We start from the raw sequence: 72,089 nt of genomic DNA on the forward strand, positions 1-72,089 counted from the left end.
TGCGCAGTTCAGAAAGTCTGTGGGAGGCTCCACATCTTGTTTCACACACGTGGTTCTCAAAGTTGGTATTTAGCTGGATTCTTTCAAACCATACTTTAAAAGCCTATCATAGACAAGATAAAATATGTGTAAGTACACAAAATACGTTGCTAGGATAGTGTTACAATACAGAAAATTATCATCAGCGGTCTTAATTGATTCTTGTTAAGAACACGCTGTCGCCAAAATGGCGGACGCGACAGGGACAAGTCTGGGCAATGAACTTTCAAAGTCTATCATTTTTTAGCTTTTTAGGTTTTGCATTACATTCTCTTGAAAAGATTATTACATTGCACAAAATAAAATACATTTATTTTACACTCACCAAGTCCCATTCATCAAAAAAATCTAACCGTTTCCACACTGGGACAGGTTGAAAAACAAAAATACTCTCTTTTTAGTTTAGAAATATCACTTTAATCAACTTTAGACTCCTTTTTGGCTCTCCTCTCCTTTCTGCAGCAGCTCTGCCTGTGCTGTCTGCATATCAACAATCCGGTTGGTTCCTGCTAGTCACGTGGTTCAATAAATATATAATAATAATAATAATAATAATAATAATAATAATAATAATAATAATAATAATAATAATAATAAAATATTTGACTTTTGAAATTAATTGTAACCATATCACATATTTATTGACGTTTTATCAAAAACATTTATTTCTGTTTTTTATCAACAAGCTTTTACTTTGAAAATCACAATGTTAACCTGGGTTACACAGAGTTGTATTAGAAGTCATGTGACCTCTTGTCTCCATGGCAACGGTTTCTGGCAAAGCTTTGTTTCTCTTTGAGGTTCTCTTTGAGCTTTGTGAGAGCTTTGTGATGTCATAGGGTTGCTCTCCTCAGAAATTAGTACCTGTAACGATTGTACAGGTTTCTACAAACTTTAGACCACACAATTTAAACTTTTGAATGAATGAAAAAATGGAAGAGAAGAGACCAATCACTGTAGACAAGATTCATATCCCCCCAGATGATCTTATTAGGATAATAAAGAGCCACTTTAACAGAGTGAGCCCTCTTCAGTGGACTATGTTGGCTAATGGGATGTGCGACAATGAGACCAAACAAATTCTCCTGACGATGTTCATCCAGCTAGTCCAAACGCTATCTACAAACGTTTTAAGACAGGTTATCCCGAAGGACGAGGTCAGGGTAAGGTGTATGAACGAAGAGGAGTCAACTCGTGCGTTTGGGACTATAACCGCCGTTCTCGAAGAATCGATTGGTTTGGTTTTCGCACGGGCTTTAAATATCCCCAACGTTCCATTGACGTCTGACTCAGAGCAATTAACAGTAATGATTCAGAAGGAGGTATCCCAAAAGGTGAATAGCGCCCTCTCTGATATGTCCGAGTTACAACAAGGAAGTATCAGAGTAAACTCATCATTAACTAGTTCAGACGCAGCTCGCAGCATGGTTGACAAAGCCAAAGCATGTCTGAAAGCATGCTTAAACGTGTTAACTTGCTCCTGCGTGTCTATTCGCAGTTGCACTACAAGTCCAATAGGGGATGCTGAAGAACCTTCTAAACGGCCGGCATCAGAGAACTCATTTTACTCCACAAAGAGTCCATGTCACTGCTGTTTTTCGATGTTCGCTAGGAAGAACTTCAGAAAACTGAAGGAATCTTTAGATAGAAGAATATTCACACCTAAATCTGAAACTCCGATTAGAACAGAGTGTACTACCCCTGAAACTACCTCAGTGGGCAGAGTGACTACTACCCCTGAAACTACCTCAGTGGGCAGAGTGACTACTACCCCTGAAACTACCTCAGTGGGCAGAGTGACCAATACCCCTGAAACTACCCCTGGAACTACCCCTGGAACTACCCCTGGAACTACCCAAACAAGCCAAATTTTAACCACCCCCCGCTCGCCAGAGATCGATTATGAAACCATCAGACGTGAAGTTGACACATTATTTCACAAGCTAAACTTGGCCAAACTGGACGGATTGGCTGAGAGTCAACATAGTCTCTTGAGGGTTCTCAAAAGCAACGATATGGCTGCATTTTCATCAAGACTAACAGATATTATGTACCGTCACTTTGCCTTGATGGACAGTGCAATAGAGTGCATGTCTCCGATCCCAGACAGAAAAAGACCTGCGAGCGCCCACAATCTGGACCGTTTGTACGTTATAGTTGAAGATGAGGTTGCTACGTACCTTAAAAAGTTGTTAAACTTTATGCAGGAGGATATGGGAGAAGACATTTTTGATATGGACTTGTTTGAGATGTGTGTGGAAAGGGAACCAGTGTTTATAGATGTGCCTGCACCTGTACAAGTGCGGACACAAGTCTCAAGCACTACCCAAACCTCTCCATCTTTCCACATGTCCGTACCTTCCCAAGAATCAGTGACATCTCAAAAATCAGTGCCATCTTTCAATAACCGAAAGTATGACCTGTTTGAGAGATCCATGGTTCAACCTGCGGCACTTGTACCATCGTTTGTCTCCAAAGATGTACCAGCTGTTGTCTTGAACACACCAAAGAAAAAATCGACCCCTAATAACCCAAAGTATGACCTGTTTGATCCTGCGGCACTTGTACCATCGTTCGTCTCCCAAGATGTACCAGCTGTTGTCTTGAACACACCAAAGAAAAAATCGACCCCTAATTACCGAAAGTATGACCTGTTTGAGAGATCCATGGTTCAACCTGCGGCACTTGTACCATCGTTTGTCTCCAAAGATGTACCAGCTGTTGTCTCGAAAACACCAAAGAAAAAATCGACCCCTCTAAACAGACATTTGTCGCAAGGCCAGACCATGACGCAGATCATGGTCACTGCTTTGATGATAAAAATTTTCAAAGGAAACGTTGACTTGTATATGAGACACGAGACTTACGACGCCATCCTCACACGTTTAACACAAAAAGCGTGGAGGGAGATTGACATACCGGACAGGAAAATCAAGAAGACTGAGAAGAGACAGCACAAAATAATCAAAGATGTGATGAACCACCTTGAATGGGAGTATGGCTCATCCACGGCTCTGCTACAAAGCGTTATGGACAGTGACGGTAGGTTCGAGTACAGGGTTGTGGCGTTGCTAAAAATTCACATACAGAAAAAGACACGGGACTCTCTACCAGTTCGCTTTTTCAGATCTCTGTGGAAGTCCTGTTTCCCTTATGAATAAGCCCCCCCCCCCCAATTAAATGAAAGTGACTCAATTAAATGAAAGTTAATTGAGTAACTTTCATTTTAAACCCCTCGCGTTTGGATTACTCATTTATCTTCTAAGAAATGCCTTTAGTTGTTCAGTGCAGTGTGAGTACAAATCCCACAATGCACTGAGCTTGAACTAGAGTTGTTTCGTTATGGAGATAAAATAAACTAAAATCTGAATGAGAGGGGTGGACCTGAAAATACAACCAAATTTAAACAAAATCTAATTAGGCCCGAGCCTGGGACTCCGTCCCGGCGAGGGACTCATTAAAACCGCGTCCGGAGCATGGAAAATGGCAAAAATCAAGTAGTAAACACGCCCCGACATGGCAGTGAGTGTTGTCAAAAATTAGAACTCGACGAGTTCTAATTGTCACAAAAGGCGAAAGACGACTCAGTAGCGCCACCTCAAACTTTGATTTTCATGGGGCCAATGGGAGCCCGACTCGGAAAAAAGTCAACGTAAAAATCCGAACCTCACATCAAAAAATAGAACATGTCGGGACATGACAAAAATGATATTATGGCCCCGCCCTAAAATGTACAGGAAGTCGGCCATATTGGATCAAACCCTGGAATGACATTCAGGACATTTTCTCACACAGTTTTAATCACAAACAATGTAATGTATTAAAGTTATATAAATACACACACTTTTTCAGCTGCTCAAAATCTTTATATTTCTGTTAGAAGGTAAAAAAAAAAAAAAAAAAAAGAAGAAAGAAAGTAAGAAAATGTAACACTGAATTGAGTTTCCTTATTTCTACATAATGCTCCTTTAGTCCAAAAGACAAAAATTCTACCTATAATCTATAATTGCTTTATTATTTGTGAAAAATAAAGATTCCAAACATGATCCTTTGGACATAAATGCATTTGTTCTTGTAATCTTTAATAAATTTAGTTGAATTCACTTGCTGTTGCATGTTTCAGATGGAGGGCAGGGGCCTATAAAACTATGGGAGAAAGAAATATACAAACTTATGATTCACAAACGTTGAACCTTTTTGATAAATAAGCTGTGTTCACCACATCCTAAAATCTGATGTCATAGTTTCAGATGGAGTTGCAGGGGCCTGTGCAACTCTGTGGAAGATTCACAGTTTTTGGAAGAAGAAATCAAAACTTAGGATCATTATTGTTTAAAGGGCCCCTTTAATGTAGCAAGGCAGCCATTGTAAATTATTATTTACTTTTATTTTAAGCCCCCAGAGGAAGTGCTGTCCAAGGCCCAATACAAATGAGCTGCATGTGTTCGCTTTAGTACATCTGCATTCATATTATAATTTGTGAAATATTCTAATGACTTCATCTGTAGATGTTCATATATGATCAATATAAAAAAACAAACAAACTAGAGCATTTTGTTCTTTTTCACCTTGTAGTTCCAGCTGTCAGCTCTTTCTGGTCAGATTGTGTTAAAATAAAGTTCAGGTCAAAGTCTAACACTGGGACAGGTTGAGAAACAAAAATACTCTCTTTTTAGTTTAGAAATATCACTTTAATCAACTTTAGACTCCTTTTTGGCTCTCCTCTCCTTTCTGCAGCAGCTCTGCCTGTGCTGTCTGCATATCTCCCTTGTCTAGCAGAGGAAAAAAAAACCAAAACAATCCGGTTCCTGCTAGTCACGTGGTTCAAGCGCTACATGAATTTCAAAATAAATATATAATAATAATAATAATAATAATAATAATAATAATAATAAAATATTTGACTTTTGAAATTAATTGTAACCATATCACATATTTATTGACGTTTTATCAAAAACATTTATTTCTGTTTTTTATCAACAAGCTTTTACTTTGAAAATCACAATGTTAACCTGGGTTACACAGAGTTGTATTAGAAGTCATGTGACCTCTTGTCTCCATGGCAACGGTTTCTGGCAAAGCTTTGTTTCTCTTTGAGGTTCTCTTTGAGCTTTGTGAGAGCTTTGTGATGTCATAGGGTTGCTCTCCTCAGAAATTAGCACCTGTAACGATTGTACAGGTTTCTACAAACTTTAGACCACACAATTTAAACTTTTGAATGAATGAAAAAATGGAAGAGAAGAGACCAATCACTGTAGACAAGATTCATATCCCCCCAGATGATCTTATTAGGATAATAAAGAGCCACTTTAACAGAGTGAGCCCTCTTCAGTGGACTATGTTGGCTAATGGGATGTGCGACAATGAGACCAAACAAATTCTCCTGACGATGTTCATCCAGCTAGTCCAAACGCTATCTACAAACGTTTTAAGACAGGTTATCCCGAAGGACGAGGTCAGGGTAAGGTGTATGAACGAAGAGGAGTCAACTCGTGCGTTTGGGACTATAACCGCCGTTCTCGAAGAATCGATTGGTTTGGTTTTCGCACGGGCTTTAAATATCCCCAACGTTCCATTGACGTCTGACTCAGAGCAATTAACAGTAATGATTCAGAAAGAGGTATCCCAAAAGGTGAATAGCGCCCTCTCTGATATGTCCGAGTTACAACAAGGAAGTATCAGAGTAAACTCATCATTAACTAGTTCAGACGCAGCTCGCAGCATGGTTGACAAAGCCAAAGCATGTCTGAAAGCATGCTTAAACGTGTTAACTTGCTCCTGCGTGTCTATTCGCAGTTGCACTACAAGTCCAATAGGGGATGCTGAAGAACCTTCTAAACGGCCGGCATCAGAGAACTCATTTTACTCCACAAAGAGTCCATGTCACTGCTGTTTTTCGATGTTCGCTAGGAAGAACTTCAGAAAACTGAAGGAATCTTTAGATAGAAGAATATTCACACCTAAATCTGAAACTCCGATTAGAACAGAGTGTACTACCCCTGAAACTACCTCAGTGGGCAGAGTGACTACTACCCCTGAAACTACCTCAGTGGGCAGAGTGACTACTACCCCTGAAACTACCTCAGTGGGCAGAGTGACCAATACCCCTGGAACTACCCCTGGAACTACCCAAACAAGCCAAATTTTAACCACCCCCCGCTCGCCAGAGATCGATTATGAAACCATCAGACGTGAAGTTGACACATTATTTCACAAGCTAAACTTGGCCAAACTGGACGGATTGGCTGAGAGTCAACATAGTCTCTTGAGGGTTCTCAAAAGCAACGATATGGCTGCATTTTCATCAAGACTAACAGATATTATGTACCGTCACTTTGCCTTGATAGACAGTGCAATAGAGTGCATGTCTCCGATCCCAGACAGAAAAAGACCTGCGAGCGCCCACAATCTGGACCGTTTGTACGTTATAGTTGAAGATGAGGTTGCTACGTACCTTAAAAAGTTGTTAAACTTTATGCAGGAGGATATGGGAGAAGACATTTTTGATATGGACTTGTTTGAGATGTGTGTGGAAAGGGAACCAGTGTTTATAGATGTTCCTGCACCTGTACAAGTGCGGACACAAGTCTCAAGCACTACCCAAACCTCTCCATCTTTCCACATGTCCGTACCTTCCCAAGAATCAGTGACATCTCAAAAATCAGTGCCATCTTTCAATAACCGAAAGTATGACCTGTTTGAGAGATCCACGGTTCAACCTGCGGCACTTGTACCATCGTTTGTCTCCAAAGATGTACCAGCTGTTGTCTTGAACACACCAAAGAAAAAATCGACCCCTAATAACCCAAAGTATGACCTGTTTGATCCTGCGGCACTTGTACCATCGTTCGTCTCCCAAGATGTACCAGCTGTTGTCTTGAACACACCAAAGAAAAAATCGACCCCTAATTACCGAAAGTATGACCTGTTTGAGAGATCCATGGTTCAACCTGCGGCACTTGTACCATCGTTTGTCTCCAAAGATGTACCAGCTGTTGTCTCGAAAACACCAAAGAAAAAATCGACCCCTCTAAACAGACATTTGTCGCAAGGCCAGACCATGACGCAGATCATGGTCACTGCTTTGATGATAAAAATTTTCAAAGGAAACGTTGACTTGTATATGAGACACGAGACTTACGACGCCATCCTCACACGTTTAACACAAAAAGCGTGGAGGGAGATTGACATACCGGACAGGAAAATCAAGAAGACTGAGAAGAGACAGCACAAAATAATCAAAGATGTGATGAACCACCTTGAATGGGAGTATGGCTCATCCACGGCTCTGCTACAAAGCGTTATGGACAGTGACGGTAGGTTCGAGTACAGGGTTGTGGCGTTGCTAAAAATTCACATACAGAAAAAGACACGGGACTCTCTACCAGTTCGCTTTTTCAGATCTCTGTGGAAGTCCTGTTTCCCTTATGAATAAGCCCCCCCCCCAATTAAATGAAAGTGACTCAATTAAATGAAAGTTAATTGAGTAACTTTCATTTTAAACCCCTCGCGTTTGGATTACTCATTTATCTTCTAAGAAATGCCTTTAGTTGTTCAGTGCAGTGTGAGTACAAATCCCACAATGCACTGAGCTTGAACTAGAGTTGTTTCGTTATGGAGATAAAATAAACTAAAATCTGAATGAGAGGGGTGGACCTGAAAATACAACCAAATTTAAACAAAATCTAATTAGGCCCGAGCCTGGGACTCCGTCCCGGCGAGGGACTCATTAAAACCGCGTCCGGAGCATGGAAAATGGCAAAAATCAAGTAGTAAACACGCCCCGACATGGCAGTGAGTGTTGTCAAAAATTAGAACTCGACGAGTTCTAATTGTCACAAAAGGCGAAAGACGACTCAGTAGCGCCACCTCAAACTTTGATTTTCATGGGGCCAATGGGAGCCCGACTCGGAAAAAAGTCAACGTAAAAATCCGAACCTCACATCAAAAAATAGAACATGTCGGGACATGACAAAAATGATATTATGGCCCCGCCCTAAAATGTACAGGAAGTCGGCCATATTGGATCAAACCCTGGAATGACATTCAGGACATTTTCTCACACAGTTTTAATCACAAACAATGTAATGTATTAAAGTTATATAAATACACACACTTTTTCAGCTGCTCAAAATCTTTATATTTCTGTTAGAAGGTCAAAAAAAAAAAAAAAAAAAAAAGAAGAAAGAAAGTAAGAAAATGTAACACTGAATTGAGTTTCCTTATTTCTACATAATGCTCCTTTAGTCCAAAAGACAAAAATGCTACCTATAATCTATAATTGCTTTATTATTTGTGAAAAATAAAGATTCCAAACATGATCCTTTGGACATAAATGCATTTGTTCTTGTAATCTTTAATAAATTTAGTTGAATTCACTTGCTGTTGCATGTTTCAGATGGAGGGCAGGGGCCTATAAAACTATGGGAGAAAGAAATATACAAACTTATGATTCACAAACGTTGAACCTTTTTGATAAATAAGCTGTGTTCACCACATCCTAAAATCTAATGTCATAGTTTCAGATGGAGTTGCAGGGGCCTGTGCAACTCTGTGGAAGATTCACAGTTTTTGGAAGAAGAAATCAAAACTTAGGATCATTATTGTTTAAAGGGCCCCTTTAATGTAGCAAGGCAGCCATTGTAAATTATTATTTACTTTTATTTTAAGCCCCCAGAGGAAGTGCTGTCCAAGGCCCAATACAAATGAGCTGCATGTGTTCGCTTTAGTACATCTGCATTCATATTATAATTTGTGAAATATTCTAATGACTTCATCTGTAGATGTTCATATATGATCAATATAAAAAAACAAACAAACTAGAGCATTTTGTTCTTTTTCACCTTGTAGTTCCAGCTGTCAGCTCTTTCTGGTCAGATTGTGTTAAAATAAAGCTCAGGTCAAAGTCTAACAAAGCCTCAGACAGAGCATGCCCACTGTTAGCACCACACCAACCAAGGAATGTTGATGAGATCAGCTGCAAAGTATCAGTAGAAAGCCACTTTGAAGGCCTGAGCTGACAGACGAGAATTGTCCAGGCAAGGGACTAATTAAAACTGAATTTGGAGCTCATAAAATCACAAAAGTGAAGTAGTAAACAAGAACAAACATGATAGAGACGAGTATCAAAAATTAAAACCCTCTAATTTTGAGTGAATGCTCTAAAAAACACTGGCTCAGTAGTGCCACCTAAAAAAAAAACACAAAAAAAACCCAATAATATTCATGAGATGCCGGGCCCCCAAAAAACCAAACAAAAAAATTTGAAACTCTGCCCCAAAAAATACATCATGTCCCAACTTGTAAAAAAAAAATGCCTATCCCCTCAAATGTGCAAACACAAAGCACAAAGTACTAGAAAAAATCCATATGTAAATGGGCGACATGCTGCATCAAATCTGACATATACAAGAGCCATTTGTGCACTTCCTGGATTACTAATGACATCACAAGGTGGAACGGAGCATTTTAGCACTGTAGGTGACACACAAAATTAAACTTAACTGTTTTTGATGACAGAACAATATATCACGAAAAAATCTAGCACAGTACGGGCCTTTAAACAGGTTTGATTGTGAGAGGACAGGACATTCCCTCGTGTTGCTAGCGTAAACAAGCTCACTGATATTAATAGTTTAATCAGGCTCATTAGTATTCAGATGTATGTGTGTATGTGTGGACTGGTGCATCTGTTTACCATCACATGCTCTGCTTAGAGGAGGCTAACAGTACGATTAAAGGTGCACTGCAACTTTTCTGGAGGGAGGTGTGGCACCAGCTGTTATTGCGTTACATTGAATGTTCCGAAGTATGGCATTTACTTATCTTTCTCAGTAGAGACAAGCACGGTCAAGTGACAGGTCCGATCTCTGGAGAGGTGACCCTGCTCTCAGCAAGAATGAATGTTTTTTGATGTATTTTTGAGGAATAAAACACCTGTAAACCATACTAGTTAAGATGTATATGAATATGTTTTTTTTTCCTAAGCCAAAGGTTTTTAAAGTCGACTTTTTGGAGATTTCTACCATGTTATAACATCGTTTCCTCATTAAAAACATGGCGATTTAAATATGTTATGTGTTAACAAGTTACCCCATAGAAGTGTCTTTGATAGAGCTCTACTTTAAAATGTAGTCAAATTAAAACAAAAGCATATATTATACATTTTCAAAAATAAAATATCTACAGCTGTACTACTACCACCACTGAGACAATCATTCAGTCCTAACTTTCTGCCCATTGTTTCAGTTAAAGCGAAACTCACAAAGAGACAAGTTGTTGGAGGAGGCCCAGCAGATGATACAGGGCTGTCCGGTAACACGTGCATTTTTTATTTCCCATTTGTTCATTTCTGGTTGAACTTATCACATATTCTGAAGTCGTGCTCTGTTTTATCATTAACAGAAGCTTGCAGAAGGAAACCGACAGCTGGTCACCACTCACAGGTGTGCTCTGTACCGGAGTCTGGAGGAGCAGCTCCCAGACAGCGTCAAGTACGTCTCTACTACGCAAATAAAGGCTTCTGTTCTCAATTTGTTGTATGACGGGACGGTTGTACTAAGCCTGATTTTGTGATGATACTTATGGGAAAGGTAATGATAGTTTTGTCATTTTAACCCACTCGTAAGTACTCATCCATAGATTTAGTCGGAGTAAATGCCATATCCATCTAATAATGTATGATATGTTTTTATGCAGGGCTCTGGAGCAGGTGGCACACTTGAGCTTGTTCCTCTTCACAGACGCTCTGGTCTTGACCCGCCTCAGCCTGGATCACGTCCCGTTTGGCCTGGCTCACACCTGCACCTACAGCTTCATGACGTCTGTGGCTCTGTCCAGGCTGAGCGTCAGAGAGATCAACCACTCGCGCTGTACGTCAACTCAGACAACCGGAGGCAAAAGTGAAGGAACATGATTTGATTTCAGTGGAGAAATTGAGATTAACCACAGAATATAATGGTGATGATAATGCATTTTAATTTTCTAGACTCTTTGTTGGTGCGTTGAAACAGTAACACAGTAAGAGTAATGCACTGCTCCTCATTGTTTAATCCTTACTTACACTTTCTGTCAAGCTCAACTAGTATTTCAATCCTTTTAAACAGGGAAGCTGTCAGTTGCTTCTATATTAGTTATTACCCAAGAAAATGCCACGTAAAAATGAATAGATTATGTTTACAGTCAACTTTTCTGTTCTTTTTAGCATCTTTTACCAAACAATGCATGAAAATAAAAAGTATTTATCTTGACAAGAATACATTCAAATCAGGTACAGGCCCTATTTGAAAGTGTCCTTATGATCTACTCCACTTTGCCTCAAGTTTCCTTTATTCCAGGATTTTGAACATTCTACATAACATTTTAAAGCGTCTACAACTGTCTCTGCACATGGCCCCAGGGCACGCCGACCACGCCCACCTCTCATCTGCACTTAGTACTCTACGGCAGTATAAACACTTCCTGCAGGAGGTAACTATTTCAAACTTATCTGGGGTGGAGAAAGTACTCCATTTCTTTACTTAACATAGGGCTAAAATAACTAAAAACCTTTCATTATGTGTGATTTTATTAGTTATTTTATTAGTAAAACACTAAAAACACTGTGAAAAAACATGTACCAACGTGTCGTATTTTTCGTGTCATATTTAAGCTTCTGCAAAAATAACCTGTCTCCATAGATGTATGTGGTGAATTCCAGATGTAGCACCTCAGAGTGTTAACTACAGGGGAATATCAGTTAAGTGTATGTAATACTCTTCTATGGATCAGTGAATTTCGGTTTAGGTACGACTACTGGAGCAATTGTTGGAAGAACCTGAGTTATAAGAACCACAGACCAGTGAAATTAGTTTAAATCGCCGGCTTTCTTATTGAACAGTTTGTAAAAAATAAGAAAAATACATGGACAGACATTTACATTAAACATTAATTTCAAAACTCGTTTTCACTTTAAACCTTTCTTTTGATTTAAAGATTTTTCTTTCAGTTTTAAATTTCTAATTAATCGGTTGCAACCTTTTTAAGTTAGTTAGATCTAGTTTAAGTTATCTCTTATCTATTTTCTTGTTGTTGAGTTAACTTTTTAATTTAAATAATCTTTAGTTCTTTTCAGTTCTACTCAAAGTTACCCTTTAAGTTTGAACCATTTTGTTTTGTTGTTTACAACCAAACAAGAATAACCATAATTGTAAAATTCCCTTTTACAACTGTTCGTTATCATCAATCAAATAAAAAGGTAAAATTGGACAAAACTAAAATGAATTCAGCAAAAGGCTGAATCACCCTGTGTTGCAAAGAATAAGTACTCTTTCTTCTACTTATTAATCCAGTGTCTTTTGTGCAGGAGTTTGTGTAAATCCTACCAGTTCTGATGAAAACTATATAGTGTCCAGTAGAAGGCACATGGTTCCTGGCGCATGCGCAGTTCAGAAAGTCTGTGGGAGGCTCCACATCTTGTTTCACACACGTGGTTCTCAAAGTTGGTATTTAGCTGGATTCTTTCAAACCATACTTTAAAAGCCTATCATAGACAAGATAAAATATGCTGTAAGTACACAAAATACGTTGCTAGGATAGTGTTACAATACAGAAAATTATCATCAGCGGTCTTAATTGATTCTTGTTAAGAACACGCTGTCGCCAAAATGGCGGACGCGACAGGGACAAGTCTGGGCAATGAACTTTCAAAGTCTATCATTTTTTAGCTTTTTTAGGTTTTGCATTACATTCTCTTGAAAAGATTATTACATTGCACAAAATAAAATACATTTATTTTACACTCACCAAGTCCCATTCATCAAAAAAATCTAACCGTTTCCACACTGGGACAGGTTGAAAAACAAAATACTCTCTTTTTAGTTTAGAAATATCACTTTAATCAACTTTAGACTCCTTTTTGGCTCTCCTCTCCTTTCTGCAGCAGCTCTGCCTGTGCTGTCTGCATATCTCCCTCGTCTAGCATAGGAAAAAAACCCCAAAACAATCCGGTGGTTCCTGCTAGTCACGTGGTTCAAGCGCTACATGAATTTCAAAATAAATATAATATAATAATAATAATAATAATATTATTATTATTATTATTATTATTATTATATATTTATTTTGAAATTCATGTAGCGCTTGAACCACGTGACTAGCAGGAACCGGATTGTTTTGGGGTTTTTTCCTATGCTAGACCGAGGGAGATATGCAGACAGCACAGGCAGAGCTGCTGCAGAAAGGAGAGGAGAGCCAAAAAGGAGTCTAAAGTTGATTAAAGTGATATTTCTAAACTAAAAAGAGAGTATTTTTGTTTTTCAACCTGTCCCAGTGTGGAAACGGTTTAGATTTTTTTGATGAATGGGACTTGGTGAGTGTAAAATAAATGTATTTTATTTTGTGCAATGTAATAATCTTTTCAAGAGAATGTAATGCAAAACCTAAAAAGCTAAAAAATGATAGACTTTGAAAGTTCATTGCCCAGACTTGTCCCTGTCGCGTCCGCCATTTTGGCGACAGCGTGTTCTTAACAAGAATCAATTAAGACCGCTGATGATAATTTTCTGTATTGTAACACTATCCTAGCAACGTATTTTGTGTACTTAGGCATATTTTATCTTGTCTATGATAGGCTTTTAAAGTATGGTTTGAAAGAATCCAGCTAAATACCAACTTTGAGAACCACGTGTGTGAAACAAGATGTGGAGCCTCCCACAGACTTTCTGAACTGCGCATGCGCCAGGAACCATGTGCCTTCTACTGGACACTATATAGTTTTCATCAGAACTGGTAGGATTTACACAAACTCCTGCACAAAAGACACTGGATTAATAAGTAGAAGAAAGAGACTTTATTCTTTGCAACACAGGGTGATTCAGCCTTTTGCTGAATTCATTTTAGTTTTGTCCAATTTTACCTTTTTATTTGATTGATGATAACGAACAGTTGTAAAAGGGAATTTTACAATTATGGTTATTCTTGTTTGGTTGTAAACAACAAAACAAAATGGTTCAAACTTAAAGGGTAACTTTGAGTAGAACTGAAAAGAACTAAAGATTATTTAAATTAAAAAGTTAACTCAACAACAAGAAAATAGATAAGAGATAACTTAAACTAGATCTAACTAACTTAAAAAGGTTGCAACCGATTAATTTAGAAATTTAAAACTGAAAGAAAAATCTTTAAATCAAAAGAAAGGTTTAAAGTGAAAACGAGTTTTGAAATTAATGTTTAATGTAAATGTCTGTCCATGTATTTTTCTTATTTTTTTACAAACTGTTCAATAAGAAAGCCGGCGATTTAAACTAATTTCACTGGTCTGTGGTTCTTATAACTCAGGTTCTTCCAACAATTGCTCCAGTAGTCGTACCTAACCGAAATTCACTGATCCATAGAAGAGTATTACATACACTTAACTGATATTCCCCTGTAGTTAACACTCTGAGGTGCTACATCTGGAATTCACCACATACATCTATGGAGACAGGTTATTTTTGCAGAAGCTTAAATATGACACGAAAAATACGACACGTTGGTACATGTTTTTTCACAGTGTTTTTAGTGTTTTACTAATAAAATAACTAATAAAATCACACATAATGAAAGGTTTTTAGTTATTTTAGCCCTATGTTAAGTAAAGAAATGGAGTACTTTCTCCACCCCAGATAAGTTTGAAATAGTTACCTCCTGCAGGAAGTGTTTATACTGCCGTAGAGTACTAAGTGCAGATGAGAGGTGGGCGTAGTCGGCGTGCCCTGGGGCCATGTGCAGAGACAGTTGTAGACGCTTTAAAATGTTATGTAGAATGTTCAAAATCCTGGAATAAAGGAAACTTGAGGCAAAAGGAAGGGCCTGTACCTGATTTGAATGTATTCTTGTCAAGATAAATACTTTTTATTTTCATGCATTGTTTGGTAAAAGATGCTAAAAAAGAACAGAAAAGTTGACTGTAAAACATAATCTGTTCATTTTACGTGGCATTTTCTTGGGTAATAACTAATATAGAAGCAACTGACAGCTTCCCTGTTTAAAAGGATTGAAATACTAGTTGAGCTTGACAGAAAGTGTAAGTAAGGATTAAACAATGAGGAGCAGTGCATTACTCTTACTGTGTTACTGTTTCAACGCACCAACAAAGAGTCTAGAAAATTAAAATGCATTATCATCACCATTATATTCTGTGGTTAATCTCAATTTCTCCACTGAAATCAAATCATGTTCCTTCACTTTTGCCTCCGGTTGTCTGAGTTGACGTACAGCGCGAGTGGTTGATCTCTCTGACGCTCAGCCTGGACAGAGCCACAGACGTCATGAAGCTGTAGGTGCAGGTGTGAGCCAGGCCAAACGGGACGTGATCCAGGCTGAGGCGGGTCAAGACCAGAGCGTCTGTGAAGAGGAACAAGCTCAAGTGTGCCACCTGCTCCAGAGCCCTGCATAAAAACATATCATACATTATTAGATGGATATGGCATTTACTCCGACTAAATCTATGGATGAGTACTTACGAGTGGGTTAAAATGACAAAACTATCATTACCTTTCCCATAACTATCATCACAAAATCAGGCTTAGTACAACTGTCCCGTCATACAACAAATTGAGAACAGAAGCCTTTATTCGCGTAGTAGAGACGTACTTGACGCTGTCTGGGAGCTGCTCCTCCAGACTCCGGTACAGAGCACACCTGTGAGTGGTGACCAGCTGTCGGTTTCCTTCTGCAAGCTTCTGTTAATGATAAAACAGAGCACGACTTCAGAATATGTGATAAGTTCAACCAGAAATGAACAAATGGGAAATAAAAAATGCACGTGTTACCGGACAGCCCTGTATCATCTGCTGGGCCTCCTCCAACAACTTGTCTCTTTGTGAGTTTCGCTTTAACTGAAACAATGGGCAGAAAGTTAGGACTGAATGATTGTCTCAGTGGTGGTAGTAGTACAGCTGTAGATATTTTATTTTTGAAAATGTATAATATATGCTTTTGTTTTAATTTGACTACATTTTAAAGTAGAGCTCTATCAAAGACACTTCTATGGGGTAACTTGTTAACACATAACATATTTAAATCGCAATGTTTTTAATGAGGAAACGATGTTATAACATGGTAGAAATCTCCAAAAAGTCGACTTTAAAAACCTTTGGCTTAGGAAAAAAAAACATATTCATATACATCTTAACTAGTATGGTTTACAGGTGTTTTATTCCTCAAAAATACATCAAAAAACATTCATTCTTGCTGAGAGCAGGGTCACCTCTCCAGAGATCGGACCTGTCACTTGACCGTGCTTGTCTCTACTGAGAAAGATAAGTAAATGCCATACTTCGGAACATTCAATGTAACGCAATAACAGCTGGTGCCACACCTCCCTCCAGAAAAGTTGCAGTGCACCTTTAATCGTACTGTTAGCCTCCTCTAAGCAGAGCATGTGATGGTAAACAGATGCACCAGTCCACACATACACACATACATCTGAATACTAATGAGCCTGATTAAACTATTAATATCAGTGAGCTTGTTTACGCTAGCAACACGAGGGAATGTCCTGTCCTCTCACAATCAAACCTGTTTAAAGGCCCGTACTGTGCTAGATTTTTTCGTGATATATTGTTCTGTCATCAAAAACAGTTAAGTTTAATTTTGTGTGTCACCTACAGTGCTAAAATGCTCCGTTCCACCTTGTGATGTCATTAGTAATCCAGGAAGTGCACAAATGGCTCTTGTATATGTCAGATTTGATGCAGCATGTCGCCCATTTACATATGGATTTTTTCTAGTACTTTGTGCTTTGTGTTTGCACATTTGAGGAGATAGGCTTTTTTTTTTTTTTTTTACAAGTTGGGACATGATGTATTTTTTGGGGCAGAGTTTCAAATTTTTTTGTTTGGTTTTTTGGGGGTCCGGGATCTCATGAATATTATTGTATTTTGTGTTTTTGTTTTTTTGAGGTGGCACTACTGAGCCAGTGTTTTTTAGAGCATTCACTCAAAATTAGAGGGTTTTAATTTTTGATACTCGTCTCTATCATGTTTGTTCTTGTTTACTACTTCACTTTTGTGATTTTATGAGCTCCAAATTCAGTTTTAATTAGTCCCTTGCCTGGACAATTCTCGTCTGTCAGCTCAGGCCTTCAAAGTGGCTTTCTACTGATACTTTGCAGCTGATCTCATCAACATTCCTTGGTTGGTGTGGTGCTAACAGTGGGCATGCTCTGTCTGAGGCTTTGTTAGACTTTGACCTGAACTTTATTTTAACACAATCTGACCAGAAAGAGCTGACAGCTGGAACTACAACATGTGAAAAAGAACAAAATGCTCTAGTTTGTTTGTTTTTTTATATTGATCATATATGAACATCTACAGATGAAGTCATTAGAATATTTCACAAATTATAATATGAATGCAGATGTACTAAAGCGAACACATGCAGCTCATTTGTATTGGGCCTTGGACAGCACTTCCTCTGGGGGCTTAAAATAAAAGTAAATAATAATTTACAATGGCTGCCTTGCTACATTAAAGGGGCCCTTTAAACAATAATGATCCTAAGTTTTGATTTCTTCTTCCAAAAACTGTGAATCTTCCACAGAGTTGCACAGGCCCCTGCAACTCCATCTGAAACTATGACATCAGATTTTAGGATGTGGTGAACACAGCTTATTTATCAAAAAGGTTCAACGTTTGTGAGATGCTATTGTCCCGTACCAGCCAAACAGAGCACTCCGCTCTCAGAATGCAGGACTATTAGTGGTTCCTAGAGTGTCCAAAAGTACAGTGGGAGGGAGAGCATTCAGTTACCAAGCTCCTGTGCTATGGAATCAACTCCCTGCTGATGTTAAACAGGCCCCCACAGTCTCTGTATTTAAGACCAGGCTTAAAACCTTCCTCTTCGGTATAGCGTATGACCAGGTTACTTAGTGAGGGAGTTAGGGTTATTAAAACCCGGGATAAGATAAGCTGCAGTAGGAGTAACTAGCTGGGGGAAGTATGGCAACCTGAGCACTATCCTCTACTTTGCCCTATTTTCTCATCAGCAATGCTATTCACATGTTGTCCCCTGTCCCACTCCCCCTGTGGAGTGTATCTCTTTCAGATGCCCCGATGACAGTTGGACCTCCTCCTTGCCTGGCTCTCCTCCTCCTCGCCCGGCTCTCCTCCTCCTCGTCTGGTCTCCTGGCCGATTTCTTATGTTGTCTGATTTTTCCTGTTGTGTCTGATTTTTCCTGTTGTGTCTGATTTTTCTTGTTGTGTCTGATTCTTCCTGTTGTTTTGTTTTTTGTGTCTTGGCGGCACGGTGACTGAGTGCCATCACTCATGTCTCACAGCAAGAAGGTTGGTTCGATCCCCGGGTCACCAGGCCTTTCTGTGTGGAGTTTTTCATGTTTCTCCCCGTGTCTGGATGGGTTTCCTCCGGGTACTCCGGTTTCCCCCATCAACCAAAACATGAACGCCCTTCGAGACAACTGTTGTTGTGATTTTGGGCGTTACAAAAATAAATGAATTGAATTGAATTGAATTGAATCAAAAGTTTGTATATTTCTTTCTCCCATAGTTTTATAGGCCCCTGCCCTCCATCTGAAACATGCAACAGCAAGTGAATTCAACTAAATTTATTAAAGATTACAAGAACAAATGCATTTATGTCCAAAGGATCATGTTTGGAATCTTTATTTTTCACAAATAATAAAGCAATTATAGATTATAGGTAGCATTTTTGTCTTTTGGACTAAAGGAGCATTATGTAGAAATAAGGAAACTCAATTCAGTGTTACATTTTCTTACTTTCTTTCTTCTTTTTTTTTTTTTTTTTTTGACCTTCTAACAGAAATATAAAGATTTTGAGCAGCTGAAAAAGTGTGTGTATTTATATAACTTTAATACATTACATTGTTTGTGATTAAAACTGTGTGAGAAAATGTCCTGAATGTCATTCCAGGGTTTGATCCAATATGGCCGACTTCCTGTACATTTTAGGGCGGGGCCATAATATCATTTTTGTCATGTCCCGACATGTTCTATTTTTTGATGTGAGGTTCGGATTTTTACGTTGACTTTTTTCCGAGTCGGGCTCCCATTGGCCCCATGAAAATCAAAGTTTGAGGTGGCGCTACTGAGTCGTCTTTCGTTATTTTTTCTCGGGGTCTTTTGTGACAATTAGAACTCGTCGAGTTCTAATTTTTGACAACACTCACTGCCATGTCGGGGCGTGTTTACTACTTGATTTTTGCCATTTTCCATGCTCCGGACGCGGTTTTAATGAGTCCCTCGCCGGGACGGAGTCCCAGGCTCGGGCCTAATTAGATTTTGTTTAAATTTGGTTGTATTTTCAGGTCCACCCCTCTCATTCAGATTTTAGTTTATTTTATCTCCATAACGAAACAACTCTAGTTCAAGCTCAGTGCATTGTGGGATTTGTACTCACACTGCACTGAACAACTAAAGGCATTTCTTAGAAGATAAATGAGTAATCCAAACGCGAGGGGTTTAAAATGAAAGTTACTCAATTAACTTTCATTTAATTGAGTCACTTTCATTTAATTGGGGGGGGGGGGCTTATTCATAAGGGAAACAGGACTTCCACAGAGATCTGAAAAAGCGAACTGGTAGAGAGTCCCGTGTCTTTTTCTGTATGTGAATTTTTAGCAACGCCACAACCCTGTACTCGAACCTACCGTCACTGTCCATAACGCTTTGTAGCAGAGCCGTGGATGAGCCATACTCCCATTCAAGGTGGTTCATCACATCTTTGATTATTTTGTGCTGTCTCTTCTCAGTCTTCTTGATTTTCCTGTCCGGTATGTCAATCTCCCTCCACGCTTTTTGTGTTAAACGTGTGAGGATGGCGTCGTAAGTCTCGTGTCTCATATACAAGTCAACGTTTCCTTTGAAAATTTTTATCATCAAAGCAGTGACCATGATCTGCGTCATGGTCTGGCCTTGCGACAAATGTCTGTTTAGAGGGGTCGATTTTTTCTTTGGTGTTTTCGAGACAACAGCTGGTACATCTTTGGAGACAAACGATGGTACAAGTGCCGCAGGTTGAACCATGGATCTCTCAAACAGGTCATACTTTCGGTAATTAGGGGTCGATTTTTTCTTTGGTGTGTTCAAGACAACAGCTGGTACATCTTGGGAGACGAACGATGGTACAAGTGCCGCAGGATCAAACAGGTCATACTTTGGGTTATTAGGGGTCGATTTTTTATTTGGTGTGTTAAAGACAACAGCTGGTACATCTTTGGAGACAAACGATGGTACAAGTGCCGCAGGTTGAACCATGGATCTCTCAAACAGGTCATACTTTCGGTTATTGAAAGATGGCACTGATTTTTGAGATGTCACTGATTCTTGGGAAGGTACGGACATGTGGAAAGATGGAGAGGTTTGGGTAGTGCTTGAGACTTGTGTCCGCACTTGTACAGGTGCAGGCACATCTATAAACACTGGTTCCCTTTCCACACACATCTCAAACAAGTCCATATCAAAAATGTCTTCTCCCATATCCTCCTGCATAAAGTTTAACAACTTTTTAAGGTACGTAGCAACCTCATCTTCAACTATAACGTACAAACGGTCCAGATTGTGGGCGCTCGCAGGTCTTTTTCTGTCTGGGATCGGAGACATGCACTCTATTGCACTGTCCATCAAGGCAAAGTGACGGTACATAATATCTGTTAGTCTTGATGAAAATGCAGCCATATCGTTGCTTTTGAGAACCCTCAAGAGACTATGTTGACTCTCAGCCAATCCGTCCAGTTTGGCCAAGTTTAGCTTGTGAAATAATGTGTCAACTTCACGTCTGATGGTTTCATAATCGATCTCTGGCGAGCGGGGGGTGGTTAAAATTTGGCTTGTTTGGGTAGTTCCAGGGGTAGTTCCAGGGGTAGTTTCAGGGGTATTGGTCACTCTGCCCACTGAGGTAGTTTCAGGGGTAGTACACTCTGTTCTAATCGGAGTTTCAGATTTAGGTGTGAATATTCTTCTATCTAAAGATTCCTTCAGTTTTCTGAAGTTCTTCCTAGCGAACATCGAAAAACAGCAGTGACATGGACTCTTTGTGGAGTAAAATGAGTTCTCTGATGCCGGCCGTTTAGAAGGTTCTTCAGCATCCCCTATTGGACTTGTAGTGCAACTGCGAATAGACACGCAGGAGCAAGTTAACACGTTTAAGCATGCTTTCAGACATGCTTTGGCTTTGTCAACCACGCTGCGAGCTGCGTCTGAACTAGTTAATGATGAGTTTACTCTGATACTTCCTTGTTGTAACTCGGACATATCAGAGAGGGCGCTATTCACCTTTTGGGATACCTCTTTCTGAATCATTACTGTTAATTGCTCTGAGTCAGACGTCAATGGAACGTTGGGGATATTTAAAGCCCGTGCGAAAACCAAACCAATCGATTCTTCGAGAACGGCGGTTATAGTCCCAAACGCACGAGTTGACTCCTCTTCGTTCATACACCTTACCCTGACCTCGTCCTTCGGGATAACCTGTCTTAAAACGTTTGTAGATAGCGTTTGGACTAGCTGGATGAACATCGTCAGGAGAATTAGTTTGGTCTCATTGTCGCACATCCCATTAGCCAACATAGTCCACTGAAGAGGGCTCACTCTGTTAAAGTGGCTCTTTATTATCCTAATAAGATCATCTGGGGGGATATGAATCTTGTCTACAGTGATTGGTCTCTTCTCTTCCATTTTTTCATTCATTCAAAAGTTTAAATTGTGTGGTCTAAAGTTTGTAGAAACCTGTACAATCGTTACAGGTACTAATTTCTGAGGAGAGCAACCCTATGACATCACAAAGCTCTCACAAAGCTCAAAGAGAACCTCAAAGAGAAACAAAGCTTTGCCAGAAACCGTTGCCATGGAGACAAGAGGTCACATGACTTCTAATACAACTCTGTGTAACCCAGGTTAACATTGTGATTTTCAAAGTAAAAGCTTGTTGATAAAAAACAGAAATAAACGTTTTTGATAAAACGTCAATAAATATGTGATATGGTTACAATTAATTTCAAAAGTCAAATATTTTATTATTATTATTATTATTATTATTATTATTATTATTATTATTATTATTATTATTATTATTATTATTATTATTATTATTATTATTATATATTTATTTTGAAATTCATGTAGCGCTTGAACCACGTGACTAGCAGGAACCGGATTGTTTTGGGTTTTTTTTCCTCTGCTAGACGAGGGAGATATGCAGACAGCACAGACAGAGCTGCTGCAGAAAGGAGAGGAGAGCCAAAAAGGAGTCTAAAGTTGATTAAAGTGATATTTCTAAACTAAAAAGAGAGTATTTTTGTTTTTCAACCTGTCCCAGTGTGGAAACGGTTAGATTTTTTTGATCAATGGGACTTGGTGAGTGTAAAATAAATGTATTTTATTTTGTGCAATGTAATAATCTTTTCAAGAGAATGTAATGCAAAACCTAAAAAGCTAAAAAATGATAGACTTTGAAAGTTCATTGCCCAGACTTGTCCCTGTCGCGTCCGCCATTTTGGCGACAGCGTGTTCTTAACAAGAATCAATTAAGACCGCTGATGATAATTTTCTGTATTGTAACACTATCCTAGCAACGTATTTTGTGTACTTACACATATTTTATCTTGTCTATGATAGGCTTTTAAAGTATGGTTTGAAAGAATCCAGCTAAATACCAACTTTGAGAACCACGTGTGTGAAACAAGATGTGGAGCCTCCCACAGACTTTCTGAACTGCGCATGCGCCAGGAACCATGTGCCTTCTACTGGACACTATATAGTTTTCATCAGAACTGGTAGGATTTACACAAACTCCTGCACAAAAGACACTGGATTAATAAGTAGAAGAAAGAGACTTTATTCTTTGCAACACAGGGTGATTCAGCCTTTTGCTGAATTCATTTTAGTTTTGTCCAATTTTACCTTTTTATTTGATTGATGATAACGAACAGTTGTAAAAGGGAATTTTACAATTATGGTTATTCTTGTTTGGTTGTAAACAACAAAACAAAATGGTTCAAACTTAAAGGGTAACTTTGAGTAGAACTGAAAAGAACTAAAGATTATTTAAATTAAAAAGTTAACTCAACAACAAGAAAATAGATAAGAGATAACTTAAACTAGATCTAACTAACTTAAAAAGGTTGCAACCGATTAATTTAGAAATTTAAAACTGAAAGAAAAATCTTTAAATCAAAAGAAAGGTTTAAAGTGAAAACGAGTTTTGAAATTAATGTTTAATGTAAATGTCTGTCCATGTATTTTTCTTATTTTTTACAAACTGTTCAATAAGAAAGCCGGCGATTTAAACTAATTTCACTGGTCTGTGGTTCTTATAACTCAGGTTCTTCCAACAATTGCTCCAGTAGTCGTACCTAACCGAAATTCACTGATCCATAGAAGAGTATTACATACACTTAACTGATATTCCCCTGTAGTTAACACTCTGAGGTGCTACATCTGGAATTCACCACATACATCTATGGAGACAGGTTATTTTTGCAGAAGCTTAAATATGACACAAAAAATACGACACGTTGGTACATGTTTTTTCACAGTGTTTTTAGTGTTTTACTAATAAAATAACTAATAAAATCACACATAATGAAAGGTTTTTAGTTATTTTAGCCCTATGTTAAGTAAAGAAATGGAGTACTTTCTCCACCCCAGATAAGTTTGAAATAGTTACCTCCTGCAGGAAGTGTTTATACTGCCGTAGAGTACTAAGTGCAGATGAGAGGTGGGCGTGGTCGGCGTGCCCTGGGGCCATGTGCAGAGACAGTTGTAGACGCTTTAAAATGTTATGTAGAATGTTCAAAATCCTGGAATAAAGGAAACTTGAGGCAAAAGTGGAGTAGATCATAAGACACTTTCAAATAGGGCCTGTACCTGATTTGAATGTATTCTTGTCAAGATAAATACTTTTTATTTTCATGCATTGTTTGGTAAAAAAGTTGACTGTAAAACATAATCTATTCATTTTACGTGGCATTTTCTTGGGTAATAACTAATATAGAAGCAACTGACAGCTTCCCTGTTTAAAAGGATTGAAATACTAGTTGAGCTTGACAGAAAGTGTAAGTAAGGATTAAACAATGAGGAGCAGTGCATTACTCTTACTGTGTTACTGTTTCAACGCACCAACAAAGAGTCTAGAAAATTAAAATGCATTATCATCACCATTATATTCTGTGGTTAATCTCAATTTCTCCACTGAAATCAAATCATGTTCCTTCACTTTTGCCTCCGGTTGTCTGAGTTGACGTACAGCGCGAGTGGTTGATCTCTCTGACGCTCAGCCTGGACAGAGCCACAGACGTCATGAAGCTGTAGGTGCAGGTGTGAGCCAGGCCAAACGGGACGTGATCCAGGCTGAGGCGGGTCAAGACCAGAGCGTCTGTGAAGAGGAACAAGCTCAAGTGTGCCACCTGCTCCAGAGCCCTGCATAAAAACATATCATACATTATTAGATGGATATGGCATTTACTCCGACTAAATCTATGGATGAGTACTTACGAGTGGGTTAAAATGACAAAACTATCATTACCTTTCCCATAACTATCATCACAAAATCAGGCTTAGTACAACCGTCCCGTCATACAACAAATTGAGAACAGAAGCCTTTATTCGCGTAGTAGAGACGTACTTGACGCTGTCTGGGAGCTGCTCCTCCAGACTCCGGTACAGAGCACACCTGTGAGTGGTGACCAGCTGTCGGTTTCCTTCTGCAAGCTTCTGTTAATGATAAAACAGAGCACGACTTCAGAATATGTGATAAGTTCAACCAGAAATGAACAAATGGGAAATAAAAAATGCACGTGTTACCGGACAGCCCTGTATCATCTGCTGGGCCTCCTCCAACAACTTGTCTCTTTGTGAGTTTCGCTTTAACTGAAACAATGGGCAGAAAGTTAGGACTGAATGATTGTCTCAGTGGTGGTAGTAGTACAGCTGTAGATATTTTATTTTTGAAAATGTATAATATATGCTTTTGTTTTAATTTGACTACATTTTAAAGTAGAGCTCTATCAAAGACACTTCTATGGGGTAACTTGTTAACACATAACATATTTAAATCGCCATGTTTTTAATGAGGAAACGATGTTATAACATGGTAGAAATCTCCAAAAAGTCGACTTTAAAAACCTTTGGCTTAGGAAAAAAAAACATATTCATATACATCTTAACTAGTATGGTTTACAGGTGTTTTATTCCTCAAAAATACATCAAAAAACATTCATTCTTGCTGAGAGCAGGGTCACCTCTCCAGAGATCGGACCTGTCACTTGACCGTGCTTGTCTCTACTGAGAAAGATAAGTAAATGCCATACTTCGGAACATTCAATGTAACGCAATAACAGCTGGTGCCACACCTCCCTCCAGAAAAGTTGCAGTGCACCTTTAATCGTACTGTTAGCCTCCTCTAAGCAGAGCATGTGATGGTAAACAGATGCACCAGTCCACACATACACACATACATCTGAATACTAATGAGCCTGATTAAACTATTAATATCAGTGAGCTTGTTTACGCTAGCAACACGAGGGAATGTCCTGTCCTCTCACAATCAAACCTGTTTAAAGGCCAGTACTGTGCTAGATTTTTTCGTGATATATTGTTCTGTCATCAAAAACAGTTAAGTTTAATTTTGTGTGTCACCTACAGTGCTAAAATGCTCCGTTCCACCTTGTGATGTCATTAGTAATCCAGGAAGTGCACAAATGGCTCTTGTATATGTCAGATTTGATGCAGCATGTCGTCCATTTACATATGGATTTTTTCTAGTACTTTGTGCTTTGTGTTTGCACATTTGAGGAGATAGGCATTTTTTTTTTTTTTTTTTTTTTTTACAAGTTGGGACATGATGTATTTTTTGGGGCAGAGTTTCAAATTTTTTTGTTTGGTTTTTTGGGGGCCCGGGATCTCATGAATATTATTGTATTTTGTGTTTTTGTTTTTTTGAGGTGGCACTACTGAGCCAGTGTTTTTTAGAGCATTCACTCAAAATTAGAGGGTTTTAATTTTTGATACTCGTCTCTATCATGTTTGTTCTTGTTTACTACTTTTGTGATTTTATGAGCTCCAAATTCAGTTTTAATTAGTCCCTTGCCTGGACAATTCTCGTCTGTCAGCTCAGGCCTTCAAAGTGGCTTTCTACTGATATTTTGCAGCTGATCTCATCAACATTCCTTGGTTGGTGTGGTGCTAACAGTGGGCATGCTCTGTCTGAGGCTTTGTTAGACTTTGACCTGAACTTTATTTTAACACAATCTGACCAGAAAGAGCTGACAGCTGGAACTACAAGGTGAAAAAGAACAAAATGCTCTAGTTTGTTTGTTTTTTTATATTGATCATATATGAACATCTACAGATGAAGTCATTAGAATATTTCACAAATTATAATATGAATGCAGATGTACTAAAGCGAACACATGCAGCTCATTTGTATTGGGCCTTGGACAGCACTTCCTCTGGGGGCTTAAAATAAAAGTAAATAATAATTTACAATGGCTGCCTTGCTACATTAAAGGGGCCCTTTAAACAATAATGATCCTAAGTTTTGATTTCTTCTTCCAAAAACTGTGAATCTTCCACAGAGTTGCACAGGCCCCTGCAACTCCATCTGAAACTATGACATCAGATTTTAGGATGTGGTGAACACAGCTTATTTATCAAAAAGGTTCAACGTTTGTGAATCAAAAGTTTGTATATTTCTTTCTCCCATAGTTTTATAGGCCCCTGCCCTCCATCTGAAACATGCAACAGCAAGTGAATTCAACTAAATTTATTAAAGATTACAAGAACAAATGCATTTATGTCCAAAGGATCATGTTTGGAATCTTTATTTTTCACAAATAATAAAGCAATTATAGATTATAGGTAGAATTTTTGTCTTTTGGACTAAAGGAGCATTATGTAGAAATAAGGAAACTCAATTCAGTGTTACATTTTCTTACTTTCTTTCTTCTTTTTTTTTTTTTTTTTTTTGACCTTCTAACAGAAATATAAAGATTTTGAGCAGCTGAAAAAGTGTGTGTATTTATATAACTTTAATACATTACATTGTTTGTGATTAAAACTGTGTGAGAAAATGTCCTGAATGTCATTCCAGGGTTTGATCCAATATGGCCGACTTCCTGTACATTTTAGGGCGGGGCCATAATATCATTTTTGTCATGTCCCGACATGTTCTATTTTTTGATGTGAGGTTCGGATTTTTACGTTGACTTTTTTCCGAGTCGGGCTCCCATTGGCCCCATGAAAATCAAAGTTTGAGGTGGCGCTACTGAGTCGTCTTTCGCCTTTTGTGACAATTAGAACTCGACGAGTTCTAATTTTTGACAACACTCACTGCCATGTCGGGGCGTGTTTACTACTTGATTTTTGCCATTTTCCATGCTCCGGACGCGGTTTTAATGAGTCCCTCGCCGGGACGGAGTCCCAGGCTCGGGCCTAATTAGATTTTGTTTAAATTTGGTTGTATTTTCAGGTCCACCCCTCTCATTCAGATTTTAGTTTATTTTATCTCCATAACGAAACAACTCTAGTTCAAGCTCAGTGCATTGTGGGATTTGTACTCACACTGCACTGAACAACTAAAGGCATTTCTTAGAAGATAAATGAGTAATCCAAACGCGAGGGGTTTAAAATGAAAGTTACTCAATTAACTTTCATTTAATTGAGTCACTTTCATTTAATTGGGGGGGGGCTTATTCATAAGGGAAACAGGACTTCCACAGAGATCTGAAAAAGCGAACTGGTAGAGAGTCCCGTGTCTTTTTCTGTATGTGAATTTTTAGCAACGCCACAACCCTGTACTCGAACCTACCGTCACTGTCCATAACGCTTTGTAGCAGAGCCGTGGATGAGCCATACTCCCATTCAAGGTGGTTCATCACATCTTTGATTATTTTGTGCTGTCTCTTCTCAGTCTTCTTGATTTTCCTGTCCGGTATGTCAATCTCCCTCCACGCTTTTTGTGTTAAACGTGTGAGGATGGCGTCGTAAGTCTCGTGTCTCATATACAAGTCAACGTTTCCTTTGAAAATTTTTATCATCAAAGCAGTGACCATGATCTGCGTCATGGTCTGGCCTTGCGACAAATGTCTGTTTAGAGGGGTCGATTTTTTCTTTGGTGTTTTAGAGACAACAGCTGGTACATCTTTGGAGACAAACGATGGTACAAGTGCCGCAGGTTGAACCATGGATCTCTCAAACAGGTCATACTTTCGGTAATTAGGGGTCGATTTTTTCTTTGGTGTGTTCAAGACAACAGCTGGTACATCTTGGGAGACGAACGATGGTACAAGTGCCGCAGGATCAAACAGGTCATACTTTGGGTTATTAGGGGTCGATTTTTTCTTTGGTGTGTTCAAGACAACAGCTGGTACATCTTTGGAGACAAACGATGGTACAAGTGCCGCAGGTTGAACCATGGATCTCTCAAACAGGTCATACTTTCGGTTATTGAAAGATGGCACTGATTTTTGAGATGTCACTGATTCTTGGGAAGGTACGGACATGTGGAAAGATGGAGAGGTTTGGGTAGTGCTTGAGACTTGTGTCCGCACTTGTACAGGTGCAGGAACATCTATAAACACTGGTTCCCTTTCCACACACATCTCAAACAAGTCCATATCAAAAATGTCTTCTCCCATATCCTCCTGCATAAAGTTGAACAACTTTTTAAGGTACGTAGCAACCTCATCTTCAACTATAACGTACAAACGGTCCAGATTGTGGGCGCTCGCAGGTCTTTTTCTGTCTGGGATCGGAGACATGCACTCTATTGCACTGTCCATCAAGGCAAAGTGACGGTACATAATATCTGTTAGTCTTGATGAAAATGCAGCCATATCGTTGCTTTTGAGAACCCTCAAGAGACTATGTTGACTCTCAGCCAATCCGTCCAGTTTGGCCAAGTTTAGCTTGTGAAATAATGTGTCAACTTCACGTCTGATGGTTTCATAATCGATCTCTGGCGAGCGGGGGGTGGTTAAAATTTGGCTTGTTTGGGTAGTTCCAGGGGTAGTTCCAGGGGTAGTTCCAGGGGTAGTTCCAGGGGTATTGGTCACTCTGCCCACTGAGGTAGTTCCAGGGGTAGTAGTCACTCTGCCCACTGAGGTAGTTTCAGGGGTAGTAGTCACTCTGCCCACTGAGGTAGTTTCAGGGGTAGTAGTCACTCTGCCCACTGAGGTAGTTTCAGGGGTAGTACACTCTGTTCTAATCGGAGTTTCAGATTTAGGTGTGAATATTCTTCTATCTAAAGATTCCTTCAGTTTTCTGAAGTTCTTCCTAGCGAACATCGAAAAACAGCAGTGACATGGACTCTTTGTGGAGTAAAATGAGTTCTCTGATGCCGGCCGTTTAGAAGGTTCTTCAGCATCCCCTATTGGACTTGTAGTGCAACTGCGAATAGACACGCAGGAGCAAGTTAACACGTTTAAGCATGCTTTCAGACATGCTTTGGCTTTGTCAACCATGCTGCGAGCTGCGTCTGAACTAGTTAATGATGAGTTTACTCTGATACTTCCTTGTTGTAACTCGGACATATCAGAGAGGGCGCTATTCACCTTTTGGGATACCTCTTTCTGAATCATTACTGTTAATTGCTCTGAGTCAGACGTCAATGGAACGTTGGGGATATTTAAAGCCCGTGCGAAAACCAAACCAATCGATTCTTCGAGAACGGCGGTTATAGTCCCAAACGCACGAGTTGACTCCTCTTCGTTCATACACCTTACCCTGACCTCGTCCTTCGGGATAACCTGTCTTAAAACGTTTGTAGATAGCGTTTGGACTAGCTGGATGAACATCGTCAGGAGAATTTGTTTGGTCTCATTGTCGCACATCCCATTAGCCAACATAGTCCACTGAAGAGGGCTCACTCTGTTAAAGTGGCTCTTTATTATCCTAATAAGATCATCTGGGGGGATATGAATCTTGTCTACAGTGATTGGTCTCTTCTCTTCCATTTTTTCATTCATTCAAAAGTTTAAATTGTGTGGTCTAAAGTTTGTAGAAACCTGTACAATCGTTACAGGTACTAATTTCTGAGGAGAGCAACCCTATGACATCACAAAGCTCTCACAAAGCTCAAAGAGAACCTCAAAGAGAAACAAAGCTTTGCCAGAAACCGTTGCCATGGAGACAAGAGGTCACATGACTTCTAATATAACTCTGTGTAACCCAGGTTAACATTGTGATTTTCAAAGTAAAAGCTTGTTGATAAAAAACAGAAATAAATGTTTTTGATAAAACGTCAATAAATATGTGATATGGTTACAATTAATTTCAAAAGTCAAATATTTTATTATTATTATTATTATTATTATTATTATTATTATTATTATTATTATTATTATTATATATTTATTTTGAAATTCATGTAGCGCTTGAACCACGTGACTAGCAGGAACCGGATTGTTTTGGGGTTTTTTTCCTCTGCTAGACAAGGGAGATATGCAGACAGCACAGGCAGAGCTGCTGCAGAAAGGAGAGGAGAGCCAAAAAGGAGTCTAAAGTTGATTAAAGTGATATTTCTAAACTAAAAAGAGAGTATTTTTGTTTCTCAACCTGTCCCAGTGTTAGACTTTGACCTGAACTTTATTTTAACACAATCTGACCAGAAAGAGCTGACAGCTGGAACTACAAGGTGAAAAAGAACAAAATGCTCTAGTTTGTTTGTTTTTTTATATTGATCATATATGAACATCTACAGATGAAGTCATTAGAATATTTCACAAATTATAATATGAATGCAGATGTACTAAAGCGAACACATGCAGCTCATTTGTATTGGGCCTTGGACAGCACTTCCTCTGGGGGCTTAAAATAAAAGTAAATAATAATTTACAATGGCTGCCTTGCTACATTAAAGGGGCCCTTTAAACAATAATGATCCTAAGTTTTGATTTCTTCTTCCAAAAACTGTGAATCTTCCACAGAGTTGCACAGGCCCCTGCAACTCCATCTGAAACTATGACATCAGATTTTAGGATGTGGTGAACACAGCTTATTTATCAAAAAGGTTCAACGTTTGTGAATCAAAAGTTTGTATATTTCTTTCTCCCATAGTTTTATAGGCCCCTGCCCTCCATCTGAAACATGCAACAGCAAGTGAATTCAACTAAATTTATTAAAGATTACAAGAACAAATGCATTTATGTCCAAAGGATCATGTTTGGAATCTTTATTTTTCACAAATAATAAAGCAATTATAGATTATAGGTAGCATTTTTGTCTTTTGGACTAAAGGAGCATTATGTAGAAATAAGGAAACTCAATTCAGTGTTACATTTTCTTACTTTCTTTCTTCTTTTTTTTTTTTTTTTTTTTTTGACCTTCTAACAGAAATATAAAGATTTTGAGCAGCTGAAAAAGTGTATGTATTTATATAACTTTAATACATTACATTGTTTGTGATTAAAACTGTGTGAGAAAATGTCCTGAATGTCATTCCAGGGTTTGATCCAATATGGCCGACTTCCTGTACATTTTAGGGCGGGGCCATAATATCATTTTTGTCATGTCCCGACATGTTCTATTTTTTGATGTGAGGTTCGGATTTTTACGTTGACTTTTTTCCGAGTCGGGCTCCCATTGGCCCCATGAAAATCAAAGTTTGAGGTGGCGCTACTGAGTCGTCTTTCGCCTTTTGTGACAATTAGAACTCGTCGAGTTCTAATTTTTGACAACACTCACTGCCATGTCGGGGCGTGTTTACTACTTGATTTTTGCCATTTTCCATGCTCCGGACGCGGTTTTAATGAGTCCCTCGCCGGGACGGAGTCCCAGGCTCGGGCCTAATTAGATTTTGTTTAAATTTGGTTGTATTTTCAGGTCCACCCCTCTCATTCAGATTTTAGTTTATTTTATCTCCATAACGAAACAACTCTAGTTCAAGCTCAGTGCATTGTGGGATTTGTACTCACACTGCACTGAACAACTAAAGGCATTTCTTAGAAGATAAATGAGTAATCCAAACGCGAGGGGTTTAAAATGAAAGTTACTCAATTAACTTTCATTTAATTGAGTCACTTTCATTTAATTGGGGGGGGGGCTTATTCATAAGGGAAACAGGACTTCCACAGAGATCTGAAAAAGCGAACTGGTAGAGAGTCCCGTGTCTTTTTCTGTATGTGAATTTTTAGCAACGCCACAACCCTGTACTCGAACCTACCGTCACTGTCCATAACGCTTTGTAGCAGAGCCGTGGATGAGCCATACTCCCATTCAAGGTGGTTCATCACATCTTTGATTATTTTGTGCTGTCTCTTCTCAGTCTTCTTGATTTTCCTGTCCGGTATGTCAATCTCCCTCCACGCTTTTTGTGTTAAACGTGTGAGGATGGCGTCGTAAGTCTCGTGTCTCATATACAAGTCAACGTTTCCTTTGAAAATTTTTATCATCAAAGCAGTGACCATGATCTGCGTCATGGTCTGGCCTTGCGACAAATGTCTGTTTAGAGGGGTCGATTTTTTCTTTGGTGTTTTCGAGACAACAGCTGGTACATCTTTGGAGACAAACGATGGTACAAGTGCCGCAGGTTGAACCATGGATCTCTCAAACAGGTCATACTTTCGGTAATTAGGGGTCGATTTTTTCTTTGGTGTGTTCAAGACAACAGCTGGTACATCTTGGGAGACGAACGATGGTACAAGTGCCGCAGGATCAAACAGGTCATACTTTGGGTTATTAGGGGTCGATTTTTTCTTTGGTGTGTTCAAGACAACAGCTGGTACATCTTTGGAGACAAACGATGGTACAAGTGCCGCAGGTTGAACCATGGATCTCTCAAACAGGTCATACTTTCGGTTATTGAAAGATGGCACTGATTTTTGAGATGTCACTGATTCTTGGGAAGGTACGGACATGTGGAAAGATGGAGAGGTTTGGGTAGTGCTTGAGACTTGTGTCCGCACTTGTACAGGTGCAGGCACATCTATAAACACTGGTTCCCTTTCCACACACATCTCAAACAAGTCCATATCAAAAATGTCTTCTCCCATATCCTCCTGCATAAAGTTGAACAACTTTTTAAGGTACGTAGCAACCTCATCTTCAACTATAACGTACAAACGGTCCAGATTGTGGGCGCTCGCAGGTCTTTTTCTGTCTGGGATCGGAGACATGCACTCTATTGCACTGTCCATCAAGGCAAAGTGACGGTACATAATATCTGTTAGTCTTGATGAAAATGCAGCCATATCGTTGCTTTTGAGAACCCTCAAGAGACTATGTTGACTCTCAGCCAATCCGTCCAGTTTGGCCAAGTTTAGCTTGTGAAATAATGTGTCAACTTCACGTCTGATGGTTTCATAATCGATCTCTGGCGAGCGGGGGGTGGTTAAAATTTGGCTTGTTTGGGTAGTTCCAGGGGTAGTTCCAGGGGTAGTTCCAGGGGTAGTTTCAGGGGTATTGGTCACTCTGCCCACTGAGGTAGTTTCAGGGGTAGTAGTCACTCTGCCCACTGAGGTAGTTTCAGGGGTAGTAGTCACTCTGCCCACTGAGGTAGTTTCAGGGGTAGTACACTCTGTTCTAATCGGAGTTTCAGATTTAGGTGTGAATATTCTTCTATCTAAAGATTCCTTCAGTTTTCTGAAGTTCTTCCTAGCGAACATCGAAAAACAGCAGTGACATGGACTCTTTGTGGAGTAAAATGAGTTCTCTGATGCCGGCCGTTTAGAAGGTTCTTCAGCATCCCCTATTGGACTTGTAGTGCAACTGCGAATAGACACGCAGGAGCAAGTTAACACGTTTAAGCATGCTTTCAGACATGCTTTGGCTTTGTCAACCATGCTGCGAGCTGCGTCTGAACTAGTTAATGATGAGTTTACTCTGATACTTCCTTGTTGTAACTCGGACATATCAGAGAGGGCGCTATTCACCTTTTGGGATACCTCTTTCTGAATCATTACTGTTAATTGCTCTGAGTCAGACGTCAATGGAACGTTGGGGATATTTAAAGCCCGTGCGAAAACCAAACCGATCGATTCTTCGAGAACGGCGGTTATAGTCCCAAACGCACGAGTTGACTCCTCTTCGTTCATACACCTTACCCTGACCTCGTCCTTCGGGATAACCTGTCTTAAAACGTTTGTAGATAGCGTTTGGACTAGCTGGATGAACATCGTCAGGAGAATTTGTTTGGTCTCATTGTCGCACATCCCATTAGCCAACATAGTCCACTGAAGAGGGCTCACTCTGTTAAAGTGGCTCTTTATTATCCTAATAAGATCATCTGGGGGGATATGAATCTTGTCTACAGTGATTGGTCTCTTCTCTTCCATTTTTTCATTCATTCAAAAGTTTAAATTGTGTGGTCTAAAGTTTGTAGAAACCTGTACAATCGTTACAGGTACTAATTTCTGAGGAGAGCAACCCTATGACATCACAAAGCTCTCACAAAGCTCAAAGAGAACCTCAAAGAGAAACAAAGCTTTGCCAGAAACCGTTGCCATGGAGACAAGAGGTCACATGACTTCTAATACAACTCTGTGTAACCCAGGTTAACATTGTGATTTTCAAAGTAAAAGCTTGTTGATAAAAAACAGAAATAAATGTTTTTGATAAAACGTCAATAAATATGTGATATGGTTACAATTAATTTCAAAAGTCAAATATTTTATTATTATTATTATTATTATTATTATTATTATTATTATTATTATTATTATTATTATATATTTATTGAACCACGTGACTAGCAGGAACCAACCGGATTGTTGATATGCAGACAGCACAGGCAGAGCTGCTGCAGAAAGGAGAGGAGAGCCAAAAAGGAGTCTAAAGTTGATTAAAGTGATATTTCTAAACTAAAAAGAGAGTATTTTTGTTTTTCAACCTGTCCCAGTGTGGAAACGGTTAGATTTTTTTGATGAATGGGACTTGGTGAGTGTAAAATAAATGTATTTTATTTTGTGCAATGTAATAATCTTTTCAAGAGAATGTAATGCAAAACCTAAAAAGCTAAAAAATGATAGACTTTGAAAGTTCATTGCCCAGACTTGTCCCTGTCGCGTCCGCCATTTTGGCGACAGCGTGTTCTTAACAAGAATCAATTAAGACCGCTGATGATAATTTTCTGTATTGTAACACTATCCTAGCAACGTATTTTGTGTACTTACGCATATTTTATCTTGTCTATGATAGGCTTTTAAAGTATGGTTTGAAAGAATCCAGCTAAATACCAACTTTGAGAACCACGTGTGTGAAACAAGATGTGGAGCCTCCCACAGACTTTCTGAACTGCGCATGCGCCAGGAACCATGTGCCTTCTACTGGACACTATATAGTTTTCATCAGAACTGGTAGGATTTACACAAACTCCTGCACAAAAGACACTGGATTAATAAGTAGAAGAAAGAGACTTTATTCTTTGCAACACAGGGTGATTCAGCCTTTTGCTGAATTCATTTTAGTTTTGTCCAATTTTACCTTTTTATTTGATTGATGATAACGAACAGTTGTAAAAGGGAATTTTACAATTATGGTTATTCTTGTTTGGTTGTAAACAACAAAACAAAATGGTTCAAACTTAAAGGGTAACTTTGAGTAGAACTGAAAAGAACTAAAGATTATTTAAATTAAAAAGTTAACTCAACAACAAGAAAATAGATAAGAGATAACTTAAACTAGATCTAACTAACTTAAAAAGGTTGCAACCGATTAATTTAGAAATTTAAAACTGAAAGAAAAATCTTTAAATTAAAAGAAAGGTTTAAAGTGAAAACGAGTTTTGAAATTAATGTTTAATGTAAATGTCTGTCCATGTATTTTTCTTATTTTTTACAAACTGTTCAATAAGAAAGCCGGCGATTTAAACTAATTTCACTGGTCTGTGGTTCTTATAACTCAGGTTCTTCCAACAATTGCTCCAGTAGTCGTACCTAACCGAAATTCACTGATCCATAGAAGAGTATTACATACACTTAACTGATATTCCCCTGTAGTTAACACTCTGAGGTGCTACATCTGGAATTCACCACATACATCTATGGAGACAGGTTATTTTTGCAGAAGCTTAAATATGACACAAAAAATACGACACGTTGGTACATGTTTTTTCACAGTGTTTTTAGTGTTTTACTAATAAAATAACTAATAAAATCACACATAATGAAAGGTTTTTAGTTATTTTAGCCCTATGTTAAGTAAAGAAATGGAGTACTTTCTCCACCCCAGATAAGTTTGAAATAGTTACCTCCTGCAGGAAGTGTTTATACTGCCGTAGAGTACTAAGTGCAGATGAGAGGTGGGCGTGGTCGGCGTGCCCTGGGGCCATGTGCAGAGACAGTTGTAGACGCTTTAAAATGTTATGTAGAATGTTCAAAATCCTGGAATAAAGGAAACTTGAGGCAAAAGTGGAGTAGATCATAAGACACTTTCAAATAGGGCCTGTACCTGATTTGAATGTATTCTTGTCAAGATAAATACTTTTTATTTTCATGCATTGTTTGGTAAAAGATGCTAAAAAAGAACAGAAAAGTTGACTGTAAAACATAATCTATTCATTTTACGTGGCATTTTCTTGGGTAATAACTAATATAGAAGCAACTGACAGCTTCCCTGTTTAAAAGGATTGAAATACTAGTTGAGCTTGACAGAAAGTGTAAGTAAGGATTAAACAATGAGGAGCAGTGCATTACTCTTACTGTGTTACTGTTTCAACGCACCAACAAAGAGTCTAGAAAATTAAAATGCATTATCATCACCATTATATTCTGTGGTTAATCTCAATTTCTCCACTGAAATCAAATCATGTTCCTTCACTTTTGCCTCCGGTTGTCTGAGTTGACGTACAGCGCGAGTGGTTGATCTCTCTGACGCTCAGCCTGGACAGAGCCACAGACGTCATGAAGCTGTAGGTGCAGGTGTGAGCCAGGCCAAACGGGACGTGATCCAGGCTGAGGCGGGTCAAGACCAGAGCGTCTGTGAAGAGGAACAAGCTCAAGTGTGCCACCTGCTCCAGAGCCCTGCATAAAAACATATCATACATTATTAGATGGATATGGCATTTACTCCGACTAAATCTATGGATGAGTACTTACGAGTGGGTTAAAATGACAAAACTATCATTACCTTTCCCATAACTATCATCACAAAATCAGGCTTAGTACAACTGTCCCGTCATACAACAAATTGAGAACAGAAGCCTTTATTCGCGTAGTAGAGACGTACTTGACGCTGTCTGGGAGCTGCTCCTCCAGACTCCGGTACAGAGCACACCTGTGAGTGGTGACCAGCTGTCGGTTTCCTTCTGCAAGCTTCTGTTAATGATAAAACAGAGCACGACTTCAGAATATGTGATAAGTTCAACCAGAAATGAACAAATGGGAAATAAAAAATGCACGTGTTACCGGACAGCCCTGTATCATCTGCTGGGCCTCCTCCAACAACTTGTCTCTTTGTGAGTTTCGCTTTAACTGAAACAATGGGCAGAAAGTTAGGACTGAATGATTGTCTCAGTGGTGGTAGTAGTACAGCTGTAGATATTTTATTTTTGAAAATGTATAATATATGCTTTTGTTTTAATTTGACTACATTTTAAAGTAGAGCTCTATCAAAGACACTTCTATGGGGTAACTTGTTAACACATAACATATTTAAATCGCCATGTTTTTAATGAGGAAACGATGTTATAACATGGTAGAAATCTCCAAAAAGTCGACTTTAAAAACCTTTGGCTTAGGAAAAAAAAACATATTCATATACATCTTAACTAGTATGGTTTACAGGTGTTTTATTCCTCAAAAATACATCAAAAAACATTCATTCTTGCTGAGAGCAGGGTCACCTCTCCAGAGATCGGACCTGTCACTTGACCGTGCTTGTCTCTACTGAGAAAGATAAGTAAATGCCATACTTCGGAACATTCAATGTAACGCAATAACAGCTGGTGCCACACCTCCCTCCAGAAAAGTTGCAGTGCACCTTTAATCGTACTGTTAGCCTCCTCTAAGCAGAGCATGTGATGGTAAACAGATGCACCAGTCCACACATACACACATACATCTGAATACTAATGAGCCTGATTAAACTATTAATATCAGTGAGCTTGTTTACGCTAGCAACACGAGGGAATGTCCTGTCCTCTCACAATCAAACCTGTTTAAAGGCCCGTACTGTGCTAGATTTTTTCGTGATATATTGTTCTGTCATCAAAAACAGTTAAGTTTAATTTTGTGTGTCACCTACAGTGCTAAAATGCTCCGTTCCACCTTGTGATGTCATTAGTAATCCAGGAAGTGCACAAATGGCTCTTGTATATGTCAGATTTGATGCAGCATGTCGCCCATTTACATATGGATTTTTTCTAGTACTTTGTGCTTTGTGTTTGCACATTTGAGGGGATAGGCTTTTTTTTTTTTTACAAGTTGGGACATGATGTATTTTTTGGGGCAGAGTTTCAAATTTTTTTGTTTGGTTTTTTGGGGGCCCGGCATCTCATGAATATTATTGGGGTTTTTTTGTGTTTTTTTTTTTAGGTGGCACTACTGAGCCAGTGTTTTTTAGAGCATTCACTCAAAATTAGAGGGTTTTAATTTTTGATACTCGTCTCTATCATGTTTGTTCTTGTTTACTACTTCACTTTTGTGATTTTATGAGCTCCAAATTCAGTTTTAATTAGTCCCTTGCCTGGACAATTCTCGTCTGTCAGCTCAGGCCTTCAAAGTGGCTTTCTACTGATACTTTGCAGCTGATCTCATCAACATTCCTTGGTTGGTGTGGTGCTAACAGTGGGCATGCTCTGTCTGAGGCTTTGTTAGACTTTGACCTGAACTTTATTTTAACACAATCTGACCAGAAAGAGCTGACAGCTGGAACTACAAGGTGAAAAAGAACAAAATGCTCTAGTTTGTTTGTTTTTTTATATTGATCATATATGAACATCTACAGATGAAGTCATTAGAATATTTCACAAATTATAATATGAATGCAGATGTACTAAAGCGAACACATGCAGCTCATTTGTATTGGGCCTTGGACAGCACTTCCTCTGGGGGCTTAAAATAAAAGTAAATAATAATTTACAATGGCTGCCTTGCTACATTAAAGGGGCCCTTTAAACAATAATGATCCTAAGTTTTGATTTCTTCTTCCAAAAACTGTGAATCTTCCACAGAGTTGCACAGGCCCCTGCAACTCCATCTGAAACTATGACATCAGATTTTAGGATGTGGTGAACACAGCTTATTTATCAAAAAGGTTCAACGTTTGTGAATCATAAGTTTGTATATTTCTTTCTCCCATAGTTTTATAGGCCCCTGCCCTCCATCTGAAACATGCAACAGCAAGTGAATTCAACTAAATTTATTAAAGATTACAAGAACAAATGCATTTATGTACAAAGGATCATGTTTGGAATCTTTATTTTTCACAAATAATAAAGCAATTATAGATTATAGGTAGCATTTTTGTCTTTTGGACTAAAGGAGCATTATGTAGAAATAAGGAAACTCAATTCAGTGTTACATTTTCTTACTTTCTTTCTTCTTTTTTTTTTTTTTTTTTTTTGACCTTCTAACAGAAATATAAAGATTTTGAGCAGCTGAAAAAGTGTGTGTATTTATATAACTTTAATACATTACATTGTTTGTGATTAAAACTGTGTGAGAAAATGTCCTGAATGTCATTCCAGGGTTTGATCCAATATGGCCGACTTCCTGTACATTTTAGGGCGGGGCCATAATATCATTTTTGTCATGTCCTGACATGTTCTATTTTTTGATGTGAGGTTCGGATTTTTACGTTGACTTTTTTCCGAGTCGGGCTCCCATTGGCCCCTTGAAAATCAAAGTTTGAGGTGGCGCTACTGAGTCGTCTTTCGTTATTTTTTCTCGGGGTCTTTTGTGACAATTAGAACTCGTCGAGTTCTAATTTTTGACAACACTCACTGCCATGTCGGGGCGTGTTTACTACTTGATTTATGCCATTTTCCATGCTCCGGACGCGGTTTTAATGAGTCCCTCGCCGGGACGGAGTCCCAGGCTTGGGCCTAATTAGATTTTGTTTAAATTTGGTTGTATTTTCAGGTCCACCCCTCTCATTCAGATTTTAGTTTATTTTATCTCCATAACGAAACAACTCTAGTTCAAGCTCAGTGCATTGTGGGATTTGTACTCACACTGCACTGATCAACTAACGGCATTTCTTAGAAGATAAATGAGTAATCCAAACGCGAGGGGTTTAAAATGAAAGTTACTCAATTAACTTTCATTTAATTGAGTAACTTTCATTTAATTGGGGGGGGGGGGGGGGGCTTATTCATAAGGGAAACAGGACTTCCACAGAGATCTGAAAAAGCGAACTGGTAGAGAGTCCCGTGTCTTTTTCTGTATGTGAATTTTTAGCAACGCCACAACCCTGTACTGGAACCTACCGTCATTGTCCATAACGCTTTGTAGCAGAGCCGTGGATGAGCCATACTCCCATTCAAGGTGGTTCATCACATCTTTGATTATTTTGTGCTGTCTCTTCTCAGTCTTCTTGATTTTCCTGTCCGGTATGTCAATCTCCCTCCACGCTTTTTGTGTTAAACGTGTGAGGATGGCGTCGTAAGTCTCGTGTCTCATATACAAGTCAACGTTTCCTTTGAAAATTTTTATCATCAAAGCAGTGACCATGATCTGCGTCATGGTCTGGCCTTGCGACAAATGTCTGTTTAGAGGGGTCGATTTTTTCTTTGGTGTTTTCGAGACAACAGCTGGTACATCTTTGGAGACAAACGATGGTACAAGTGCCGCAGGTTGAACCATGGATCTCTCAAACAGGTCATACTTTCGGTAATTAGGGGTCGATTTTTTCTTTGGTGTGTTCAAGACAACAGCTGGTACATCTTGGGAGACGAACGATGGTACAAGTGCCGCAGGATCAAACAGGTCATACTTTGGGTTATTAGGGGTCGATTTTTTATTTGGTGTGTTAAAGACAACAGCTGGTACATCTTTGGAGACAAACGATGGTACAAGTGCCGCAGGTTGAACCATGGATCTCTCAAACAGGTCATACTTTCGGTTATTGAAAGATGGCACTGATTTTTGAGATGTCACTGATTCTTGGGAAGGTACGGACATGTGGAAAGATGGAGAGGTTTGGGTAGTGCTTGAGACTTGTGTCCGCACTTGTACAGGTGCAGGCACATCTATAAACACTGGTTCCCTTTCCACACACATCTCAAACAAGTCCATATCAAAAATGTCTTCTCCCATATCCTCCTGCATAAAGTTGAACAACTTTTTAAGGTACGTAGCAACCTCATCTTCAACTATAACGTACAAACGGTCCAGATTGTGGGCGCTCGCAGGTCTTTTTCTGTCTGGGATCGGAGACATGCACTCTATTGCACTGTCCATCAAGGCAAAGTGACGGTACATAATATCTGTTAGTCTTGATGAAAATGCAGCCATATCGTTGCTTTTGAGAACCCTCAAGAGACTATGTTGACTCTCAGCCAATCCGTCCAGTTTGGCCAAGTTTAACTTGTGAAATAATGTGTCAACTTCACGTCTGATGGTTTCATAATCGATCTCTGGCGAGCGGGGGGTGGTTAAAATTTGGCTTGTTTGGGTAGTTCCAGGGGTAGTTCCAGGGGTAGTTCCAGGGGTAGTTCCAGGGGTAGTTTCAGGGGTATTGGTCACTCTGCCCACTGAGGTAGTTTCAGGGGTAGTAGTCACTCTGCCCACTGAGGTAGTTTCAGGGGTAGTAGTCACTCTGCCCACTGAGGTAGTTTCAGGGGTAGTACACTCTGTTCTAATCGGAGTTTCAGATTTAGGTGTGAATATTCTTCTATCTAAAGATTCCTTCAGTTTTCTGAAGTTCTTCCTAGCGAACATCGAAAAACAGCAGTGACATGGACTCTTTGTGGAGTAAAATGAGTTCTCTGATGCCGGCCGTTTAGAAGGTTCTTCAGCATCCCCTATTGGACTTGTAGCGCAACTGCGAATAGACACGCAGGAGCAAGTTAACACGTTTAAGCATGCTTTCAGACATGCTTTGGCTTTGTCAACCATGCTGCGAGCTGCGTCTGAACTAGTTAATGATGAGTTTACTCTGATACTTCCTTGTTGTAACTCGGACATATCAGAGAGGGCGCTATTCACCTTTTGGGATACCTCCTTCTGAATCATTACTGTTAATTGCTCTGAGTCAGACGTCAATGGAACGTTGGGGATATTTAAAGCCCGTGCGAAAACCAAACCAATCGATTCTTCGAGAACGGCGGTTATAGTCCCAAACGCACGAGTTGACTCCTCTTCGTTCATACACCTTACCCTGACCTCGTCCTTCGGGATAACCTGTCTTAAAACGTTTGTAGATAGCGTTTGGACTAGCTGGATGAACATCGTCAGGAGAATTTGTTTGGTCTCATTGTCGCACATCCCATTAGCCAACATAGTCCACTGAAGAGGGCTCACTCTGTTAAAGTGGCTCTTTATTATCCTAATAAGATCATCTGGGGGGATATGAATCTTGTCTACAGTGATTGGTCTCTTCTCTTCCATTTTTTCATTCATTCAAAAGTTTAAATTGTGTGGTCTAAAGTTTGTAGAAACCTGTACAATCGTTACAGGTACTAATTTCTGAGGAGAGCAACCCTATGACATCACAAAGCTCTCACAAAGCTCAAAGAGAACCTCAAAGAGAAACAAAGCTTTGCCAGAAACCGTTGCCATGGAGACAAGAGGTCACATGACTTCTAATACAACTCTGTGTAACCCAGGTTAACATTGTGATTTTCAAAGTAAAAGCTTGTTGATAAAAAACAGAAATAAATGTTTTTGATAAAACGTCAATAAATATGTGATATGGTTACAATTAATTTCAAAAGTCAAATATTTTATTATTATTATTATTATTATTATTATTATTATTATTATTATTATTATTATTATTATTATTATTATTATATATTTATTTTGAAATTCATGTAGCGCTTGAACCACGTGACTAGCAGGAACCGGATTGTTTTGGGGTTTTTTTCCTATGCTAGACGAGGGAGATATGCAGACAGCACAGGCAGAGCTGCTGCAGAAAGGAGAGGAGAGCCAAAAAGGAGTCTAAAGTTGATTAAAGTGATATTTCTAAACTAAAAAGAGAGTATTTTTGTTTTTCAACCTGTCCCAGTGTGGAAACGGTTAGATTTTTTTGATGAATGGGACTTGGTGAGTGTAAAATAAATGTATTTTATTTTGTGCAATGTAATAATCTTTTCAAGAGAATGTAATGCAAAACCTAAAAAGCTAAAAAATGATAGACTTTGAAAGTTCATTGCCCAGACTTGTCCCTGTCGCGTCCGCCATTTTGGCGACAGCGTGTTCTTAACAAGAATCAATTAAGACCGCTGATGATAATTTTCTGTATTGTAACATTATCCTAGCAACGTATTTTGTGTACTTACACATATTTTATCTTGTCTATGATAGGCTTTTAAAGTATGGTTTGAAAGAATCCAGCTAAATACCAACTTTGAGAACCACGTGTGTGAAACAAGATGTGGAGCCTCCCACAGACTTTCTGAACTGCGCATGCGCCAGGAACCATGTGCCTTCTACTGGACACTATATAGTTTTCATCAGAACTGGTAGGATTTACACAAACTCCTGCACAAAAGACACTGGATTAATAAGTAGAAGAAAGAGACTTTATTCTTTGCAACACAGGGTGATTCAGCCTTTTGCTGAATTCATTTTAGTTTTGTCCAATTTTACCTTTTTATTTGATTGATGATAACGAACAGTTGTAAAAGGGAATTTTACAATTATGGTTATTCTTGTTTGGTTGTAAACAACAAAACAAAATGGTTCAAACTTAAAGGGTAACTTTGAGTAGAACTGAAAAGAACTAAAGATTATTTAAATTAAAAAGTTAACTCAACAACAAGAAAATAGATAAGAGATAACTTAAACTAGATCTAACTAACTTAAAAAGGTTGCAACCGATTAATTTAGAAATTTAAAACTGAAAGAAAAATCTTTAAATCAAAAGAAAGGTTTAAAGTGAAAACGAGTTTTGAAATTAATGTTTAATGTAAATGTCTGTCCATGTATTTTTCTTATTTTTTTACAAACTGTTCAATAAGAAAGCCGGCGATTTAAACTAATTTCACTGGTCTGTGGTTCTTATAACTCAGGTTCTTCCAACAATTGCTCCAGTAGTCGTACCTAACCGAAATTCACTGATCCATAGAAGAGTATTACATACACTTAACTGATATTCCCCTGTAGTTAACACTCTGAGGTGCTACATCTGGAATTCACCACATACATCTATGGAGACAGGTTATTTTTGCAGAAGCTTAAATATGACACAAAAAATACGACACGTTGGTACATGTTTTTTCAGTGTTTTTAGTGTTTTACTAATAAAATAACTAATAAAATCACACATAATGAAAGGTTTTTAGTTATTTTAGCCCTATGTTAAGTAAAGAAATGGAGTACTTTCTCCACCCCAGATAAGTTTGAAATAGTTACCTCCTGCAGGAAGTGTTTATACTGCCGTAGAGTACTAAGTGCAGATGAGAGGTGGGCGTGGTCGGCGTGCCCTGGGGCCATGTGCAGAGACAGTTGTAGACGCTTTAAAATGTTATGTAGAATGTTCAAAATCCTGGAATAAAGGAAACTTGAGGCAAAAGTGGAGTAGATCATAAGACACTTTCAAATAGGGCCTGTACCTGATTTGAATGTATTCTTGTCAAGATAAATACTTTTTATTTTCATGCATTGTTTGGTAAAAGATGCTAAAAAAGAACAGAAAAGTTGACTGTAAAACATAATCTATTCATTTTACGTGGCATTTTCTTGGGTAATAACTAATATAGAAGCAACTGACAGCTTCCCTGTTTAAAAGGATTGAAATACTAGTTGAGCTTGACAGAAAGTGTAAGTAAGGATTAAACAATGAGGAGCAGTGCATTACTCTTACTGTGTTACTGTTTCAACGCACCAACAAAGAGTCTAGAAAATTAAAATGCATTATCATCACCATTATATTCTGTGGTTAATCTCAATTTCTCCACTGAAATCAAATCATGTTCCTTCACTTTTGCCTCCGGTTGTCTGAGTTGACGTACAGCGCGAGTGGTTGATCTCTCTGACGCTCAGCCTGGACAGAGCCACAGACGTCATGAAGCTGTAGGTGCAGGTGTGAGCCAGGCCAAACGGGACGTGATCCAGGCTGAGGCGGGTCAAGACCAGAGCGTCTGTGAAGAGGAACAAGCTCAAGTGTGCCACCTGCTCCAGAGCCCTGCATAAAAACATATCATACATTATTAGATGGATATGGCATTTACTCCGACTAAATCTATGGATGAGTACTTACGAGTGGGTTAAAATGACAAAACTATCATTACCTTTCCCATAAGTATCATCACAAAATCAGGCTTAGTACAACCGTCCCGTCATACAACAAATTGAGAACAGAAGCCTTTATTCGCGTAGTAGAGACGTACTTGACGCTGTCTGGGAGCTGCTCCTCCAGACTCCGGTACAGAGCACACCTGTGAGTGGTGACCAGCTGTCGGTTTCCTTCTGCAAGCTTCTGTTAATGATAAAACAGAGCACGACTTCAGAATATGTGATAAGTTCAACCAGAAATGAACAAATGGGAAATAAAAAATGCACGTGTTACCGGACAGCCCTGTATCATCTGCTGGGCCTCCTCCAACAACTTGTCTCTTTGTGAGTTTCGCTTTAACTGAAACAATGGGCAGAAAGTTAGGACTGAATGATTGTCTCAGTGGTGGTAGTAGTACAGCTGTAGATATTTTATTTTTGAAAATGTATAATATATGCTTTTGTTTTAATTTGACTACATTTTAAAGTAGAGCTCTATCAAAGACACTTCTATGGGGTAACTTGTTAACACATAACATATTTAAATCGCCATGTTTTTAATGAGGAAACGATGTTATAACATGGTAGAAATCTCCAAAAAGTCGACTTTAAAAACCTTTGGCTTAGGAAAAAAAAACATATTCATATACATCTTAACTAGTATGGTTTACAGGTGTTTTATTCCTCAAAAATACATCAAAAAACATTCATTCTTGCTGAGAGCAGGGTCACCTCTCCAGAGATCGGACCTGTCACTTGACCGTGCTTGTCTCTACTGAGAAAGATAAGTAAATGCCATACTTCGGAACATTCAATGTAACGCAATAACAGCTGGTGCCACACCTCCCTCCAGAAAAGTTGCAGTGCACCTTTAATCGTACTGTTAGCCTCCTCTAAGCAGAGCATGTGATGGTAAACAGATGCACCAGTCCACACATACACACATACATCTGAATACTAATGAGCCTGATTAAACTATTAATATCAGTGAGCTTGTTTACGCTAGCAACACGAGGGAATGTCCTGTCCTCTCACAATCAAACCTGTTTAAAGGCCCGTACTGTGCTAGATTTTTTCGTGATATATTGTTCTGTCATCAAAAACAGTTAAGTTTTTTTTGTGTGTCACCTACAGTGCTAAAATGCTCCGTTCCACCTTGTGATGTCATTAGTAATCCAGGAAGTGCACAAATGGCTCTTGTATATGTCAGATTTGATGCAGCATGTCGCCCATTTACATATGGATTTTTTCTAGTACTTTGTGCTTTGTGTTTGCACATTTGAGGGGATAGGCATTTTTTTTTTTACAAGTTGGGACATGATGTATTTTTTGGGGCAGAGTTTCAAATTTTTTTGTTTGGTTTTTTGGGGGCCCGGCATCTCATGAATATTATTGGGGTTTTTTTGTGTTTTTTTTTTAGGTGGCACTACTGAGCCAGTGTTTTTTAGAGCATTCACTCAAAATTAGAGGGTTTTAATTTTTGATACTCATCTCTATCATGTTTGTTCTTGTTTACTACTTCACTTTTGTGATTTTATGAGCTCCAAATTCAGTTTTAATTAGTCCCTTGCCTGGACAATTCTCGTCTGTCAGCTCAGGCCTTCAAAGTGGCTTTCTACTGATACTTTGCAGCTGATCTCATCAACATTCCTTGGTTGGTGTGGTGCTAACAGTGGGCATGCTCTGTCTGAGGCTTTGTTAGACTTTGACCTGAACTTTATTTTAACACAATCTGACCAGAAAGAGCTGACAGCTGGAACTACAAGGTGAAAAAGAACAAAATGCTCTAGTTTGTTTGTTTTTTTATATTGATCATATATGAACATCTACAGATGAAGTCATTAGAATATTTCACAAATTATAATATGAATGCAGATGTACTAAAGCGAACACATGCAGCTCATTTGTATTGGGCCTTGGACAGCACTTCCTCTGGGGGCTTAAAATAAAAGTAAATAATAATTTACAATGGCTGCCTTGCTACATTAAAGGGGCCCTTTAAACAATAATGATCCTAAGTTTTGATTTCTTCTTCCAAAAACTGTGAATCTTCCACAGAGTTGCACAGGCCCCTGCAACTCCATCTGAAACTATGACATCAGATTTTAGGATGTGGTGAACACAGCTTATTTATCAAAAAGGTTCAACGTTTGTGAATCATAAGTTTGTATATTTCTTTCTCCCATAGTTTTATAGGCCCCTGCCCTCCATCTGAAACATGCAACAGCAAGTGAATTCAACTAAATTTATTAAAGATTACAAGAACAAATGCATTTATGTCCAAAGGATCATGTTTGGAATCTTTATTTTTCACAAATAATAAAGCAATTATAGATTATAGGTAGCATTTTTGTCTTTTGGACTAAAGGAGCATTATGTAGAAATAAGGAAACTCAATTCAGTGTTACATTTTCTTACTTTCTTTCTTCTTTTTTTTTTTTTTTTTTTTTTTGACCTTCTAACAGAAATATAAAGATTTTGAGCAGCTGAAAAAGTGTGTGTATTTATATAACTTTAATACATTACATTGTTTGTGATTAAAACTGTGTGAGAAAATGTCCTGAATGTCATTCCAGGGTTTGATCCAATATGGCCGACTTCCTGTACATTTTAGGGCGGGGCCATAATATCATTTTTGTCATGTCCTGACATGTTCTATTTTTTGATGTGAGGTTCGGATTTTTACGTTGACTTTTTTCCGAGTCGGGCTCCCATTGGCCCCTTGAAAATCAAAGTTTGAGGTGGCGCTACTGAGTCGTCTTTCGTTATTTTTTCTCGGGGTCTTTTGTGACAATTAGAACTCGTCGAGTTCTTATTTTTGACAACACTCACTGCCATGTCGGGGCGTGTTTACTACTTGATTTTTGCCATTTTCCATGCTCCGGACACGGTTTTAATGAGTCCCTCGCCGGGACGGAGTCCCAGGCTCGGGCCTAATTAGATTTTGTTTAAATTTGGTTGTATTTTCAGGTCCACCCCTCTCATTCAGATTTTAGTTTATTTTATCTCCATAACGAAACAACTCTAGTTCAAGCTCAGTGCATTGTGGGATTTGTACTCACACTGCACTGAACAACTAAAGGCATTTCTTAGAAGATAAATGAGTAATCCAAACGCGAGGGGTTTAAAATGAAAGTTACTCAATTAACTTTCATTTAATTGAGTAACTTTCATTTAATTGGGGGGGGGGGCTTATTCATAAGGGAAACAGGACTTCCACAGAGATCTGAAAAAGCGAACTGGTAGAGAGTCCCGTGTCTTTTTCTGTATGTGAATTTTTAGCAACGCCACAACCCTGTACTCGAACCTACCGTCACTGTCCATAACGCTTTGTAGCAGAGCCGTGGATGAGCCATACTCCCATTCAAGGTGGTTCATCACATCTTTGATTATTTTGTGCTGTCTCTTCTCAGTCTTCTTGATTTTCCTGTCCGGTATGTCAATCTCCCTCCACGCTTTTTGTGTTAAACGTGTGAGGATGGCGTCGTAAGTCTCGTGTCTCATATACAAGTCAACGTTTCCTTTGAAAATTTTTATCATCAAAGCAGTGACCATGATCTGCGTCATGGTCTGGCCTTGCGACAAATGTCTGTTTAGAGGGGTCGATTTTTTCTTTGGTGTTTTCGAGACAACAGCTGGTACATCTTTGGAGACAAACGATGGTACAAGTGCCGCAGGTTGAACCATGGATCTCTCAAACAGGTCATACTTTCGGTAATTAGGGGTCGATTTTTTCTTTGGTGTGTTCAAGACAACAGCTGGTACATCTTGGGAGACGAACGATGGTACAAGTGCCGCAGGATCAAACAGGTCATACTTTGGGTTATTAGGGGTCGATTTTTTCTTTGGTGTGTTCAAGACAACAGCTGGTACATCTTTGGAGACAAACGATGGTACAAGTGCCGCAGGTTGAACCATGGATCTCTCAAACAGGTCATACTTTCGGTTATTGAAAGATGGCACTGATTTTTGAGATGTCACTGATTCTTGGGAAGGTACGGACATGTGGAAAGATGGAGAGGTTTGGGTAGTGCTTGAGACTTGTGTCCGCACTTGTACAGGTGCAGGCACATCTATAAACACTGGTTCCCTTTCCACACACATCTCAAACAAGTCCATATCAAAAATGTCTTCTCCCATATCCTCCTGCATAAAGTTTAACAACTTTTTAAGGTACGTAGCAACCTCATCTTCAACTATAACGTACAAACGGTCCAGATTGTGGGCGCTCGCAGGTCTTTTTCTGTCTGGGATCGGAGACATGCACTCTATTGCACTGTCCATCAAGGCAAAGTGACGGTACATAATATCTGTTAGTCTTGATGAAAATGCAGCCATATCGTTGCTTTTGAGAACCCTCAAGAGACTATGTTGACTCTCAGCCAATCCGTCCAGTTTGGCCAAGTTTAGCTTGTGAAATAATGTGTCAACTTCACGTCTGATGGTTTCATAATCGATCTCTGGCGAGCGGGGGGTGGTTAAAATTTGGCTTGTTTGGGTAGTTCCAGGGGTAGTTCCAGGGGTAGTTCCAGGGGTAGTTTCAGGGGTATTGGTCACTCTGCCCACTGAGGTAGTTTCAGGGGTAGTAGTCACTCTGCCCACTGAGGTAGTTTCAGGGGTAGTAGTCACTCTGCCCACTGAGGTAGTTTCAGGGGTAGTACACTCTGTTCTAATCGGAGTTTCAGATTTAGGTGTGAATATTCTTCTATCTAAAGATTCCTTCAGTTTTCTGAAGTTCTTCCTAGCGAACATCGAAAAACAGCAGTGACATGGACTCTTTGTGGAGTAAAATGAGTTCTCTGATGCCGGCCGTTTAGAAGGTTCTTCAGCATCCCCTATTGGACTTGTAGTGCAACTGCGAATAGACACGCAGGAGCAAGTTAACACGTTTAAGCATGCTTTCAGACATGCTTTGGCTTTGTCAACCATGCTGCGAGCTGCGTCTGAACTAGTTAATGATGAGTTTACTCTGATACTTCCTTGTTGTAACTCGGACATATCAGAGAGGGCGCTATTCACCTTTTGGGATACCTCTTTCTGAATCATTACTGTTAATTGCTCTGAGTCAGACGTCAATGGAACGTTGGGGATATTTAAAGCCCGTGCGAAAACCAAACCAATCGATTCTTCGAGAACGGCGGTTATAGTCCCAAACGCACGAGTTGACTCCTCTTCGTTCATACACCTTACCCTGACCTCGTCCTTCGGGATAACCTGTCTTAAAACGTTTGTAGATAGCGTTTGGACTAGCTGGATGAACATCGTCAGGAGAATTTGTTTGGTCTCATTGTCGCACATCCCATTAGCCAACATAGTCCACTGAAGAGGGCTCACTCTGTTAAAGTGGCTCTTTATTATCCTAATAAGATCATCTGGGGGGATATGAATCTTGTCTACAGTGATTGGTCTCTTCTCTTCCATTTTTTCATTCATTCAAAAGTTTAAATTGTGTGGTCTAAAGTTTGTAGAAACCTGTACAATCGTTACAGGTACTAATTTCTGAGGAGAGCAACCCTATGACATCACAAAGCTCTCACAAAGCTCAAAGAGAACCTCAAAGAGAAACAAAGCTTTGCCAGAAACCGTTGCCATGGAGACAAGAGGTCACATGACTTCTAATACAACTCTGTGTAACCCAGGTTAACATTGTGATTTTCAAAGTAAAAGCTTGTTGATAAAAAACAGAAATAAATGTTTTTGATAAAACGTCAATAAATATGTGATATGGTTACAATTAATTTCAAAAGTCAAATATTTTATTATTATTATTATTATTATGATTATTATTATTATTATTATTATTATTATTATTATTATTATTATTATTATTATTATTATATATTTATTGAACCACGTGACTAGCAGGAACCAACCGGATTGTTTTGGGTTTTTTTCCTATGCTAGACGAGGGAGATATGCAGACAGCACAGGCAGAGCTGCTGCAGAAAGGAGAGGAGAGCCAAAAAGGAGTCTAAAGTTGATTAAAGTGATATTTCTAAACTAAAAAGAGAGTATTTTTGTTTTTCAACCTGTCCCAGTGTGGAAACGGTTAGATTTTTTTGATGAATGGGACTTGGTGAGTGTAAAATAAATGTATTTTATTTTGTGCAATGTAATAATCTTTTCAAGAGAATGTAATGCAAAACCTAAAAAGCTAAAAAATGATAGACTTTGAAAGTTCATTGCCCAGACTTGTCCCTGTCGCGTCCGCCATTTTGGCGACAGCGTGTTCTTAACAAGAATCAATTAAGACCGCTGATGATAATTTTCTGTATTGTAACATTATCCTAGCAACGTATTTTGTGTACTTACACATATTTTATCTTGTCTATGATAGGCTTTTAAAGTATGGTTTGAAAGAATCCAGCTAAATACCAACTTTGAGAACCACGTGTGTGAAACAAGATGTGGAGCCTCCCACAGACTTTCTGAACTGCGCATGCGCCAGGAACCATGTGCCTTCTACTGGACACTATATAGTTTTCATCAGAACTGGTAGGATTTACACAAACTCCTGCACAAAAGACACTGGATTAATAAGTAGAAGAAAGAGACTTTATTCTTTGCAACACAGGGTGATTCAGCCTTTTGCTGAATTCATTTTAGTTTTGTCCAATTTTACCTTTTTATTTGATTGATGATAACGAACAGTTGTAAAAGGGAATTTTACAATTATGGTTATTCTTGTTTGGTTGTAAACAACAAAACAAAATGGTTCAAACTTAAAGGGTAACTTTGAGTAGAACTGAAAAGAACTAAAGATTATTTAAATTAAAAAGTTAACTCAACAACAAGAAAATAGATAAGAGATAACTTAAACTAGATCTAACTAACTTAAAAAGGTTGCAACCGATTAATTTAGAAATTTAAAACTGAAAGAAAAATCTTTAAATCAAAAGAAAGGTTTAAAGTGAAAACGAGTTTTGAAATTAATGTTTAATGTAAATGTCTGTCCATGTATTTTTCTTATTTTTTACAAACTGTTCAATAAGAAAGCCGGCGATTTAAACTAATTTCACTGGTCTGTGGTTCTTATAACTCAGGTTCTTCCAACAATTGCTCCAGTAGTCGTACCTAACCGAAATTCACTGATCCATAGAAGAGTATTACATACACTTAACTGATATTCCCCTGTAGTTAACACTCTGAGGTGCTACATCTGGAATTCACCACATACATCTATGGAGACAGGTTATTTTTGCAGAAGCTTAAATATGACACAAAAAATACGACACGTTGGTACATGTTTTTTCACAGTGTTTTTAGTGTTTTACTAATAAAATAACTAATAAAATCACACATAATGAAAGGTTTTTAGTTATTTTAGCCCTATGTTAAGTAAAGAAATGGAGTACTTTCTCCACCCCAGATAAGTTTGAAATAGTTACCTCCTGCAGGAAGTGTTTATACTGCCGTAGAGTACTAAGTGCAGATGAGAGGTGGGCGTGGTCGGCGTGCCCTGGGGCCATGTGCAGAGACAGTTGTAGACGCTTTAAAATGTTATGTAGAATGTTCAAAATCCTGGAATAAAGGAAACTTGAGGCAAAAGTGGAGTAGATCATAAGACACTTTCAAATAGGGCCTGTACCTGATTTGAATGTATTCTTGTCAAGATAAATACTTTTTATTTTCATGCATTGTTTGGTAAAAAAGTTGACTGTAAAACATAATCTATTCATTTTACGTGGCATTTTCTTGGGTAATAACTAATATAGAAGCAACTGACAGCTTCCCTGTTTAAAAGGATTGAAATACTAGTTGAGCTTGACAGAAAGTGTAAGTAAGGATTAAACAATGAGGAGCAGTGCATTACTCTTACTGTGTTACTGTTTCAACGCACCAACAAAGAGTCTAGAAAATTAAAATGCATTATCATCACCATTATATTCTGTGGTTAATCTCAATTTCTCCACTGAAATCAAATCATGTTCCTTCACTTTTGCCTCCGGTTGTCTGAGTTGACGTACAGCGCGAGTGGTTGATCTCTCTGACGCTCAGCCTGGACAGAGCCACAGACGTCATGAAGCTGTAGGTGCAGGTGTGAGCCAGGCCAAACGGGACGTGATCCAGGCTGAGGCGGGTCAAGACCAGAGCGTCTGTGAAGAGGAACAAGCTCAAGTGTGCCACCTGCTCCAGAGCCCTGCATAAAAACATATCATACATTATTAGATGGATATGGCATTTACTCCGACTAAATCTATGGATGAGTACTTACGAGCAGTGTTGGGAGTAACGGCGTTAAACTATAACGGCGTTACTAACTGCGTTACTTTTTCAGTAATGGAGTAATGTAACTAATTACTTTTCCTAGCGTCGTAACGCCGTTACCGTTACTGACAATAAAATGTAGCGCGTTACTTTTAATTGAGTTCACGCTGCTCTTCATCAGAGTCTCTCAGCTGAGGAGCTGCTGTTGTGTTTCTTTGGTGAAAGAGGAGGCTGGGGTGAGATAAAAGGCTTGTTTGAGATGAGGCGGGCGCAGATACGACGCCGTCAATCGGTGCGCGGTGCATGTCGGTTAGTTTTGTGTCCAAGATGCCACCGACTTGTTCTGACGTATGCGCAGGTAACGGGAAGTTTTTACGCGAGGCGAGCGCAGCAGCTCTACACTGACTGCGGCCGCCTGCATGGACTACAAACGCGTAATGCATGATGGGAAATGATGTCCTGTCCACACGGGCATTCACAGCGGATTGGGTCCGAGTTGTGTTTTGATCAGAAATGTGACTGTGTTCTCTCCAAAGAGGAACAGGCTCAGATCAGAGGTGATTAATATTTGAATACTGGACAGAGAATTACAGTGTGTGGCCAGAGAAGCTTAAAGGTTTTGTCTTATTTTACATGATTTACATTTGAATGACTTAGTTTTGCAAAACATGGTAATGAATCTTTTCAGTATTTTACTGAAAGCACTTTATTGTTACTGTTTATTTAAATGAAGAAAATACTTGAGTTGTTCAGTTGTCTGAAATTGTGTGACATGTTGATTTATTTGCACTTCAAATGAAATGTTTTATATTTTTTTAATTTTTGATTCTATATTCTATAATTTACTTGAAAACAAATGCAATATAATTGCAATCTGTTAAAGTGAAATAAATGTTAAAGGTTCACATCTGTTGTGTTTTTATTGTTTTAACATAATAAGTAACGTGGAGTAAAGTAACGCAGAGTAGTTACTTTGCCTAGTAACTAGTTACTTCTCCCAAAAAGTAACTGAGTTACTAACTCAGTTACTTTTTGGGAGAAGTAACTTGTAACTATAACTAATTACATTTTTGAAGTAACTTGCCCAACACTGCTTACGAGTGGGTTAAAATGATAAAACTATCATTACCTTTCCCATAACTATCATCACAAAATCAGGCTTAGTACAACTGTCCCGTCATACAACAAATTGAGAACAGAAGCCTTTATTCGCGTAGTAGAGACGTACTTGACGCTGTCTGGGAGCTGCTCCTCCAGACTCCGGTACAGAGCACACCTGTGAGTGGTGACCAGCTGTCGGTTTCCTTCTGCAAGCTTCTGTTAATGATAAAACAGAGCACGACTTCAGAATATGTGATAAGTTCAACCAGAAATGAACAAATGGGAAATAAAAAATGCACGTGTTACCGGACAGCCCTGTATCATCTGCTGGGCCTCCTCCAACAACTTGTCTCTTTGTGAGTTTCGCTTTAACTGAAACAATGGGCAGAAAGTTAGGACTGAATGATTGTCTCAGTGGTGGTAGTAGTACAGCTGTAGATATTTTATTTTTGAAAATGTATAATATATGCTTTTGTTTTAATTTGACTACATTTTAAAGTAGAGCTCTATCAAAGACACTTCTATGGGGTAACTTGTTAACACATAACATATTTAAATCGCCATGTTTTTAATGAGGAAACGATGTTATAACATGGTAGAAATCTCCAAAAAGTCGACTTTAAAAACCTTTGGCTTAGGAAAAAAAAACATATTCATATACATCTTAACTAGTATGGTTTACAGGTGTTTTATTCCTCAAAAATACATCAAAAAACATTCATTCTTGCTGAGAGCAGGGTCACCTCTCCAGAGATCGGACCTGTCACTTGACCGTGCTTGTCTCTACTGAGAAAGATAAGTAAATGCCATACTTCGGAACATTCAATGTAACGCAATAACAGCTGGTGCCACACCTCCCTCCAGAAAAGTTGCAGTGCACCTTTAATCGTACTGTTAGCCTCCTCTAAGCAGAGCATGTGATGGTAAACAGATGCACCAGTCCACACATACACACATACATCTGAATACTAATGAGCCTGATTAAACTATTAATATCAGTGAGCTTGTTTACGCTAGCAACACGAGGGAATGTCCTGTCCTCTCACAATCAAACCTGTTTAAAGGCCCGTACTGTGCTAGATTTTTTCGTGATATATTGTTCTGTCATCAAAAACAGTTAAGTTTAATTTTGTCTGTCACCTACAGTGCTAAAATGCTCCGTTCCACCTTATGATGTCATTAGTAATCCAGGAAGTGCACAAATGGCTCTTGTATATGTCAGATTTGATGCAGCATGTCGTCCATTTACATATGGATTTTTTCTAGTACTTTGTGCTTTGTGTTTGCACATTTGAGGAGATAGGCATTTTTTTTTTTTTTTTTTTTTTTTTTTTTACAAGTTGGGACATGATGTATTTTTTGGGGCAGAGTTTCAAATTTTTTTGTTTGGTTTTTTGGGGGCCCGGCATCTCATGAATATTATTGGGTTTTTTTTGTGTGTTTTTTTTGAGGTGGCACTACTGAGCCAGTGTTTTTTAGAGCATTCACTCAAAATTAGAGGGTTTTAATTTTTGATACTCGTCTCTATCATGTTTGTTCTTGTTTACTACTTCACTTTTGTGATTTTATGAGCTCCAAATTCAGTTTTAATTAGTCCCTTGCCTGGACAATTCTCGTCTGTCAGCTCAGGCCTTCAAAGTGGCTTTCTACTGATACTTTGCAGCTGATCTCATCAACATTCCTTGGTTGGTGTGGTGCTAACAGTGGGCATGCTCTGTCTGAGGCTTTGTTAGACTTTGACCTGAACTTTATTTTAACACAATCTGACCAGAAAGAGCTGACAGCTGGAACTACAAGGTGAAAAAGAACAAAATGCTCTAGTTTGTTTGTTTTTTTATATTGATCATATATGAACATCTACAGATGAAGTCATTAGAATATTTCACAAATTATAATATGAATGCAGATGTACTAAAGCGAACACATGCAGCTCATTTGTATTGGGCCTTGGACAGCACTTCCTCCTCATTTTGGCTCCTTCTGTTGGGTTTGCTGTATTGCATGTGAGCCCTGTTTGTTGCATCAGTGTCTGACACAAATGTTTCTCTCCACAGATCTGTGTGAGACAAAGCCCAGCTCTGCTCCGGACGTCCAGACCTCCTGCACACGTCCTCACATCAGGAGCTAAGTCCTCACACACTCTTGCACATACAGACATACACATTTACACAAATACACACACACGCCTCCGCCTTGCCTACCCCCGCCGTGTCCCTCCTTGCTACCCTCGCTATGCCCCTACCCGCCACTTCCGCTATGACCCTCCCCGCTACCCCCGCCATGCCCACCTCTGCTGCCCCCGCCATGCCCCTTCCCACCGCTACGGCTACGCCCCTCCGTGCTGCTCGTGCTATGCGCCTCTCTACTCGTGCTAAGCTGCGCCGTATACGTCTTGCTGAGGCCCGCGTTGCTCCACATGCTAAGATCCACCCTGCTCCTTCTGCGATGCCCCTCCCTGCTCATCTTGCTAAGCTGCTCCGTATTCGTCTTGCTAAGGCCCCCGTTGCGCCTCCTGCTAAGGTCCTCCCTGCTCATCGTGCTAAGATCTTCTCTGCTCATTGTGCTAAGGTCCTCTCTGCTCATCGTGATATGGTCCTCTCTGCTCATTGTGCCACGCCCCTCCCCGCTGCTCCCGCCATGCCCACCCCGTCCGCTCCCGCCATGCCCACCCCCATTGCCCCTGCCATGCCCTTCCCTGCTGCCCCCTCCATTCCCCTCCCTGCTCCTCCCTCTAAGCCCCTCCGTATTCGTCTTTGTGAGGCCCGCCCTGTTCCTTATGCTAAACCCCGCGTTGCTCCTCCTGCTAAGGCCCTCTCTGCTCCTCCTGCTAAGGCTCTCCTTGCTCCCTTTGCTACGCTTGCGGCTGCTACTGCAGGGGCCCTCAGATCATCCATGTCCCGTTTTCTGTCATTTCTGACTCCACGGATGCCAACTAACTATGACATATGACTGACTAACTATGACACTGTATCATAATATACATAAGTGTTTTGTTGTAAATAGTGTGATTCTTGTGTTCCGTGTGAAACAAAAAAAAAAAAAAAAAAAAAAAAAAAATTAAGAAATCTGCAAAAATATGCCTGATGTTAAATTAAGTATAGTGTTGTGTGTATTACTGATCATTCTGTGATTTATGTTGTAAATAGCATGTAAATAGTGTGTGTTTAGTTCTTGTGTTTTAGTGTGAAGCAATCAAACAAAAAACATATAAATAAAATGTTAGGTATAAGATATTTTGTTTTCTGCTCCCCCTCTTCTTGTGTCGTGTGTTTGTTCCCACAGAGCTGGTGGTGACGAGGGCTCCTCCTGGAGCAGACCAGACCAACCCCTCTTCTCTGTTTTTGTGTTTTTGTGTTTGGGCAGCACGGTGGCAACTCTCATGCCTCACAGGAAGGCCTGTGTGGAGTTTGTCATGTTTCTCCCCGTGTCTGGATGGGTTTCCTCCGGGTACTCCGGTTTCCCCCATCAACTAAAACATGACACCCCCCCCACCCCCCCCCACCCCCCTTTCAAATCTTTCAAATAATATAATATTCTTAAAGCATACATGTTGTTTTTGTGATTCTTGTCAAATGCCAATTGAGTGTTTTTGTCCTTTGTGTTCAATGCACTTTGTTCAGTGGAATAGTTCTTGTGAAATATATATAACAGTTACAAACTAATAATACATTAACTTCCAGTACCTGGTTTTCATGATTAAGAGGTCACTATTGTAGCATTTGTGTACACTGCACATAGAGCTTTTATGTGTGGAGTTTGCATGTTTCTGCCTGTGTCTCGGTGGGTTTCAATGAGCAACACACTACATTTTGAGGTGAGAGAATTTTCCTTGTGTTCAAATTGATAGGTGACCAATGAGCAACTTTGTTTCAAGCATCACTAAAATAAACAAATCTGATTGCACAGTAGCCTACTGTTTGGCTCGAGACATAACAAGGGAGTGGTGCCAGGTAGAGACCGATATCCTGTTTAAAAATACAAAGGTATTTAGTGTGGATTTGCCAGGTGACTAGTTAATAGTAATTCCATAGTTTCCATAGTCCCCCCCTGTGTGTGTGTGTGTTTGTTTGGGTGTGTGGGTGTGTGTGTGTGGGTGGGAGTTCTGCACAACATCTTCATGAGTTCAGGTGCATTCCATAGGTGTGCGCCCCCTGGTGGCATGTGTCATTTACCTTCACATTAGTAAATCAAGCTTGATTTACTAAGTTTGATGTAGTGCTGTACTGCTAGAAAATACCTTACAAAAATAAAATGAAATAAACTGGCACGGCATAGAAGGTAAACAGCGCCCGCTACTGGTATTAAAGTGGTTTAGCCACAGATCAAATTGAACCTTCCCAAATACCGAATCATAAACTACAATATCCCACTTTATGTACAACTAAGCAGTGTTTATAGACTATCTGGTTTATAGACTATGAATGTAAAAATGACATTGTTACCTCTGTCTCTGTTATTACGTTTTCACAAGGTATATTTTGTTGAAGTTATGAAGTAGCTACAATTGAGAAAAACTCACCTCGAATGTTATATTTGCCTATTGATATTCAATCTAAACAGAAATAAACAGCTGCGACGAAATAATGATAAAAAAAAAAAACGTATGTAATGCACGTAACGTACGTGCAAAGACACCGATGGAAGTATGGTCCGTGGTGTAGGCATGTCCCATTTCGACAAGATGGCGGCTACAGTGAGGAGTACACATTTTCGACCGGGTACTTCGATCGGTACTTAGGGGAGTACTTCGAATGGTACCTTCGAACGGTGCATTTGGCGAATTGCGACACAGCCCTAGAGTCATAGATCACATACATCAGCTCCCAGGAGTCCAATGGGAGCTCTCTTAACAGCATCACAACAAAGTGTCTATGCTGTCAGAATAGCTGCAGACCACGTTAGGGAACAGGCTTTTTTAATTTGACGAATCTTATGTGTATCACTGATTAAGAAAATAAAAGTAGCTCATTCCTCCTCTGTAGTCTGCAGCAGAGGACCATCCCGTCTGCACAAAGAGTGAAAGTGTGGGAACGTTTAGGATGTGTCCAAACCGGTTCTGGTTTGAGCCCTGTTTCGTTCCAGGATGTAGACTTGGTTTAGTCCTGGTTTGGAATTAACTCTGCAGCCTGCGCATCCATGAGTGTGGAGCTCTCCTTCGCTGTGGTTTTCCTACAGATTTTACTTTTTCACACTTTTTTTGTTTTCTTGCTGAGGGGGAGGTTCTGAGGACTGGGGATGCTCTGGGACAGTTTACAAAAATACACTGGATTGAATTAAAGGTTAGGGTATTTAGCCTGAACTCTTGCTGGTTTAAGTACTACAATCACAACTGAACCTGTGTGTCCAGAGTCTTAACCTGCAGAGAGAGACACATACAACTGTTTCTCATTCTCAGTATATGCAAAACTCAGAACCTCCAGAATTCAGTCACTGGACCAACTGGATTTCAGCATTGAAACTGGCAACCCAAAGGAGAGACTCTTGTGAGGCTCATTCTCCTTTCTGATTGAATAATCGTCTTGAGAACCTAAACATCAAATTATAACAGAACGTAGCTATCACATATGTTTCTGGTAAGTATAAATCAGCATTATAATTGTTATCAGTAAAAACTATATCTTATATATCATGTTTATCTTGTTTTGATATTTGAAAACAAAAAAATGTCATATTCTTCCTTCAATCAAATAAATAAATCATATCTAAGTATGTTACATTCACAATGGTCTCAAATCACTATTACTATGTTACTAACCATTACTGAATCGAATGTCACTGCTAATATACAACACTATAAAATTCAAACCAAGACAACGTATAAGTTCTAGTGTTATTTTTATGTTATATTTATTGCATAGTGGAAAATAGTTTGGTTCAGCATTACAGGCAGGTAGTGAAATACTTTGACGTAATCTGCTTAGAGGTATACATGGGAGTCGTGAACTAAAGCGATAAGGCATTAAAGTGACGTGTGTCTATAGAAAAGAAGCTTGAGCATCAATACATTACACGGTCGTTAGATTGTGCTTTGAAAATAATTACAGCTAAATCAGAGATGAAAAAAGACATTCAGGAATAAAATATTTAAAATGCATTTGAGAGTTTAAAATCTTTAGCACCATAGCAGCACAGAAGTCAAAGTCTGTCATACAAATGCATAAGGATAATAAAATAGCACTTTTGATTTAAGCTTCTTTATGTGTACATTCAGTCTAGGTTTATCAAGTTTTGTGGGTGGATTTTCGAGATGGTGAACTGAGGCGTTTCTTCAGGCCATTTTGTTCTTGATTGTGAACAGTTGAGACGCGCACTGCAGTACCCAGAACAGCAGAGAGAGGGAGACAAAGGCCTGCCAAATGAAGACAAGATACAGTTACACAGGGCACAGCATTTACAGTTTAAAAAAGCAATAAAACAAAACTAAAAATTAATTGAAAACGTATCTAAATGTTTGATACAGTTCTGCTCGTCCCTAATTTGCAGATATAGGCAGAACTCATTTACATTGACTTGAGTAACCTTTTTGAGTCATATTTTTTATTGAAGTAACAGTACTCTTACTTGAGTAAAAGTGTTGGTTACTCTTCCCACTGTGAGTAAATCTACAAGTGACGAAAAGTTTATGTCGACAATATGTGTAGTATGTTAATGCTATTGGAAGTATAAATATTTCATTTTAACTATAGCAAAACATGAGCTCCCAACCAAACCAAGACAACTGTAAACTCCAATGTTGAAAACACACTTAACATTTTTATTATAAAGCTCTGACTTGTTTTATGAGTATAAGCCATTGTGTGAAGCTTTTGCTGTGCACTGAGTGAGATTGTCCTACTGTGTCTGAGCGACAGTCCGGTAACTCTTTTTCAGTATATGACACGATCATTTGATTTTTACAACTCATAAACTAGTGACAGTATCAATGACCAACACACACTGAGGGGAATCTGTATCTGCACAGCTGCTCTATTACTGTACATTTACATAACATATCAAAACACAATATAAAATGTGTATTTGTATATTTGGATATAAAATATAGTCAAAACGAGTGGTATGGGTCAAAATAAATATATATTTACAAACCACACACTGCAAACAGTGAACAAACACACACACACTTCAAAATGTGTGCTAATGATTACGCGTGATATATTTGACCCACAATTAAGTCAATAGCAGAATAAACCACACTTACCGATCAGGAACAGCATCCAGTCCATCAGCACATAAGGTCCTCTGCTCCTGAGTCCACCATGAGATCTTCACTCGGTTCCACGAACCGCTCCGGGTCCGTGATGCCTCTAGTTTAACTTGTACAAACATCCACAGTGTCCTCGGTCGCGTACTTCTTTTGTTTTGTCCGTTTCGTCATATTTAAAACGCAAAACTGCTGCAAAACAGTGCGTAACAGTGCGCCCGAGGGCGGGCCGTCGGAACGTTAAGGGGATAAACACTTAGCATCATTAGCATCATTAGCGAGTCTTCACTCCACATCGGCTAAAACTCTGGTAGCGGGACATGAGGAGCCTGTCAATGACGTGGATAAGCTGCGCAAATACGTATGTGAATCACATAATTGGCTGGAGCAGCTCGTCCCCGGTCACACTCACTGAATCACATTTAAAAATAGCGCAGAATGAATCGTTGTGTGTTTATTTTATTTTCAATTCCGGTTCGATTTGTTTGTGCGCAGCACAGATTTTCTGTGCGAGGAGACCGTGTCAGCAGTGCGCCATTGCGCACGCGCGCAGTTTAGAGGGAACAGTGGTCACAGCTCTAATCCTCTTATCATTCACTCTATGGTACTATTATTCCTGATTTATGTTTATTTATTATCCTTATTATATTTATTCCATTCTAGGGCATGTATCTGCGCCACTTTCACTTGGGCCTACTGGAGCAAAGAGCAGTAGTCTAGATGAAAGTGGACTAGAAGCAGTTAGTAGTGACAGTAATCCTGTGATAACTAAATGAAATCTTAGTTTGGTTAAAAAAAACAAAAACCGCTAAATCGCTAGATCATATTTTACAGGCTGTTATAGATGACGCAAAGATGCGCGCGTGCTGACGTCAGTGCGCACATGCGTGTTGTTGTTGCCAAGCACGCGTTTCTAACACTCTCGTATCTATGCAAACATTGCAAACCGGCTGCGACCAGAAAACTGTTTTTACGAACTTTTTTCGACATTTTCTTCGGAAAGAGAGATAACTTTTGAACATTTTCACCTACACTTCTGAACATTTTCACCTACACTTCTGAACATTTTCACCTAGACTTCTAGACTACAAGACTTCTGGGAGAAAAAAACGTGAGGTTTGTGACTTTCCACATTCACGTTCGGGGTAGTTATTTCACAGTGCTTTTCTAGTAGCATACTTTTACTTTTACTTTACCTATTATTGAAGTAACAGTACTCTTACTTGAGTGAAAGTTTTGGCTACTTTATCTTCTCACTGTGAGTAAGATTACAAGCTTTTGTTGACAGTACTACATTATTTGAACATTTGTGTTTCTTGCAGTACTCTTTAAGATATGATTTCGTTGTGCTATTTTTGTGGTCTGTCATTTGAAAATACCACTTTTTATGCATTATTCAATATTTTATCTTTTAAAAAAACAAACAAAACAAAACTATTAACCTTCTGGATTTAACCTTAGACTACCAGAAGACTATATGTTTTCACCTACTGCTTTTTGCATTGTTGCCTTTCAGCAGCTGAGAATACAGTGTTGTACAGGACACTTTAGAGCAGGGGTCCCCAACACTGTGCCCGCGGGCGCCATGTCGCCCCCAAGCCCCACATGAGTCGCCCACAGACCGGTTCTAAAAATAGCACAACTCACTAATGAGCTGCATCTAAAATTTTATTTTATTCTGTTGCTATTTTTTGAATCACCCTTGCGTTTATATAGATTTAAAAATGACAATATCTTAAACATATGTTCATTATACGTGAAGTTTAGATAAGTTAAGGTGAACTTTGACCTACTCACTTCAAAGGTCAGTATTGTGCACCTGTGACAAAACCAGTGCTCCGCTCGCGAGCGCTGTGAGGATGCGCTGAATGCAGTTTCTTTGCAGGTACTGGGTACCCCTGTGCATAAAAGCACTGTAACATGTCTTCACTCTGCAAATATAGTTGACCTAAAACATGACAAATTCACTATATTAGTTCAGGGTAATACATTAGAGTTAGATAAATAATCAAAATACTGTTGATCAAAATCACTGTTGATCTAGTACTGCAGACATGTTAGACACTGAGAGGCCAGAATAACTGGGTTAAGCCAACTACCAATGTATTATTTCAAAACATTCACATGCATTTGGGTTTATTAAAACATAACAAAACAGTATCTTCTAATTTAACATGTATGCAAAGAGCTCAACAATTGCTGTTTTGCCATGTGCGTTCAGCTTTTGGCATAAACTGAAATTTTAGAAACGAACATGAGAAGCGTTTTGGTCTCTACAGTTTTGTCATTTTGGTTCCTTCTGTTGGGTTTGCTGTATTCTTGTATGTTTGTAGCATCAGTGTCTGACACAAATGTTTCTCTCCACAGATCTGTGTGAGACAAAGCCCAGCTCTGCTCCGGACGTCCAGACCTCCTGCACACGTCCTCACATCAGGAGCTAAGTCCTCACACACTCTTGCACATACAGACATACACATTTACACAAATACACACACACGCCTCCGCCTTGCCTACCCCCGCCGTGTCCCTCCTTGCTACCCTCGCTATGCCCCTACCCGCCACTTCCGCTATGACCCTCCCCGCTACCCCCGCCATGCCCACCTCTGCTGCCCCCGCCATGCCCCTTCCCACCGCTACGGCTACGCCCCTCCGTGCTGCTCGTGCTATGCGCCTCTCTACTCGTGCTAAGCTGCGCCGTATACGTCTTGCTGAGGCCCGCGTTGCTCCACATGCTAAGATCCACCCTGCTCCTTTTGCGATGCCCCTCCCTGCTCATCTTGCTAAGCTGCTCCGTATTCGTCTTGCTAAGGCCCCCGTTGCTCCTCCTGCTAAGGTCCTCCCTGCTCATCGTGCTAAGGTCCTCTCTGCTCATGGTGATATGGTCCTCTCTGCTCATTGTGCTATGCCCCTCCCTGCTGCTCAGGTGATCCGTATTCATGTTGCTAAACCCCGTGTTGCTCCCCCTCCTGAGGTCTTCCCTGTTAGTCCTGCTATGCTCCTCCCCGCCGCTCCCGCCATGCCCACCTCTGCTGCCCCCGCCATGCCCCTTCCCACCGCTACGGCTACGCCCCTCCGTGCTGCTCGTGCTATGCGCCTCTCTACTCGTGCTAAGCTGCGCCGTATACGTCTTGCTGAGGCCCGCGTTGCTCCACATGCTAAGAGCCACCCTGCTCCTTCTGCGATGCCCCCCCCTGCTCATCTTGCTAAGCTGCTCCGTATTCGTCTTGCTAAGGCCCCCGTTGCTCTTCCTGCTAAGGTCCTCCTTGCTCATCATGCTAAGATCTTCTCTGCTCATTGTGCTAAGGTCCTCTCTGCTCATCGTGATATGGTCCTCTCTGCTCATTGTGCCACGCCCCTCCCCGCTGCTCCCGCCATGCCCACCCCGTCCGCTCCCGCCATGCCCACCCCCATTGCCCCTGCCATGCCCTTCCCTGCTGCCCCCTCCATTCCCCTCCCTGCTCCTCCCTCTAAGCCCCTCCGTATTCGTCTTTGTGAGGCCCGCCCTGTTCCTTATGCTAAACCCCGCGTTGCTCCTCCTGCTAAGGCCCTCTCTGCTCCTCCTGCTAAGGCTCTCCTTGCTCCCTTTGCTACGCTTGCGGCTGCTACTGCAGGGGCCCTCAGATCATCCATGTCCCGTTTTCTGTCATTTCTGACTCCACGGATGCCAACTAACTATGACATATGACTGACTAACTATGACACTGTATCATAATATACATAAGTGTTTTGTTGTAAATAGTGTGATTCTTGTGTTCCGTGTGAAACAAAAAAAAAAAAAAAAAAAAAAAAAAAAATTAAGAAATCTGCAAAAATATGCCTGATGTTAAATTAAGTATAGTGTTGTGTGTATTACTGATCATTCTGTGATTTATGTTGTAAATAGCATGTAAATAGTGTGTGTTTAGTTCTTGTGTTTTAGTGTGAAGCAATCAAACAAAAAACATATAAATAAAATGTTAGGTATAAGATATTTTGTTTTCTGCTCCCCCTCTTCTTGTGTCGTGTGTTTGTTCCCACAGAGCTGGTGGTGACGAGGGCTCCTCCTGGAGCAGACCAGACCAACCCCTCTTCTCTGTTTTTGTGTTTTTGTGTTTGGGCAGCACGGTGGCAACTCTCATGCCTCACAGGAAGGCCTGTGTGGAGTTTGTCATGTTTCTCCCCGTGTCTGGATGGGTTTCCTCCGGGTACTCCGGTTTCCCCCATCAACTAAAACATGACACCCCCCCACCCCCCCCACCCCCCTTTCAAATCTTTCAAATAATATAATATTCTTAAAGCATACATGTTGTTTTTGTGATTCTTGTCAAATGCCAATTGAGTGTTTTTGTCCTTTGTGTTCAATGCACTTTGTTCAGTGGAATAGTTCTTGTGAAATATATATAACAGTTACAAACTAATAATACATTAACTTCCAGTACCTGGTTTTCATGATTAAGAGGTCACTATTGTAGCATTTGTGTACACTGCACATAGAGCTTTTATGTGTGGAGTTTGCATGTTTCTGCCTGTGTCTCGGTGGGTTTCAATGAGCAACACACTACATTTTGAGGTGAGAGAATTTTCCTTGTGTTCAAATTGATAGGTGACCAATGAGCAACTTTGTTTCAAGCATCACTAAAATAAACAAATCTGATTGCACAGTAGCCTACTGTTTGGCTCGAGACATAACAAGGGAGTGGTGCCAGGTAGAGACCGATATCCTGTTTAAAAATACAAAGGTATTTAGTGTGGATTTGCCAGGTGACTAATTAATAGTAATTCCACAGTTTCCATAGTCCCCCCTGTGTTTGTTTGGGTGTGTGTGTGTGTGTGTTTGGGGGTGGGGGTGTTTGTGTGTATGTGTGGGTGGGAGTTCTGCACAACATCTTCATGAGTTCAGGTGCATTCCATAGGTGTGCGCCCCCTGGTGGCATGTGTCTTTTACCTTCGCGCTAGTAAATTAAGCTTGATTTACTAAGTTTGATGTAGCGCTGCACTGCTAGAAAATACCTTACAATAATAAAATTAAATGAACTGGCACGGCATAGAAGGTAAACAGTGCCCCCTACTGGTATTAAAGTGGTTTAGCCACAGATCAAATGAAACCTGCGCAAATACCGAATTGTTAAACTTTAATGTCCCAACTTTATGTACAACTAATCAGTGTTCTCTGGTTTATAGACTATGAATGTAAAAATGATCTCTGTTATTACGTTTTCACAAGGTATATTTTGTTAAAGTTATGAAGTAGCTACAATTGAGAAAAAATCACCTTGAACGTTATATTTGCCCATTGATATTCAATCTAAACAGAAATAAACGGGTGCGACGAAATAATAAAAAATAATGTACATAATGTATGTAACGTATGCGCAAAGACACCGGTGGAAGTACGGTCCGTGGTGTAGGCATGTCCCATTTCGACAAGATGGCGGTTACACTGAGGAGTACACATTTTCGGCCGGGTACTTCGATCGGTACTTAGGGGAGTACTTCGAATGGTGCATTTGGCGAAATGGGACACTGCCTATGATTCATCAAACAGGCTTCCACACTTCGAACTTTGTTGGCTGTAATCAGGGCAGTGATGTATGATGTCAGATAGAAAAAAGGAGTCAGAACAGTAGACCATGCTATTAGAACACCTTATATACAATTTAGTAGAAAAAAGCAAGTTGATTTAGTGTTTCGTTCAACTTTAATGCTATTCTTGAAATGTGGACTGTGTTGGAATGTGTTTTGTATAAATGTAGTCATTTCAAAGAGAGAAACTGGTCATTTTAGCAAATCATTTGTCATAATCCCTGCCCATGTACTTCAGCACCGAGGTCAGAGACACAAACCTGACAGCACTACTACACACACTATGGCTCAGGGCTACAATGGACTTCTCACATGGATCATTAGTACAAAATGACCACTGTATCTGGCTCAACAGGGACTCAGGCTGACGTCTGGACAGAGGCTCGTGTCTTTTCATGTGGCATTGACAGCTGTCTAAAGATAACACACAGCGCAGCAGATTATCAGACAGTTTTTTGTAGCAGTGTCTCTCAGGGCTGTAGTCTGAATCACAGAACACAGCAGAGGAACAAAGGGAAGCTCTGTCCTCCTTATCACAGGCTCAGGGTCAGGGGTCAGAGGTCAGCTGGGACCGCTCCTCTTCGGTCCTCCTGCGCATCGGTTGATCCAAGGACAGATTACCTCCTCACGCTTATTTCAAGTCCTCATGTGTGACCTTAAGACCACCTCAAATTGTCCTCGAGACTCTAGAGAAGTGTGTATGAGTTTTAAAGCCACAGTATGTAACCTTTTAGCCGAAAGATGACAGCATGTTATTATTCTGGTTATGTTGATAGCTCCGAAAAATGTGTCCCTACAGTGAGCAGACTTGCCTCTCCACAAACTTTACTTTTACCAGTTGTTGTTGTTGTCTTTGGCTGTTATCTTCCACAATATGACATAAAACCCATTTATCTCAATACAGAGTCACATCCAGAAAGTTACATACTGTACCTTTAAGGGCATTATTACAATTCAAGTCTAATTCCTGATAGAAATGGATCTAAGGATGCATGTAAAGTAGGTGTACTGCTGTGATTCCCAGTCGTAAGGTTCAGTCCTCATGTATCTGAAACAGTTGGCACACTTGAATAACCAAGACTGCAGGTGAATTAATATAGTTTAAGGTTCTGAATGACCCAAAATTGACTCTTGCGCGTTTTTATCCATGTTATAATGTTGTTACCTCAGCAAAAATATACCTGAAGTTGTGTTTTGTTTCATTCACACATGTTTGAGTAACCTTTTATTATTAGTCTGTCTATATCTCCAAAGCTCAAAATGCTCAGTTCCACCTTGTGATGTCATGAACTGTCAGTTTTCAAGTTAACAGCTATCTTTTAGCTTTTGTTACGTAAAGCTTGGCAATTCCAGAGCTGAACTTATCCAAATGATTTTAGTGAAGGTGTATGGAGTTTAAAAACACATTAGGGAACTTCCTGTATCACCACATGACATCACAAGGTGGAACAGAGTGTTTTCTGATTGAGAAAACTCAGCTGATAATGTGCAGGGTTTATGTGTTAAACATGTGTGAATGAAACATGAAATAGGTATGTCTGCGATGAGGAAACATTATAATCAGATCAGAAAACAGTGTAATATGGGCACTGTAAGGAGAGTAGGAGCGTAGTAGCTAAGTGTGCAGCTTCTTACTGACTACAGACCCATGTTTACTCCAAAAGCATGAGACACTTAATATTAGTCCACTCATCAACCGTGCTCCTGCTGTGCACGTGAGACCAGCCCAACATGAGGAGGACCACCACTGTGATCCCAGAGGTTGTTTACTTCAGCAGCATCTTCACAAGGTCTGTTGCTTTTGTTCTTGGGTTGATATGAACATTTCAGACCAAAGCACGTTCATCTCTGGGACACAGAACCCGTCTCCTTCTTGAGCAATATGATGACTGGACATTCTCATGACGTTTATACTTGTGTATAATTGTTTGAACAGATGAACATGGCACCTTCAGGCATCTGGAAATTGCACCCAAGGATGAACCAGACATGTGCAAGTCGACAGTTCTCTTCCTGATATCTTGGTTGATTTCTTTTGACTTTCCCATGATTGTGTTTCAGTTGTGCCTTCAAATGCATCCACATGTGTGTCTCTGATTAACTCAAATGTTGTCAATAAACCTATCAGAAGCTTCCAAAGACATGACATCATCATCTGGGTCTTTCCCAAATTGTTTAAAATTGTCTAAAAATTCCTTCTCTCATTATTTTGATATTAAAATAAAAATAATTTTGGTAATCCTAATTGACCTAAAACAGGAAAAGTTTAGCCTGATTTCATGTCAGACAGTGAGAAAAAAACATGTCTTTTTATGTAGTGTATGTAAACTTCTGGCTTGAGCTGTATTTTTAACCTGATCCATACATCAGATTATTTCACTCTCACAGACAAAAAGAGAAAAACAAGTGAAACTTAGATCATAATAATACAAATGATAAAAGTTGAAGCCGTGTGTTTGTTGTTCCCAGGTGGCTGACATAAAGCGGCTGAATAACCTCATACAGAAACAAGACTTGATCAAGATCCCGGTGCAGAAACACAGCTTTCTCACTGAGGTGCCCCCCACTCAGGATGCCACCCTCACCTGATGCCCTCCCACCCTCACCTGAGGAGGTCTCTCCCACAGCGCCCACACATGTCCGGGAGGTCGCACACTTCCTCATGGAGCTGGACAATGACATGGAGAGACTGATCCAGAGCACTGAGCAGGAGGACGAGGAGCTGCTGGAGGTGGGGGACAGGCGGGAGCACAGGGGTCACAGGAGACATAGGAGTCAGGGGGTCAAAGGTCAAGATGCAGACTGGGGCATCAACTGTTGGAATGCCGTTATCGCCATGTTGCTCGTAAGCATCGTACTACTGCTCTTCTACATCATCTACTTTAAAACTAGGCCCTCGGAGGGTGGTCCTGCAGTGCACCCTCTGGTCACTAATAGCTCAGGGCCAGCAGGGGGCTCTCAGGGGCCAGTTCAGGAGCCAGGCTAATGTACCATCAGTGTGTGAGAGACGGCCCCCAAATGTGAGCTCATGAGGGGACAGTTAAGTGCCAATTTTAGCCTGTAAGTGTCTGTGTCCATGTTTAATTCATATGTGTTGAGGAGAAACAGTAACAGTGCTGTTGTATAGACTCCTGTCGACCTGTGCCCTGTGTCACTGACCTGCATTAGCATTTTAATACAGAGGATTCAGCAGGTTTTCAGATCCTCTTTAAATTATCAAATGTTATTGTTGTTAGTTCATCAACTCCTCTGAAGGCGCTTCACCTGCAGGGCTGAAAATCACTGTACATCATCTAGACAAGTTTTCCAATTCATGATGATGCCTTTAACGGTTTGCGTGTGGTGAAGCCGCAAAATTCCATCAGAATTTTTGCAATTTTCAAATTTCAAAATTTGCTCCCGTTTGCACATTTGAAGTTCGATTTTGCTCAAATTCGAATCAGTTGTAAAACGTTTTGGCCAAAAGCTACTCATTATGAAAGAAACGTAGGGGGCGCGATGCAGAATATCTAATATATTTGTATGGAGAGCCGTAAATTTAGTTTTACGAAATGTTATCAAATTTGGCACAAAATTCAATTGGGTCATCCCAATCAATAAAGTCAATCAGACCCATGTCATTTTTGGAACCGTGTTGCCATGGCGATGCGCTAAAGTGCCAATGTTATCCTAAAGGGAAACCTTCCAATTTTTCCCATTCATGGGAACAATATTAGTTTCATGGAATAATCTGAAAATTGGCACAATGACTCTTCATGTCATCCTGATCAAAAAAGTCAATAGGACCCATGTCATATTTTACACTGGGTTGCCACGGCGATGCGCTCTTCAGGTCGTCCCCATCAAAAAAGTCCAGGGGGCCAAGTTTGTATTTTGCACGGTGTTGCCATGACAATGCCTGGAAAACCCATGTTTTTGCATTTTGTGCATCAGTCCTGTAGACTTTGTTTAGTGACAACAAGGCTAGGGCACCTAATTTGTTTGTTATTAATGTCCATATTGTGATATTATGTACAAACCAGCAAAATATTTGTACTATGTTTTAGTGAAATTAGTCTAAACTGTCATATGCACTTTAAATAGCCCCTCCTCAAGTAAAGTGTGGTTTATATATTACAGAGCATATATAAACACAACAGAGAGCAGCAGGTCAACCTACCCAAGACATTTGAGTCATTTCTTTTTAATAAAATAGTTCTTCTCAGAGAAGTTTTCACACAGCATACTTTTACTCCTACATCAACATTATAAAGGCTACGATACGCCACTACTTCCAGGTAACTATTATTACCACAGGGCCTCTTGGTTCGTGGTTTGTTGGTGTATTAGTTTTGGGCTGGTTGTTTGTTGGGTTGGTTGTTGGTTTATTTCTTGATGGTGGCATAGAGCTGATCAGGATCCTCCACAGTGGTGTATTTCACTGAGCTGTAGGTCACTGCCTCCTCACTCGGTCTGACCTGAGCAGAGGGACAGGACAATATCTTACATTAATATAGGATGCATTTATATGTATGAGATTTGTAGGGGGAAAATGCATATATCCAAAAGCAAAACCCACAAATTGAACATGCTGTATTATAACTTAAATCTGCACAATTTCAGGTTTAAGCCTCTTCCATCTGTATTAAAGGAACTTTACCTAAAAAAACAAACAAACCTGAAACAGCA

General features: G+C 39.6%; 5 long non-coding RNA genes and 1 pseudogene across 5 annotated transcripts; 2 read left to right on the forward strand and 4 right to left on the reverse strand.

The window, feature by feature from the left end:
• The first annotated feature begins 10,291 nt into the window (after positions 1-10,291).
• Positions 10,292-10,854, forward strand: LOC129456982 (uncharacterized). The gene is made up of 3 exons (XR_008649028.1): positions 10,292-10,353; positions 10,444-10,532; positions 10,738-10,854. It is a non-coding gene; the product is annotated as an uncharacterized LOC129456982 (long non-coding RNA).
• Positions 10,855-15,329: 4,475 nt separating this feature from the next.
• Positions 15,330-15,892, reverse strand: LOC129456985 (uncharacterized). Its single transcript, XR_008649030.1, has 3 exons — positions 15,831-15,892; positions 15,652-15,740; positions 15,330-15,446 (listed from the first exon to the last, which is right to left on the reverse strand). It is a non-coding gene; the product is annotated as an uncharacterized LOC129456985 (long non-coding RNA).
• Positions 15,893-24,335: 8,443 nt separating this feature from the next.
• Positions 24,336-24,898, reverse strand: LOC129456984 (uncharacterized). The gene is made up of 3 exons (XR_008649029.1): positions 24,837-24,898; positions 24,658-24,746; positions 24,336-24,452 (listed from the first exon to the last, which is right to left on the reverse strand). It is a non-coding gene; the product is annotated as an uncharacterized LOC129456984 (long non-coding RNA).
• An 11,973-nt stretch (positions 24,899-36,871) lies between these two features.
• On the reverse strand, positions 36,872-37,434 carry LOC129456988 (uncharacterized). Its single transcript, XR_008649031.1, has 3 exons — positions 37,373-37,434; positions 37,194-37,282; positions 36,872-36,988 (listed from the first exon to the last, which is right to left on the reverse strand). It is a non-coding gene; the product is annotated as an uncharacterized LOC129456988 (long non-coding RNA).
• A 7,709-nt stretch (positions 37,435-45,143) lies between these two features.
• LOC129456980 (uncharacterized) lies at positions 45,144-45,706 on the reverse strand. The gene is made up of 3 exons (XR_008649027.1): positions 45,645-45,706; positions 45,466-45,554; positions 45,144-45,260 (listed from the first exon to the last, which is right to left on the reverse strand). It is a non-coding gene; the product is annotated as an uncharacterized LOC129456980 (long non-coding RNA).
• A 23,297-nt stretch (positions 45,707-69,003) lies between these two features.
• Positions 69,004-70,407, forward strand: LOC117384943 (lysM and putative peptidoglycan-binding domain-containing protein 4-like; annotated as a pseudogene).
• Positions 70,408-72,089: the final 1,682 nt, after the last annotated feature.

Source organism: Periophthalmus magnuspinnatus, chromosome 2 (genome assembly GCF_009829125.3).
Source record: "Periophthalmus magnuspinnatus isolate fPerMag1 chromosome 2, fPerMag1.2.pri, whole genome shotgun sequence".
Taxonomy (NCBI): Eukaryota; Metazoa; Chordata; class Actinopteri; order Gobiiformes; family Gobiidae; genus Periophthalmus; species Periophthalmus magnuspinnatus.